This window comes from Patiria miniata, unplaced genomic scaffold (assembly GCF_015706575.1).
Source record: "Patiria miniata isolate m_02_andy unplaced genomic scaffold, ASM1570657v1 HiC_scaffold_6, whole genome shotgun sequence".
NCBI classification, from domain to species: domain Eukaryota; kingdom Metazoa; phylum Echinodermata; class Asteroidea; order Valvatida; family Asterinidae; genus Patiria; species Patiria miniata.
This window is the reverse complement of record NW_024037073.1, coordinates 12923947-12996035: the sequence shown is the minus strand read 5'-3', so window position 1 is coordinate 12996035 and position 72089 is coordinate 12923947. Positions and strand designations below refer to the sequence as shown.

At 42.4% G+C, this 72089-nt stretch overlaps 7 protein-coding genes across 7 annotated transcripts in view; 6 read left to right on the top strand and 1 right to left on the bottom strand.

Annotated features, from left to right (window-relative positions):
* LOC119743273 overlaps positions 1–1536 on the top strand; it is a 6109-nt gene extending 4573 nt beyond the window's left edge. The window contains exon 2 of the mRNA XM_038219676.1: positions 248–1536. Coding sequence (XP_038075604.1) covers positions 248–1536 — 1289 coding nt within the window. The remainder of the gene's footprint in view (positions 1–247) is intronic.
* A 22812-nt stretch (positions 1537–24348) lies between these two features.
* LOC119743272 lies at positions 24349–25593 on the top strand. The gene has a single exon (XM_038219675.1). The coding sequence runs from the start codon at positions 24349–24351 to the stop codon at positions 25591–25593; it is 1245 nt and encodes a 414-aa protein (XP_038075603.1).
* Positions 25594–28920: 3327 nt separating this feature from the next.
* LOC119743271 lies at positions 28921–30165 on the top strand. Its single transcript, XM_038219674.1, has one exon. It carries the CDS (start codon positions 28921–28923, stop codon positions 30163–30165), a length of 1245 nt encoding a protein of 414 aa, XP_038075602.1.
* A 6721-nt stretch (positions 30166–36886) lies between these two features.
* LOC119743270 lies at positions 36887–43327 on the top strand. The gene is made up of 2 exons (XM_038219673.1): positions 36887–36978; positions 42016–43327. The coding sequence occupies exons 1-2, from the start codon at positions 36887–36889 to the stop codon at positions 43325–43327; spliced, it is 1404 nt and encodes a 467-aa protein (XP_038075601.1).
* A 5-nt stretch (positions 43328–43332) lies between these two features.
* Positions 43333–51632, top strand: LOC119743269. The gene is made up of 2 exons (XM_038219672.1): positions 43333–43364; positions 50252–51632. The coding sequence occupies exons 1-2, from the start codon at positions 43333–43335 to the stop codon at positions 51630–51632; spliced, it is 1413 nt and encodes a 470-aa protein (XP_038075600.1).
* A 5777-nt stretch (positions 51633–57409) lies between these two features.
* LOC119743497 (PLAC8-like protein 1) lies at positions 57410–58977 on the bottom strand. The gene is made up of 3 exons (XM_038219915.1): positions 58907–58977; positions 58105–58244; positions 57410–57685 (listed from the first exon to the last, which is right to left on the bottom strand). Exons 1-3 carry the CDS (start codon positions 58965–58967, stop codon positions 57584–57586), a joined length of 303 nt encoding a protein of 100 aa, XP_038075843.1. The 5' UTR covers positions 58968–58977; the 3' UTR covers positions 57410–57583.
* A 3546-nt stretch (positions 58978–62523) lies between these two features.
* Positions 62524–63774, top strand: LOC119743268 (tetratricopeptide repeat protein 22-like). Its single transcript, XM_038219670.1, has one exon. The coding sequence runs from the start codon at positions 62524–62526 to the stop codon at positions 63772–63774; it is 1251 nt and encodes a 416-aa protein (XP_038075598.1).
* The last annotated feature ends 8315 nt before the right edge of the window (positions 63775–72089 follow it).

Genomic DNA, 72089 nt, shown 5'->3' with positions numbered 1-72089 from the left:
TACTTGAGTGTATTTAATTAAATACGAAATGAAGAATTAGAATTTCGCGCTTAACGTTTGAGTTGACTTTAGGTATAACTGGAAATGTCAGTTTCCTGCAGAATAGGCAGTATAAACCAGAATTCATCTATGACTTTTAAAACTTTTTTTCTTCTCAGGGCATCGCGGCGCACTTTGTCTACGCCTGCTGGACATTTCCATCTGTCTTTGCTTTGTAACCGAAGTCGACTCACTGATATTACCGCAGACTTCAAATGTGGTCATCTCTTGGCCTACTTGGAGGAGAAGAAGAATAAAGCGGAACGTCACGCCATTCGTAACCTTCTAGGTGTGCTCGCTTACAGGCAAGAAAACAACCGTCAGGGCGCCTTGGATTACTTCAATCACATCCTCTCTCCGGGAGAAGACCCAGACAACCTGAACGCCATGGCCAACCGTCATTTTGTGATGTCTATGTCTAGAGGTGGAATTCCCGCGGCTGCTTCTGAGCCTGATTTATCTACAGAAGAAGGGAAGAGGGCACAAGCCAGGAGATACGCTGAACAAGCCTTTGCCCTCATTGACGAAAAGAACAACGATGCTTTGGATTACGAGGTATCCAGCAGAGCGCTCGAGCTTTGCAATCAGGCGATGGAGCTGGCGGGTCACCTCGTCGATCTAGACGAGAGCAATGATTGGAAGTACCTGTCTGGAGAAGCCAGCTACGAGATGTTAAAGAAAACAATGAGAAAAATAGAGACACACGACGAGGCCTATCAAGCTTTGGAGAATGCAGTCTGGAGCTTTTGGACCATAGCCGAAAATCCATCTGCGGATGTCAACATGAAAAGTTCGGCCTGGGTTCGTATTGGTTTCATTTTCCGCAGGGCATCGGAATGGGATGTGCAGATAGGAGACGTACCAGAATCTTTGGCGGAATTTATCGATGACCCGGAACGTTGCGTGCGCAAGGCGAGGGACATAGCACCAGATTCTCCTCATGTTCTCAATTATCTTGCTCATTTTCGTGGCAAAGCTGGTGATGTGGAAGAAGCTCTTAGGCTATACGAGGAGTCCATCCGTCTGCCAAGAACCAAAGAGAAATTCTTCGCATACTCAAGCAGGGCCGAACTCTGCCTCGAGCGATACAAACGTTCCCCCAGTGCAAATGCTCCCGATCGGAGATACCTTGCTCAAGCCAAAGACGACTTGGAGTACATCCTTACAAAGCACGAATCGCCACGGGATTATGCGATGCTGGCTGATGTGTACCTACAAATGGCTAAGATCACCATCGACTCAGTAACAAGACAAGAGTACCTCACAAAGGCTCTGCACAACTGTTTCATTTCAGAGAACTGCCAGAGAGGCAACGAACTGTTCCAACTCCACAATGTCCGCGGACGATGTCACTGCTTACTCGGCCAGCATAGAAGAGCAAGGGAGTCATTCAGACTGGGAATGAGATGCGAAAAGAAATTGGGATACAAGTGGGGAGAATGCGGAAGCCTTCTAGCCGATTGCGAAGATCACCATCGTCTGGGAGACGACTTCTAGAGATGACCAGAGACCAGTGTCTTATCCAGGTACTGTAGGGGGATGTTTCACAGGAAACAATAATTATTCTGAAATCTTGAATCAAAAGTCCACGTACAGCAATATTATGATCAAGTTTTACTTCTGGACTGCAGTTGACGTCCCGTATAGTAAAAGGAAGATAGTTCTCCACGCTCCAGCTTGTACATTATTTTGTAGCTTTCAAGAAAAAAACACGGTATTCATGTATTTACAAATGTACATGTGCGTCTTCCCCTTTTTTTGTCCATGAGAATCCCACTTGAGTTGATGCCTTTGTTCGACAAAGTTTTGATTAAAATTGAAGCGCGCATTTTTCAGATAAAATAGCTGCATAGACATGGTAAACAAAGGATGTGATGATTGTATATAAATTCATATTTGCTGAGGCGAAGCCGAGAAAATACGATAACTGAGGGAGTTTAGTTAAAAAAAAAAATACACCACGAGTTAAGCAGTCAATATTGTATATTATCCCTCATCAGCATTGATGACTTTACATCATATTCCTGTTGTCTTTTTAAATTGGAAAGGGGTATTATACAAAACAAACGTCTTGACAGTTTCTGACCTCACTGTTTTGCTGCATCCGAAGCTTTGTTCTCAGCCAAAAGACTCCTCCTGGAACACATGCCACGACACAACGGTGTCACATGAAAATCCGACTCCTATGAAAATCGGACCCCTATTTACCTATTATTGGTTGATCCCTCGCACGTGACAGGTCACTCTCCCGAAACGATCCTAAAAATAGCATAGTATAGTACTCACGCGCGCTCAGTTAACCATAGCACGGCAGATTGTTGATCGGGAATGTTAAGTTGATGATAAAAGCATGGAATTTGGCATACAGTCGGAGCATGTCATGAGAAAGATATTTGGCTATAGGGTGATCGCTGGTTTGTCCTTAAAAACAAATAAAGGTAGGATAGCAAGCAATGGCAGCCATTTTGAACATTTTGAAAATTGCTTGTTATTCTATATGCTAATATATGCATGTATTTGTTCAAAGTATAAATCTGCGATGGCCCTTTAGCTAAAACGTTTCTCTATAGGGCATGTTACTGACACTTTTTCAAAGAGCAGAGAATAGTGAAATCGATGAGGGGAAGCCCCATACTCGAATGAGAAATGTTGTCTGGTTGCTAGACAACGGCAAACTAGCCCATGTCTGGTTTCCTTGTCATTATTTAGCTGTGGCAAAATGTGCTGTCAGTTGCTGCACATTGATTTGGCTTGGATGAGCTGGCTCGCAGTTGCATGAAAACAAAACCAAACATGTAAGTGTTTGAATGAGAAATCGTTTTAATTGGCAATAAAGTTCGTTCACAATTTGACGTTCAAGTTCGCAGTTGGATATTATTTTGGTGCAACAGTGAAACCGGGGGTTTTGAGTGTGTTTATTTTGGTGTGTTTACTCGTGATTCCATACATTTTTTCCCAAAAACATTAATTAATTTATGGAGTTTTGTGGGTGATGGGTATTATAGGAGCCTGTTAACTCCTTAGTTGTAGGTGTAAGGGTGCATTGGGAGATTTAGACACATTTTTAGACATCAATGTTTTGAAAGTTAAAAAGATTTTTAAAAATCTGTTTTAAATTTTAAAAAAATCTGATTTAATTCAAATAAATCCTATTTTTTTTCTATTTTAAAAAATTTAAAAAAATCACCAACCCTGCCTGATGTAGGCCTAGGCAGTATAAACCAGAATAATCTATGACTTTAAAACATTTTTCTTCTCAGGGCATCCCGGCGCATTTTGGCTACGCCTGCTGGACATTTCCATCTGTCTTTGCTTTGTAACCGAAGTCGACTCACTGATAATACCGCCGACTTCAAACGTGGTCATCTCTTGGCCTACTTGGAGGAGAAGAAGAATAAAGCGGAACGTCACGCCATTCGTAACCTTCTAGGTGTGCTCGCTTACAGGCAACAAAACGACCGTCAGGGCGCCTTGAATTACTTCAATCACATCCTCTCTCCGGGAGAAGACCCAGACAACCTGAACGCCATGGCCAACCGTCATTTTGTGATGTCTACGTCCAGAGGTGGAATTCCCGCGGCTGCTCCTGACGAGCCTGATTTATCTTCACAAGAAGGGAAGATCAAGAGGGCACAAGCCAGGAGATACGCCGAACAAGCCTTTGCCCTCATTGACGAAAAGAACAACGATTCTATGGATTACGAGCGATCCAGCAGAGCGCTCGAGCTTTGCAATCAGGCGATGGAGCTGGCGGGTCACCTCGTCGATCTAGACGAGAGCAATGATTGGAAGTATCTGGCTGGAGAAGCCAGCTACGAGATGTTACAGAAAACAATGAAGACAAGTGAGACACACGACGAGGCCTATCAAGCTTTGGAGAATGCAGTCTGGAGCTTTTGGATCATAGCGGAAAATCCATCTACGGATATCAACATGAAAAGCTCGGCCTGGGTTCGGATTGGTTTCATCTTTCGCTGGGCATCAAAATGGGATGTGCGGATAGGAGACGTACCAGAATCTTTGGCGGAATTTATCGACGACCCGGAAAGATGCGTACGCAAGGCGAGGGAAATAGCACCAGATTCCCCGCAGGTTCTCAATTATCTTGCTCGTTTTCGTGGCAAGGCCGGTGATGTGGAAGAAGCACTGAGGCTATACAAGAAGTCCATTCTTCTACCAAGCACCAAAGAGAATTTCTTCGCGTACTCAAGCAGGGCTGAACTCTGCCTCGAGCAACACAAACGTGCCGTCAGCGCAGATACTCCCGACCGGAGATACCTTGATCAAGCCAAAGACGACTTGGAGTACATCCTTACGAAGCACGAATCGCCATTGGATTATGCGATGCTGGCTGATGTGTACCTACAAATGGCTAAGATCACCATCGACTCAGTAACAAGACGGGAGTACCTCACAAAGGCTCTGCACATCTGCACCATGTCAGAGAACTGTAAGAGAGGCAACAAACTGGACCAACTCCACAATGTCCGCGGACGATGTCTGTGCTTACTCGGCGAGCATAAAGAAGCAAGGAAGTCATTCGAACTGGGAATTAGGTGTGAAAAGAAATCGGGTTTCATGCGGGGAGAATGCAGGAGCCTTCTAGCCGATTGCGAAGATCACCATCGTCTGGGAGACGATTAGTAGAGATGACCAGAGACCAGTGGCTTATCCAGGAACTGTAGGGGGATGTTTCACAGGAAACAATTATTATTCTGAAATCTTGAATCAACGTACAGCAATATTATGATACAGTTTAACTTTATACATGGGACTAAGTTCAGTGGAGTAAAATCCCTAGGGAGAAAGGAAGATAGTTCTCCACGCTCTAGCTTGTACATTATTTTGTAGCTTTCAAGAAAAGGGGAAAAACCACGGTATACATGCTTTTACAAATGTGCATCTTCGTTTTTCGTTTAAAATAAAATTCTTCATGAGACTGACTGGCACAAATTTGCAACCAAACGATGTATAATACAACATTTAGGTTACCTTATGCGCTATTTGTATAGTGATACTGTCTTCTGTTTGTAACTGAAAATGTTTAACCAAGAACTCATTAAATCATAATGTAACTTCTTTGGTTAAGTCGAAAGTATAGCTTTGTGAACTGTTAAGTTGAAGTTTTTCGTGGTAAGTCTTGAGATTTGTGGCGGTATTTACATTCTGGAAGTTCAAATATTTTTAAGTTTGAGACTGTTAATCGTGTGTATACTGCAACGTAGACTGTCATCAACCCTTCACTTTTCACAAAGAAAATGCGTAGGTTTAGCTCTTGGAGAGGTTTGTAATTTTTGAACCCTGGGCAGCTACATGTACATAATGTTATACATATTTGTTAAGTTGTCACCAATAATGAAGTGTATTTGTTTCCTCATCGTGTTCATGTTATTGCCGTTATATAATGTAGGGGACTGTAGCGTATAACTGAATTAGCAAGACTGTACTTGTCATAACATACACGAATATTACACACGGAAAGAAGACCGATTGGGAGGAGTTTCCTCGGGTACGGGTTGCGACAGAAATATCGTGAAATTGTTTTGAGAAGTGTTTTCCTTTGATTCCATGTATATAGCCCCAAAACACACATCGGTGCATACTGTAAATAATCGCGTGGAAAACACAAACTGTTTCGGCTGTTCTTGTATATAGATATACATTCTAGTGTTAGAAAAACAATACTCTAGCAATTCAAAGCAAACACTCTCAGCTGTATGCTCACCGTTTTCCCTCTTGCGACACCGTAATGTTTCGTTATCAACATATTAGTTTTAGAAATGAGATTTTAGGTGTGTTTTTTCATTCTTCGATGATGTGGTGTTCAGAATAATAATGTTTTAAATAACGTTATAACGTCGCTTTGTTCCTCAATATCTAAGAAATGATCACCATATATTGGATGATAATCGCGGAAACGACTAGGCAAACAGACAGTCTGTTTGGAACCATCAAAACATCAAACTGTGTATTTTGTTCTATTTTATACCCTAGAAACCGCAGATTTTCGTAGTATTGTGTGGACTAAGTAATAAATATTATGTTTCAAAGTTTACACATTTACTGAAAACCAGGTTGGATTTTAATTTAATAATGCACTTTTTGCGTGTTATGGATCAGAAAAATGGGTGATAGCGTGATGACGTAAAACTTTTGCAAATAATATCCAAGGGAATTTCCCGACTCGATTGTGCAACACGTACACGCATACGCTGTTTACTATTGATCTGATGCCTGAATGTTTGCATCCGAGAATAAACACTGCCCACACCTAGTCACTTGACATGTTATCTTCGGTTGCTTGGAACACATTAGCAAACATGCCATGCTTAGTATCTACACTTTAAATTAAAAGGAACCAATGGTGGTTGAATCTAACTACAGTACTGAAAGGTAGGGGCTGATACAAGGTGCCGAGCCCTGGCCTTCTGCCCCTTTTTCCATGCTCTTTCTCTCATAATAACTATAAGTCCAAAACATTGTTGGTGCAGCGCACCCCTTCCTCCCGAAGAAAATCGTCACTCTCCCAGTGCCCTCTCCACTGAAAATGTGTTGGTCCTATAAGTGATCATGGTTAACGGGTTTAGCGGAAATTACCCCCCCCCCCCCCACCACCATCACACATCCACCCCCCCCCCCCCCCCACCTCCTTCCCCATTCACCTCCCCCGGCAACACCGCTGTTTCCGGGCCGTGTGCGCCGGCACGACATGTGGGAAAGAAAGTTCATAGGTGCACAGAGGCGTAGCAAGGTTATTTCTATTGGGGGGGGGGGTAAAAAAAGTTCGTTAAGAGGCACTCACACATCTGTGCTGAAATGTACACGGGTTTTTTTTCTCCGGACACTTGGCCTCCGAACAATCAAATTGTGGGTGGGGTGGGGTGGGGGTAGGTACCATCTTCCAATGGGGGCGCTGTTCAAACCGGACAATCATGCACACTATTGGGCAATAGATGGCGATTTTCAAGGCGGCACAATTGCCGCGCGAAATTCTAAAAAAGGCACTCGTAAAAGGACGCTGGTAAAAACGGGCACTTTTTTGTTTTTTTAAAGGGCACTTGTTTAAAAAAATGAGCACTCATCCAAATTATTGGGGGTGGGGAATGCTGGTTAGGAAAGGCACTTGAATGGAAAAGGGCAGTCTCTATACAAAATATTGGGAGGGGGGGGGGGGGCAAATGGGTCCCTAGATCCAGAAATACAATCAATGAAGTGAAAGGGTGTAAATTTTACTTGGGCCACTCTCACTTGTGATGTGACAAACTCCAATGCCTATTAAATGCATATTCAAAGCATAACCCAGATTCAGCAGTAACCCAAGTAAAATTGACACCCTTCCATCCCACTGAATTGATTGTATTTATGGATCTAGGGACCCAAATGGAATGGTATAAAAAGGAGTGGATTGCGAAATAGTCAGGCTTTAATGTAATATATAATTTCATTGAAGAAAAAAAGTTGTTAGATGTGAGTTATGAATTCAAGTTTTCGATATGCAGTTGTTGGTCTTTGAAAGTGCTATCCGTTCTGTGATTTGAAGATAAATTGAGAGTTTCTTCTGATGGGTTGTCATGTCTTTTCGGAAATTTTAATTGGCAAAACATCATTTATGAAATGTGATATTTTGGGAAATTTCATAAGTTTTCATACTGAAGGTACAGAGCATTTTGTTGTTTCGGCGATGTTGACCACATTGTTAGCCAGTATTAGCCAAACTCCGAACAAACACTTTCAAAATCATTCATTTTTGGCGATGCATGACAACTGCGCATGCGTATTACCATGGTGCTATCCACAAAGCAATGCAAACTCTTTCTTTTAGCATTAGTGAGCACGGATCTCTATTATCCAGGCGCGGATCCAGGGGGTGGGGGGGGGGGGGGGGGGGGGGTTTACAAAAACAGCTCTGTCCAATTTTTTTTATAGAAATTCATAAAAAAATAATGCGACCCCCCCTTCCCCTCTGACCCCCCCCCCCCCCAAGATACCTGGTAATAATGTCCGACTGTGCACAAAATACGGACAGAGCCAGCTTGGTTGGGGGTATTTGTACACTATTCTGTAATAAAGTGTTAATAATCGTTGGGTTCGAACAGCGCCCGCATTGAAAGTATGGGGAAAAACCTGTCTACATTTCAGATTTTTTGCTGATGAAACCCCCCCCCCTGCAAAATTCCTGGATCCGCCCCTGATTACCGTAGTGAGCAGCTGAGCAAGCTGGCTACCAGGTGCTTTCTATATTGATAACACTTTGAAGTACTAGAGTTCTGACTCCTTCCGTTCATAAAAAAACCAACAGTTTCTGTGAGAATTTACATTTGATGTTGAAACATAGTGAAACATGTCAAAATAGTACTCGATCATCAAAGTAGTCGTACTCGAATAGTAGTAGTCGGTGGAAATAAATGGTATAGACTGACTTACCTCGGCCTTAATCTATTATCGATACTTTCAGTTGGAAATGGTTCATTGGCTTGCAGAGAAATCGAAGTTTCCTGATTTTTCTCTGTGTACGACTGGACAAACACACTTAACAGCTAGCCGTGAGTCGGTCCATATCGATCTGGCCTGCACCCGATTTCACGAAGCGCTGCGACGCGTCGCAACTCGAGTTAGGAACGTCGCAACTCGCGACGCGTCGTATAATCCATTTCCCGAAAGTTGCGATGTGTTGAACAGGTCGTAATTTCCTTGACAACGGCTTAAAACACGTTGCAAGCTACGACGTGTCTAGTGGTCGTCGCAAAATAAGAAGAGTCCGTTTTTAGCCAGTTTAGTTCCATAAACATTACATAAATGAGATTATAATACCGAGGCCATGTGTGTAAAGTTGTAAATAGAAAATGTATTGAATAATTATCAATAAGCTTTGAATATTGCAGTTGAAATTTCAAAGTAGCTACAAAGTCCACTGAGAGCTCGTTTTCCTTTAAAATTGCATCGCACGGCCGCCATTTTGTCCTATGTTTTAACAAATTTCGAGAGGAAACCCGACGACTCTTTGTTGAATACCAGACGACTGTTTACTGTACGCTGACTTAATACATAAAACAGTCACCGAGTTGTGCTATGAATACATACGACGCCTTGCACTTACGACGTGTTTTGTGAAATGGATCGCAGGACGCGTCGCAGCTGCGCCGCATCGTAGGGATACGATGCATCGTAAGTCACGTGAAATCGGGTGCAGCTGGGCAAATTGCGCACAATGAACCATTTGCCGTATGGCCGTATTTGAAATAGAAGTACTTGTACTCGGAATACAAGTACTCGTACTCGGAAGTAAAGGTACTCGAACACGGAGACATGTACTTGTACTCGGAAGTACAAGTACTTGTACTCGGTAACCTAAGTACTCGGCAGTACTCGGGTACTCGACTACAACACTGTACGGAACATTCGAGCAACGTGAATATAAATATTGACACATTTTCAACGAGCACAGAATGATGAAATGATGAGGGGAAGCCCCATACCCGAATGAGAAATGTCGTCTGGTTGCTAGACAATGGCAAACTAGCCCATGTATGTTTTCCTTGATGTCAATTATAAGCTGTGGCAGATGCAATGTGCTGTCAGTTGTTGCACATTGATTTGGCTTGGATGAGCTTTTACGCAGTTGCTTAAAAAACCCAAAGATGTAAGTGTATAGTATGCATGAGAAATCGTCTGACTATTGTCAAGTTCGTTCACAATTTGGTATTCAAGTTCGCAGTTAGATATTTGGTGTTACAATGAAACCGTGGTCTGTGAGCTTCACTTAACAATATGAATGTATTAACCCAATGGTCTATATATAGTCAGATTAAGTTACTTGAGTGTATTTAATTAAATACGAAATGAAGATTTAGAATTTCGCGAATAACGTTTGAGTTGACTTTAAGTATAACTGGAAATGTCAGTTTCCTGCAGAATAGGCAGTATAAACCAGAATTCATCTTTTACTTTTTAAAACCTTTTTCTTCTCAGGGCATCGCAGCGCATTTTGGGTACGCCTGCTGGACATTTCCATCTGTTTTTGCTTTGTAACCGAAGTCGACTCACTGATATTACCGCCGACTTCAAACGTGGTCATCTCTTGGCCTACTTGGAGGAGAAGAAGAATAAAGCGGAACGTCACGCTATTCGTAACCTTCTAGGCGTGCTCGCTTACAGGCAACAAAACGACCGTCAGGGCGCCTTGGATTACTTCAATCACATCCTCTCTCCGGGAGAAGACCCAGACAACCTGAACGCCATGGCCAACCGTCATTTTGTGATGTCTACGTCCAGAGGTGGAATTCCTGCGGCTGCTCCTGACGAGCCTGATTTATCTACAGAAGAAGGGAAGAGGGCACAAGCCAGGAGATACGCCGAACAAGCCTTTGCCCTCATTGACGAAAATTACAACGATGCTATCTATTATGAGCGATCCAGCAAAGCGCTCGAGCTTTGCAATCAGGCGATGGAGCTAGCGGGTCACCTCGTCGATCTAGACGAGAGCAATGATTGGAAGTACCTGGCTGGAGAAGCCAGCTACGAGATGTTACAGAAAACAATGAGAAAAATAGAGACACACGACGAGGCCAGTCAAGCCTTGGAGAATGCAGTCTGGAGCTTTTGGACCATAGCCGAAAATCCATCTGCGGATGTCAACATGAAAGGATCTGCCTGGGTTCGTATTGGTGTCATTTTCCACAGGGCATCGGAATGGGATGTGCAGATAGGAGACGTACCAGAATCTTTGGCGGAATTTATCGATGACCCGGAACGTTGCGTGCGCAAGGCGAGGGACATAGCACCAGATTCCCCTCATGTTCTCAATTATCTTGCCCGTTTTCGTGGCAAAGCTGGTGATATTGAAGAAGCTCTTAGGCTATACGAGGAGTCCATCCGTCTGCCAAGCACCAACGAGAATTTCTTCGCGTACTCAAGCAGGGCCGAACTCTGCCTCGAGCAACACAAACGTGCCGTCAGCGCAGATACTCCCGATCGGAGATACCTTGATCAAGCCAAAGACGACTTGGAGTACATCCTTACGAAGCACGAATCGCCATGGGTTTATGCGATGCTGGCTGATGTGTACCTACAAATGGCTAAGATCACCATCGACTCAGTAACAAGACAAGAGTACCTCACAAAGGCTCTGCACAAGTGTTTCGTTTCAGAGAACTGCCAGAGAGGCAACGAACGGGACCAACTTTACAATGTCCGCGGACGATGTCAGTGCTTACTCGGCCAGCATAGAAGAGCAAGGGAGTCATTCAAACTGGGAATGAGATGCGAAAAGAAATTGGGCTACAAGTGGGGAGAATGCGGAAGCCTTCTAGCCGATTGCGAAGATCACCATCGTCTGGGAGACGACTGCTGGAGATGACTAGAGACCAGTGGCTTATCCAGGGACTGTATAAATAGGGGGATGTTTCACAGGAAACAATAATTATTCTGAAATGTTGAATCAAAAGTCCACGTACAGCAATATTATGATCAAGTTTTACTTCTGGACTGCAGTTGACGTCCCGTATAGTAAAATCCCCAAGGAGAAAGGAAGATAGTTCTCCACGCTCCAGCTTGTATGTACATTATTTTGTAGCCTTCAAGAAAACAAAACACGGTATTCATGTATTTACAAATGTACATGTGCGTCTTCCCCTTTTATTGTCCTTGAGAATCCCACTTGAGTTGACGCCTTTGTTCGACTAAGTTTTGATTAAAATTGAAGCGCGCATTTTTCAGAGAAAAAAGCTGCATAGACATGGTAAACAAGGGATGTGATGATTGTATATAAATTCATATTTGCTGAGGCGAAGCCGAGGGAATACGATCACTGAGGGAGTTTAGTTGAAAAAAAAAATACACCACGAGTTAAGCAGTCAATATTGTATACTATCCCTCATCAGCATTGATGACTTTACATCATATTCCTGTTGTCTTTTTAAACTGGAAAGGGGTATTATACAAAACAAACGTCTTGACAGTTTCTGACCTCAATGTTTTGCTGCATCCGAAGCTTTGTTCTCAGCCAAAAGACCCTCCCGGAACACTGGCCACAACACAATTTAAAAATCACTTGCAGCCGATGGGTTGGCTGACAGTTCCAAAGTACGTTTCAGTGTGTAAAAAGTGCCCAATATACATATTATCCAGAAAAAAAAGAAATGTTAAAATTTAAATTTTTTCCAGTCTATTTTTTCTTCGTGCAAGTGTGGATACATATTATATCCAGTGGTGGCAGTGTTGTATATTATATACTGTGGGTGTATTGTGTACATACTGAGAGTAATTAACATACAATATGCTTTTATTGTGTCCCAGAATGTATACGTCCTTACCAATGTGTACTAACTACCAACTGTTTTATATTGAAATACAATAGTGTAAACAGCTGTTTGTATATATCGATTTCCCTTGATTTGCATCATAAAAAATGTGAGGTTTTTGCTGTACAAAATTTCACACAGTACATTTCCAGCGATCTTGTAATATATTGCTCACTGGACTATGTACATATAATTTGTGTTGGGAAATATGAACATACATGTAATATATAACACACTTTGATGGATAATCCCAACTTTCGAACAATTGTGCTTTATTGGAAATTCCGTTATTCACTAGCCTAAATAAGATGGTTCATATCTTAAAGGTATGAACCATCTAATTTAGGCTTTGTATTTGCATCGGTGAAAGTTGTCACCATTTTCAAATTAGCAGCCAATCATAATGCTCTCATTCACTTTAGATTGTAGGTGGACATTGTCATTTTCGTTTTTAATCCTCACACAAAAGAGCACCAACCCCCCACTTTCAGTGCTGATTTGATATTTGTCTATGTGCGGTATCATGGAGCCTTCCGGTTCTACATGACAGCATGTCAAGGACCTGTCTTGTCGATTTTGAAGTAAAAGAAATATATATCATCTTCAAATTAAATATGACCGACTGATTTGCTTTTATTTCTAGTGGTGTATACATTTTGTAATCTGAAATGATTTCATCCTGTTGTAAAACGGGGACGTCTCTATATAGTCCGAAGTCAAATTGGTCCAACTCCCATTGCTCTATACGTTCCATTGGTATAAACGTCCCATTGGTCCGACGTCCCCTTGGTCCGACGTCCCCTTGGTCCGACGCCCCATAGGGTTTAATAGGGTTAGGGTCACTCAACCTGAACAAGTGGAACTACACAGTATTATGTTTCGGACCAATGGGACTTCGGACCAATGGGACTTCGGACCAATGGGACTTCGGACCAATGGGACTTCGGACCAATGGGACTTCGGACCAATGGGACTTCGGACCAATGGGACTTCGGACCAATGGGACTTCGGACCAACTCGGACCAATGGTACTTCGGACAATCGAGACGTGTCCAATTTCTGCGTTGTCCAGCTCTCGGGCCATTTGGCACAGGGCAAATGGACAACAGCAGCTCAGTGTTAGGCAGTCATCCCTGGAGTGGATAGAAACAAAATATTGGCATTAACTGAGAAATTTCCTGGAACATTAACAGCCTTTAAACACCCTCACTTGATAGTCTTGATAATACACCAGTGCTCTACCAAAATGGGCTATCTAGCTTGTCCTATATCAGCAGTCTTCCTCGATGAATTGAGCGCCTGCCTTTAAAATAACTGGAAGTTCTGTTGATAAATTTCCAATATCTTGTTCCCGAGGTTCTAGGCTCAAGTCCCACTGGAGTCAATTTGTGTCTTTAACTAAGTTTCGATTGAAATTGAACCCTTAAAATGTGCGTTTTCCAGAGAAAAAAAGGTGTTTAGACATGCTAAACAAGGTACATTTATTATTATTATTAACAACAACAACGAAGGCTGGAACCATGGGTTCTAAGATTTAAGATTCTGTCTTGGAAAGACGTTTAGTAACCCGAGAAGAAAAAAACTAGTTTCTGTGAGGTTGTGCAGCAGAAGTTACACTTGATGTTGAAACATTGTGAAACATTGTGCCCCCAAAGAATTTGTTGTCAGTTTATTATTCTTTCTTTGAAGTGATTTCTGGGAGTTTGGCTCAAAGTCAGTGACTTGCCTAAGATCACACTGAACATCCGAGCAACGTGAATATTAAAATATAAATACTGACACATTTTCAACAAGCTGAGAATGATGAAATCCATACTAACACATTTTCAACGAGCAGAGTGTAAAATCGATGATGGGAAGCCCCATACCCAAATGAGAAATGTTTTCTGGTTGCTGTTCAATGGTAAACTATTCCTAGTGTATTAACCTTGATTGTTATTGAATAATTATAAGCTGTAGCAGATGCAATGTGCTGTCAGTTGTTGCACATTGATTTGGCTTGGATGAGCTTATAGGCAGTTGCATGAAAAAAACACCTGGTCTGTGAGATTCACTTAATGTGAATGTATTCATCCAATGGTCTAAAAAATTATAGTTAGATTTAGTTATTTGAGTGTATTTATTTAAATACGAAATGAAGATTTAGAATTTTGCGAATAACGTTCGAGTTGACTTTAGGTATAACTGGAAATGACTTTTTAAAACCTTTTTCTTCTCAGGGCATCGCGGCGCATTTTGGCTACGCCTGCTGGACATTTCCATCTGTCTTTGCTTTGTAACCGAAGTCGACTCACTGATATTACCGCCGACTTCAAACGTGGTCATCTCTTGGCCTACTTGGAGGAGAAGAGGATGAAAGCGGTACGTCACGCCATTCGTAACCTTCTAGGCGTGCTCGCTTACGGGCAAGAAAACGACCGTCAGGGCGCCTTGGATTACTTCAATCACATCCTTTCTCCGGGAGAAGACCCAGACAACCTGAACGCCATGGCCAACCGTCATTTTGTGATGTCTACGTCCAGAGGTGGAATTCCCGCGGCTGCTCCTGACGAGCCTGATTTATTTACAGAAGAAGGCAAGAGGGCACAAGCCAGGAGATACGCCGAACAAGCCTTTGCCCTCATTGACGAAAAGAACAACGATGCTATCTATTATGAGCGATCCAGCAGAGCGCTCGAGCTTTGCAATCAGGCGATGGAGATGGCGGGTCACCTCGTCGATCTAGACGAGAGCAATAATTGGAAGTACCTGACTGGAAAAGCCAGCGACGAGATTTTAAAGAAAACAATAAGCAAAATAGAGACACACGACGAGGCCTATCAAGCTTTGGAGAATGCAGTCTGGAGCTTTTGGATCATAGCCGAAAATCCATCTGCGGATATCTACATGAAAGGCTTTGCCTGGGTTCGGATCGGTGTCATCTTCTGCAGGGCATCGGAATGGGATGTGCAGATAGGAGACGTACCAGAATCTCTGGCGGAATTTATCGATGACCCGGAAAGATGCGTGCGCAAGGCGAGGGAAATAGCACCAGATTCTCCTCAGGTTCTCAATTATCTTGCCTTTTTTCGTGGCAAAGCTGGTGATGTGGAAGAAGCTCTTAGGCTATACGAGGAGTCCATCCTTCTACAAAGCACCAAAGAGAATTTCCTCGCGTACTCAAGCAGGGCCGAACTCTGCCTCGGGCAACACAAACGTGCCGTCAGCGCAAGTGCTCCCTATCGGAGATACCTTGATCAAGCCAAAGACGACTTGGAGTACGTCCTTACGAAGCACGAATCGCCGCGGGATTATGCGATGCTGGCTGATGTGTACCTTCAAATGGCTAAGATCACCATCGACTCAGCAACAAGACGGGAGTTCCTCATCAAGGCTCTGCACAACTGTTTCAAGTCAGAGAACTGCCAGAGAGGCAACGAACCGTTCCAACTTTACAATGTCCGCGGACGATGTCAGTGCTTACTCGGCCAGCATAGAAGAGCAAGGGTGTCATTCCGACTGGGAATGAGATGCGAAAAGAAATCGGGCTACAAGTGGGGAGAATGCGGAAGCCTTCTTGCCGATTGCGAAGATCAACATCGTTTGGGAGACAACTGCTAGAGATGACCAGAGACCATTGGTTTATCCAGGTATACTGTAGGGGGATGTTTCACAGACACAATAATTATTCTAAAATCTTAAATCAAAAGTCCACGTACAGCAATATTATGATAAGTTTTACTTATGGACTGCAGTTGACGTTCAGTGGAGTAAAATCCCTAGTACATCCTTACGAAGCACGAATCGCCATTGGATTATGCGTTGCTGGCTGATGTGGACCTACAAATGGCTAAGATCACCATCGACTCAGTAACAAGACGGGAGTTCCTCATCAAGGCTCTGCACAACTGCTTCGTGTCAGACAACTGTCAGAGAGGCAACGCAGGGGACAAACTCCACAAGGTCCGCGGGCGATGTCAGTGCTTACTCGGCCAACATACAAGAGCAAGGGAGTCATTCAAACTAGGAATGAGATGCGAAAAGAAATTGGGCTACAAGAGGGGAGAATGCGGAAGCCTTCTAACCGGTTGCAAATATCGCCATCGTCTGGGAGACAACTGCTAGAGATGACCAGATACCAGTGGCTTATCCAGGGACTGTATAAATAGGGGGATGTTTCACAGGAAACAATAATTATTCTGAAATCTTGAATCAAAAGTCAACGTACAGCAATATTATGATGTGTCTTCGCATGTTTTTCGTTCATGAGAATCCCACTGGAGTTGATGCCTTTGTTCGACTAAGTTTTGATTAAAATTGAAGTGCGCATTTTCCAGAGAAAATAGCTGCATAGACAAGGTAAACAAGGGATGTGATGATTGTATATAAATTCATATTTGCTGAGGCAAAGCCGAGGGAATACGATCACAGAGGGAGTTTAGTTTAAAAAAAAAAGGAAATATACCACGAGTTAAGCAGTCAATATTTTATACTATCCCTCATCAGCATTGATGACTTTACATCATATTCCTGTTGTCTTTTTAAATTGGAAAGGGGTATTATACAAAACAAACGTCTTGACAGTTTCTGACCTCAATGTTTTGCTGCATCCGAAGCTTTGTTCTCAGCCAAAAGACCCTCCCGGAACACTGGCCACAACACAATTTAAAAATCACTTGTAGCCGATGGGTTGGCTGACAGTTCCAAAGTACGTTTCAGTGTGTAAAAAGTGCCCAATATACATATTATCCAGAAAAAAAAGAAATGTTAAAATTTTAATTTTTTTCAAGTCTATTTTTTCTTCGTGCAAGTGTGGATACATATTATATCCAGTGGTGGCAGTGTTGTATATTATATACTGTGGGTGTATTGTGTACATACTGAGAGTAATTAACATACAATATGCTTTTATTGTGTCCCAGAATGTATACGTCCTTACCAATGTGTACTAACTACCAACTGTTTTATATTGAAATACAATAGTGTAAACAGCTGTTTGTATATATCGATTTCCCTTGATTTGCATCATAAAAAATGTGAGGTTTTTGCTGTACAAAATTTCACACAGTACATTTCCAGCGATCTTGTAATATATTGCTCACTGGACTATGTACATATAATTTGTGTTGGGAAATATGAACATACATGTAATATATAACACACTTTGATGGATATTCCCAACTTTCGAACAATTGTTCTTTATTGGAAATTCCGTTATTCACTAGCCTAAATAAGATGGTTCATATCTTAAAGGTATGAACCATCTAATTTAGGCTTTGTATTTGCATCGGTGAAAGTTGTCACCATTTTCAAATTAGCAGCCAATCATAATGCTCTCATTCACTTTAGATTGTAGGTGGACATTGTCATTTTCGTTTTTAATCCTCACACAAAAGAGCACCAACCCCCCACTTTCAGTGCTGATTTGATATTTGTCTATGTGCGGTATCATGGAGCCTTCCGGTTCTACATGACAGCATGTCAAGGACCTGTCTTGTCGATTTTGAAGTAAAAGAAATATATATCATCTTCAAATTAAATATGACCGACTGATTTGCTTTTATTTCTAGTGGTGTATACATTTTGTAATCTGAAATGATTTCATCCTGTTGTAAAACGGGGACGTCTCTATATAGTCCGAAGGCCCATTGGTCCAACGTTCCATTGCTCTATACGTTCCATTGGTATAAACGTCCCATTGGTCCGACGTCCCCTTGGTCCGACGTCCCCTTGGTCCGACGCCCCATAGGGTTTAATAGGGTTAGGGTCACTCAACCTGAACAAGTGGAACTACACAGTATTATGTTTCGGACCAATGGGACTTCGGACCAATGGGACTTCGGACCAATGGGACTTCGGACCAATGGGACTTCGGACCAATGGGACTTCGGACCAATGGGACTTCGGACCAATGGGACTTCGGACCAATGGGACTTCGGACCAATGGGACTTCGGACCAATGGGACTTCGGACCAATGGGACTTCGGACCAACTCGGACCAATGGTACTTCGGACAATCGAGACGTGTCCAATTTCTGCGTTGTCCAGCTCTCGGGCCATTTGGCACAGGGCAAATGGACAACAGCAGCTCAGTGTTAGGCAGTCATCGCAGATTGAACCCTGGAGTGGATAGAAACAAAATATTGGCATTAACTGAGAAATTTCCTGGAACATTAACAGCCTTTAAACACCCTCACTTGATAGTCTTGATAAAACACCAGTGCTCTACCAAAATGGGCTATCTAGCTTGTCCTATATCAGCAGTCTTCCTCGATGAATTGAGCGCCTGCCTTTAAAATAACTGGAAGTTCTGTTGATAAATTTCCAATATCTTGTTCCCGAGGTTCTAGGCTCAAGTCCCACTGGAGTCAATTTGTGTCTTTAACTAAGTTTCGATTGAAATTGAACCCTTAAAATGTGCGTTTTCCAGAGAAAAAAAGGTGTTTAGACATGCTAAACAAGGTACATTTATTATTATTATTAACAACAACAACGAAGGCTGGAACCATGGGTTCTAAGATTTAAGATTCTGTCTTGGAAAGACGTTTAGTAACCCGAGAAGAAAAAAACTAGTTTCTGTGAGGTTGTGCAGCAGAAGTTACACTTGATGTTGAAACATTGTGAAACATTGTGCCCCCAAAGAATTTGTTGTCAGTTTATTATTCTTTCTTTGAAGTGATTTCTGGGAGTTTGGCTCAAAGTCAGTGACTTGCCTAAGATCACACTGAACATCCGAGCAACGTGAATATTAAAATATAAATACTGACACATTTTCAACAAGCTGAGAATGATGAAATCCATACTAACACATTTTCAACGAGCAGAGTGTAAAATCGATGATGGGAAGCCCCATACCCAAATGAGAAATGTTTTCTGGTTGCTGTTCAATGGTAAACTATTCCTAGTGTATTAACCTTGATTGTTATTGAATAATTATAAGCTGTAGCAGATGCAATGTGCTGTCAGTTGTTGCACATTGATTTGGCTTGGATGAGCTTATAGGCAGTTGCATGAAAAAAACACCAAAGATGTAAGTGTATAATACGCATGAGAAATCGTTTGCAATTGGCAAGTTCGTTCATATATAATTCACAATTTGGTGTTCAAGTCGTCGTTGAATATTTGGTGTAACAATGAAACCGTGGTCTGTGAGATTCACTTAATGTGAATGTATTCATCCAATGGTCTAAAAAATTATAGTTAGATTTAGTTATTTGAGTGTATTTATTTAAATACGAAATGAAGATTTAGAATTTTGCGAATAACGTTCGAGTTGACTTTAGGTATAACTGGAAATGACTTTTTAAAACCTTTTTCTTCTCAGGGCATCGCGGCGCATTTTGGCTACGCCTGCTGGACATTTCCATCTGTCTTTGCTTTGTAACCGAAGTCGACTCACTGATATTACCGCCGACTTCAAACGTGGTCATCTCTTGGCCTACTTGGAGGAGAAGAGGATGAAAGCGGTACGTCACGCCATTCGTAACCTTCTAGGCGTGCTCGCTTACAGGCAAGAAAACGACCGTCAGGGCGCCTTGGATTACTTCAATCACATCCTTTCTCCGGGAGAAGACCCAGACAACCTGAACGCCATGGCCAACCGTCATTTTGTGATGTCTACGTCCAGAGGTGGAATTCCCGCGGCTGCTCCTGACGAGCCTGATTTATTTACAGAAGAAGGCAAGAGGGCACAAGCCAGGAGATACGCCGAACAAGCCTTTGCCCTCATTGACGAAAAGAACAACGATGCTATCTATTATGAGCGATCCAGCAGAGCGCTCGAGCTTTGCAATCAGGCGATGGAGATGGCGGGTCACCTCGTCGATCTAGACGAGAGCAATAATTGGAAGTACCTGGCTGGAAAAGCCAGCGACGAGATTTTAAAGAAAACAATAAGCAAAATAGAGACACACGACGAGGCCTATCAAGCTTTGGAGAATGCAGTCTGGAGCTTTTGGATCATAGCCGAAAATCCATCTGCGGATATCTACATGAAAGGCTTTGCCTGGGTTCGGATCGGTGTCATCTTCCGCAGGGCATCGGAATGGGATGTGCAGATAGGAGACGTACCAGAATCTCTGGCGGAATTTATCGATGACCCGGAAAGATGCGTGCGCAAGGCGAGGGAAATAGCACCAGATTCTCCTCAGGTTCTCAATTATCTTGCCTTTTTTCGTGGCAAAGCTGGTGATGTGGAAGAAGCTCTTAGGCTATACGAGGAGTCCATCCTTCTACAAAGCACCAAAGAGAATTTCCTCGCGTACTCAAGCAGGGCCGAACTCTGCCTCGGGCAACACAAACGTGCCGTCAGCGCAAGTGCTCCCTATCGGAGATACCTTGATCAAGCCAAAGACGACTTGGAGTACGTCCTTACGAAGCACGAATCGCCGCGGGATTATGCGATGCTGGCTGATGTGTACCTTCAAATGGCTAAGACCACCATCGACTCAGCAACAAGACGGGAGTTCCTCATCAAGGCTCTGCACAACTGTTTCAATTCAGAGAACTGCCAGAGAGGCAACGAACCGTTCCAACTTTACAATGTCCGCGGACGATGTCAGTGCTTACTCGGCCAGCATAGAAGAGCAAGGGTGTCATTCCGACTGGGAATGAGATGCGAAAAGAAATCGGGCTACAAGTGGGGAGAATGCGGAAGCCTTCTTGCCGATTGCGAAGATCAACATCGTTTGGGAGACAACTGCTAGAGATGACCAGAGACCAGTGGTTTATCCAGGTATACTGTAGGGGGATGTTTCACAGACACAATAATTATTCTAAAATCTTAAATCAAAAGTCCACGTACAGCAATATTATAATAAGTTTTACTTATGGACTGCAGTTGACGTTCAGTGGAGTAAAATCCCTAGTACATCCTTACGAAGCACGAATCGCCATTGGATTATGCGTTGCTGGCTGATGTGGACCTACAAATGGCTAAGATCACCATCGACTCAGTAACAAGACGGGAGTTCCTCATCAAGGCTCTGCACAACTGCTTCATGTCAGACAACTGTCAGAGAGGCAACGCAGGGGACAAACTCCACAAGGTCCGCGGGCGATGTCAGTGCTTACTCGGCCAACATACAAGAGCAAGGGAGTCATTCAAACTAGGAATGAGATGCGAAAAGAAATTGGGCTACAAGAGGGGAGAATGCAGGAGCCTTCTAGCTGATTGCAAAGATCACCATCGTTTGGGAGACGACTGCTAGAGATGACCAGAGACCACTGGCTTATCCAGGGACTGTATAAATAGGGGGATGTTTCACAGGAAACAATAATTATTCTGAAATCTTGAATCAAAAGTCAACGTACAGCAATATTATGATGTGTCTTCGCATGTTTTTCGTTCATGAGAATCCCACTGGAGTTGATGCCTTTGTTCGACTAAGTTTTGATTAAAATTGAAGTGCGCATTGTCCAGAGAAAATAGCTGCATAGACAAGGTAAACAAGGTATGTGATGATTGTATATAAATTCATATTTGCTGAGGCAAAGCCGAGGGAATACGATCACTGAGGGAGTTTAGTTTAAAAAAAAAAAGGAAATATACCACGAGTTAAGCAGTCAATATTTTTATACTATTCCTCATCAGCATTGATGACTTTACATCATATTCCTGTTGTCTTTTTAAATTGGAAAGGGGTATTATACAAAACAAACGTCTTGACAGTTTCTGACCTCACTTTTTTGCTGCATCCGAAGCTTTGTTCTCGGCCAAAAGACTCCTCCCGGAACACTGGCCACGACACAACGGTGTCACATGAAAATCCGACTCCTATGAAAATCGGACCCCTATTTACCTATTATTGGTTGATCCCTCGCACGTGACAGGTCACTCTCCCGAAACGATCCTAAAAATAGCATGGTATCGTACTCACGCGTGCACAGTACTACCAATGGGTCCACATTTCATGGAGTCGGATATTCACGCTACACCGGGACTCCCCCCCCCCCCCGTTCACGGGCCAGTGAACGGGCCAAACAGGGACTGCACAGCGCGCTCAGTAAACCATAGTACATGTACGGCAGATTGTTGATGGGAATGTTCAGTTGATGATAAAAGCATGGAATTTGGCACATAGTCGGAGCATGTCATGAGACAGATATTTGGCTATAGGGCGATCGCAGGTTTGTCCTTTAAACAAAAAAAGGTAGGATAGCAAGCAATGGCAGCCATTTTGAACATTTTGAAAATTGCTTGTTATTCTATATGCTAATATATGCATGTATTTGTTCAAAGTATAAATCTGCGATGGCCCTATTGCTAAACGTTTCTCTATAGGGCATGTTACTGACACTTTTTCAAAGAGCAGAGAATAGTGAAATCGATGAGGGGAAGCCCCATACTCGAATGAGAAATGTTGTCTGGTTGCTAGACAACGGCAAACTAGCCCACGTCTGGTTTCCTTGTCATTATTTAGCTGTGGCAAAATGTGCTGTCAGTTGCTGCACATTGATTTGGCTTGGATGAGCTGGCACGCAGTTGCATGAAAACAAAACCAAACATGTAAGTGTTTGAATGAGAAATCGTTTTAATTGGCAATAAAGTTCGTTCACAATTTGACGTTCAAGTTCGCAGTTGGATATCATTTTGGTGCAACAGTGAAACCGGGGGTTTTGAGTGTGTTTATTTTGGTGTGTTTAATTAAATACGAGCTGAAGAATGACAATTTTGCGAATAACGTGACTTCAGGTATAGCATGAAATCTGAGTTTCCTGACATCGGGGTTGGCTTATTTAAATCAAGTTGATTTAAATCACTGATTTAAATCCCGATTTAATAGAATGATTTTTAAAAATAAAAATCACTGATTTAAATCAATTTTTTGTAAAATCTGAATGTTGGCAAAATCAATTTATTGAGGGTTCCTTTTTATCAGTTAAATGAAGTGATTCCACCTAATTACAAAGTGTAAGATGTTGTTAACACATTCAAACACCCCTACGTACTTTATCAGCATCGACTCAACTTACCATGCTTATGTAGGTTTTGCATAATTCCGCAAAATCATTGTTTTGATTAATGCCAAGATCTGAGTTTAAAAGTTTTGTTCGAAGTTTGAGTTTTAAAAACAGCACACTCACTCTAAACTCTAAATCATTCCTTGATCTGTTGACAGCAATATAGTGAATCAACTGTGCTGGTGTAGGCGTACCTGAACCACATGTGAATACTACAGTCCCAATTGATTAATCTTGTTCCTAACGTTTCTCCATTAAAAATTTACATTGAGACTTATATAATATCTTTTAAAGATCTATGCAAGGCCTGATTTCTATTTTCGACCTTGTATGAAGGACCATCAATCAAACACTATAAGTTACACAAGGCACAGTGCTTCTGGTTTTGAAATTAGAAGCATGTTTTTGAAATATACATACCCATGGAGAACTGTACTTTGTGTTTGTATGTTGTACCATAAATCACGTTTTTCATTCATACCCACACACAATCGACATGTATCTCAGCTGTATGCTATACACCTAAAGTGTCTTCAGTAATAATGTACCATTGAACCAATCAGGTAGACTACATATAGATAAAATCATGTGATTTTTTTATCACTGACTCGTGATTCCATACATTTTTCCCAAAAACATTAATTAATTTATGGAGTTTTGTGGGTGATGGGTATTATAGGAGCCTGTTAACTCCTTAGTGGTGGGTGTAAGGGTGCATTGGGAGATTTAGACACATTTTTAGACATCAATATTTTGAAAGTTAAAAAGATTTTTAAAAATCTGATTTAAATTTTAAGAACATCTGATTTAATTCAAATAAATCCTATTTTTTTTCTTTTTTAAATAATTTAAAAAAAATCACCAACCCTGCCTGATATAGGTCTAGGCAGTATTAACCAGAATTCATCTATGACTTTAAAACCTTTTTCTTCTCAGGGCATCGCGGCGCATTTTGGCTACGCCTGCTGGACATTTCCATCTGTCTTTGCTTTGTAACCGAAGTCGACTCACTGATATTACCGCCGACTTCAAACGTGGTCATCTCTTGGCCTACTTGGAGGAGAAGAGGATGAAAGCGGAACGTCACGCCATTCGTAACCTTCTAGGCGTGCTCGCTTACAGGCAAGAAAACGACCGCCAGGGCGCCTTGGATTACTTCAATCACATCCTCTCTCCGGGAGAAGACCCAGACAACCTGAACGCCATGGCCAACCGTCATTTTGTGATGTCTACCTCCAAAGGTGGAATTCCCGCGGCTGCTCCTGAGCCTGATTTATCTACAGAAGAAGGGAAGAGGGCACAAGCCAGGAGATACGCCGAACAAGCCTTTGCCCTCATTGACGAAAAGAACAACGATGCTATCGATTACGAGTTATCCAGCAGAGCGCTCGAGCTTTGCAATCAGGCGATGGAGCTGGCGGGTCACCTCGTCGATCTAGACGAGAGCAATGATTGGAAGTACCTGGCTGGAGAAGCTAGCTACGAGATGTTACAGAAAACAATGAGAAAAATAGAGACACGCGACGAGGCCTATCAAGCTTTGGAGAATGCTGTCTGGAGCTTTTGGACCATAGCCGAAAATCCATCTGCAGATATCAACATGAAAAGCTCGGCCTGGGTTCGTATTGGTTTCATCTTTCGCTGGGCATCAAAATGGGATGTGCGGATAGGAGACGTACCAGAATCTTTGGCGGAATTTATCGATGACCCGGAACGGTGCGTGCGCAAGGCGAGGGACATAGCACCATATTCTCCTCATGTTCTCAATTATCTTGCTCGTTTTCGTGGCAAAGCTGGTGATGTGGAAGAAGCTCTGAGGCTATACGAGGAGTCCATCCCTCTACCAAGCACCAAAGAGAATTTCTTCGCGCACTCAAGCAGGGCCGAACTCTGCCTCGAGCAACACAAACGTGCCGTCAGCGCAGATACTCCCGATCGGAGATACCTTGATCAAGCCAAAGACGACTTGGAGTACATCCTTACGAAGCACGAATCGCCGCGGGATTATGCGATGCTGGCTGATGTGTACCTACAAATTGCTAAGATCACCATCGACTCAGTAACAAGACAAGAGTACCTTACAAAGGCTCTGCACAAGTGTTTCATTTCAGAGAACTGCCAGAGAGGCAACGAACTGTTCCAACTTTACAATGTCCGCGGACGATGCCAGTGCTTACTCGGCCAGCATAGAAGAGCAAGGGTGTCATTCCGACTGGGAATGAGATGCGAAAAGAAATCGGGCTACAAGTGGGGAGAATGCGGAAGCCTTCTTGCCGATTGCGAAGATCAACATCGTTTGGGAGACAACTGCTAGAGATGACCAGAGACCAGTGGTTTATCCAGGTATACTGTAGGGGGATGTTTCACAGACACAATAATTATTCTAAAATCTTAAATCAAAAGTCCACGTACAGCAATATTATGATAAGTTTTACTTATGGACTGCAGTTGACGTTCAGTGGAGTAAAATCCCTAGTACATCCTTACGAAGCACGAATCGCCATTGGATTATGCGTTGCTGGCTGATGTGGACCTACAAATGGCTAAGATCACCATCGACTCAGTAACAAGACGGGAGTTCCTCATCAAGGCTCTGCACAACTGCTTCATGTCAGACAACTGTCAGAGAGGCAACGCAGGGGACAAACTCCACAAGGTCCGCGGGCGATGTCAGTGCTTACTCGGCCAACATACAAGAGCAAGGGAGTCATTCAAACTAGGAATGAGATGCGAAAAGAAATTGGGCTACAAGAGGGGAGAATGCAGGAGCCTTCTAGCTGATTGCAAAGATCACCATCGTTTGGGAGACGACTGCTAGAGATGACCAGAGACCACTGGCTTATCCAGGGACTGTATAAATAGGGGGATGTTTCACAGGAAACAATAATTATTCTGAAATCTTGAATCAAAAGTCAACGTACAGCAATATTATGATGTGTCTTCGCATGTTTTTCGTTCATGAGAATCCCACTGGAGTTGATGCCTTTGTTCGACTAAGTTTTGATTAAAATTGAAGTGCGCATTGTCCAGAGAAAATAGCTGCATAGACAAGGTAAACAAGGTATGTGATGATTGTATATAAATTCATATTTGCTGAGGCAAAGCCGAGGGAATACGATCACTGAGGGAGTTTAGTTTAAAAAAAAAAAGGAAATATACCACGAGTTAAGCAGTCAATATTTTTATACTATTCCTCATCAGCATTGATGACTTTACATCATATTCCTGTTGTCTTTTTAAATTGGAAAGGGGTATTATACAAAACAAACGTCTTGACAGTTTCTGACCTCACTTTTTTGCTGCATCCGAAGCTTTGTTCTCGGCCAAAAGACTCCTCCCGGAACACTGGCCACGACACAACGGTGTCACATGAAAATCCGACTCCTATGAAAATCGGACCCCTATTTACCTATTATTGGTTGATCCCTCGCACGTGACAGGTCACTCTCCCGAAACGATCCTAAAAATAGCATGGTATCGTACTCACGCGTGCACAGTACTACCAATGGGTCCACATTTCATGGAGTCGGATATTCACGCTACACCGGGACTCCCCCCCCCCCCCCGTTCACGGGCCAGTGAACGGGCCAAACAGGGACTGCACAGCGCGCTCAGTAAACCATAGTACATGTACGGCAGATTGTTGATGGGAATGTTCAGTTGATGATAAAAGCATGGAATTTGGCACATAGTCGGAGCATGTCATGAGACAGATATTTGGCTATAGGGCGATCGCAGGTTTGTCCTTTAAACAAAAAAAGGTAGGATAGCAAGCAATGGCAGCCATTTTGAACATTTTGAAAATTGCTTGTTATTCTATATGCTAATATATGCATGTATTTGTTCAAAGTATAAATCTGCGATGGCCCTATTGCTAAACGTTTCTCTATAGGGCATGTTACTGACACTTTTTCAAAGAGCAGAGAATAGTGAAATCGATGAGGGGAAGCCCCATACTCGAATGAGAAATGTTGTCTGGTTGCTAGACAACGGCAAACTAGCCCACGTCTGGTTTCCTTGTCATTATTTAGCTGTGGCAAAATGTGCTGTCAGTTGCTGCACATTGATTTGGCTTGGATGAGCTGGCACGCAGTTGCATGAAAACAAAACCAAACATGTAAGTGTTTGAATGAGAAATCGTTTTAATTGGCAATAAAGTTCGTTCACAATTTGACGTTCAAGTTCGCAGTTGGATATCATTTTGGTGCAACAGTGAAACCGGGGGTTTTGAGTGTGTTTATTTTGGTGTGTTTAATTAAATACGAGCTGAAGAATGACAATTTTGCGAATAACGTGACTTCAGGTATAGCATGAAATCTGAGTTTCCTGACATCGGGGTTGGCTTATTTAAATCAAGTTGATTTAAATCACTGATTTAAATCCCGATTTAATAGAATGATTTTTAAAAATAAAAATCACTGATTTAAATCAATTTTTTGTAAAATCTGAATGTTGGCAAAATCAATTTATTGAGGGTTCCTTTTTATCAGTTAAATGAAGTGATTCCACCTAATTACAAAGTGTAAGATGTTGTTAACACATTCAAACACCCCTACGTACTTTATCAGCATCGACTCAACTTACCATGCTTATGTAGGTTTTGCATAATTCCGCAAAATCATTGTTTTGATTAATGCCAAGATCTGAGTTTAAAAGTTTTGTTCGAAGTTTGAGTTTTAAAAACAGCACACTCACTCTAAACTCTAAATCATTCCTTGATCTGTTGACAGCAATATAGTGAATCAACTGTGCTGGTGTAGGCGTACCTGAACCACATGTGAATACTACAGTCCCAATTGATTAATCTTGTTCCTAACGTTTCTCCATTAAAAATTTACATTGAGACTTATATAATATCTTTTAAAGATCTATGCAAGGCCTGATTTCTATTTTCGACCTTGTATGAAGGACCATCAATCAAACACTATAAGTTACACAAGGCACAGTGCTTCCGGTTTTGAAATTAGAAGCATGTTTTTGAAATATACATACCCATGGAGAACTGTACTTTGTGTTTGTATGTTGTACCATAAATCACGTTTTTCATTCATACCCACACACAATCGACATGTATCTCAGCTGTATGCTATACACCTAAAGTGTCTTCAGTAATAATGTACCATTGAACCAATCAGGTAGACTACATATAGATAAAATCATGTGATTTTTTTATCACTGACTCGTGATTCCATACATTTTTCCCAAAAACATTAATTAATTTATGGAGTTTTGTGGGTGATGGGTATTATAGGAGCCTGTTAACTCCTTAGTGGTGGGTGTAAGGGTGCATTGGGAGATTTAGACACATTTTTAGACATCAATATTTTGAAAGTTAAAAAGATTTTTAAAAATCTGATTTAAATTTTAAGAACATCTGATTTAATTCAAATAAATCCTATTTTTTTTCTTTTTTAAATAATTTAAAAAAAATCACCAACCCTGCCTGATATAGGTCTAGGCAGTATTAACCAGAATTCATCTATGACTTTAAAACCTTTTTCTTCTCAGGGCATCGCGGCGCATTTTGGCTACGCCTGCTGGACATTTCCATCTGTCTTTGCTTTGTAACCGAAGTCGACTCACTGATATTACCGCCGACTTCAAACGTGGTCATCTCTTGGCCTACTTGGAGGAGAAGAGGATGAAAGCGGAACGTCACGCCATTCGTAACCTTCTAGGCGTGCTCGCTTACAGGCAAGAAAACGACCGCCAGGGCGCCTTGGATTACTTCAATCACATCCTCTCTCCGGGAGAAGACCCAGACAACCTGAACGCCATGGCCAACCGTCATTTTGTGATGTCTACCTCCAAAGGTGGAATTCCCGCGGCTGCTCCTGAGCCTGATTTATCTACAGAAGAAGGGAAGAGGGCACAAGCCAGGAGATACGCCGAACAAGCCTTTGCCCTCATTGACGAAAAGAACAACGATGCTATCGATTACGAGTTATCCAGCAGAGCGCTCGAGCTTTGCAATCAGGCGATGGAGCTGGCGGGTCACCTCGTCGATCTAGACGAGAGCAATGATTGGAAGTACCTGGCTGGAGAAGCTAGCTACGAGATGTTACAGAAAACAATGAGAAAAATAGAGACACGCGACGAGGCCTATCAAGCTTTGGAGAATGCTGTCTGGAGCTTTTGGACCATAGCCGAAAATCCATCTGCAGATATCAACATGAAAAGCTCGGCCTGGGTTCGTATTGGTTTCATCTTTCGCTGGGCATCAAAATGGGATGTGCGGATAGGAGACGTACCAGAATCTTTGGCGGAATTTATCGATGACCCGGAACGGTGCGTGCGCAAGGCGAGGGACATAGCACCATATTCTCCTCATGTTCTCAATTATCTTGCTCGTTTTCGTGGCAAAGCTGGTGATGTGGAAGAAGCTCTGAGGCTATACGAGGAGTCCATCCCTCTACCAAGCACCAAAGAGAATTTCTTCGCGCACTCAAGCAGGGCCGAACTCTGCCTCGAGCAACACAAACGTGCCGTCAGCGCAGATACTCCCGATCGGAGATACCTTGATCAAGCCAAAGACGACTTGGAGTACATCCTTACGAAGCACGAATCGCCGCGGGATTATGCGATGCTGGCTGATGTGTACCTACAAATTGCTAAGATCACCATCGACTCAGTAACAAGACAAGAGTACCTTACAAAGGCTCTGCACAAGTGTTTCATTTCAGAGAACTGCCAGAGAGGCAACGAACTGTTCCAACTTTACAATGTCCGCGGACGATGCCAGTGCTTACTCGGTCAGCATAGGAGAGCAAGGGAGTCATTCAGACTGGGAATGAGATGCGAAAAGAAATTGGGCTACAAGTGGGGAGAATGCGGAAGCCTTCTAGCCGATTGCGAAGATCACCATCGTTTGGTAGACAACTGCTAGAGATGACCAGAGACCAGTGGTTTATCCAGGTATACTGTAGGGGGATGTTTCACAGGAAACAATAATTATTCTGAAATCTTGAATCAAAAGTCCACGTACAGCAATATTATGATAAGTTTTACTTATGGACTGCAGTTGACGTTCAGTGGAGTAAAATCCCTAGGGAGAAAGGAAGATAGTTCTCCGCGCTCCAGCTTGTACATTATTTTGTAGCTTTCAAGAAAAAAACACGGTATACATGTATTTACAAATGTACATATGCGTCTTCGCATGTTTTTCGTTCATGAGAATAAAATTCTTCATGAGACCGTCTGGCACAAATTTGCAACAAAAAGATGTATACTACAAAATGTAGGTTACCTTATGCGCTATTTGTATATTGGTGCTATCTTATGTGTTTAACTTTAAAAAAAAAAGTAATCAAAAACTCATTAATTAATAATGTACAATTGCACGGTTGTAACATGTACAACTTATAATTTTGAGAGTTACATGTACATGTTCTAATGTCAGTACCTTAATTAAAGCTTTAAACCCCCAGCAAACTGTCTTTTTGTATTAAACAAGATGCAAAAGTTAATGTGTGTATTTTTATCCAGTTGCAATTTAAAAATCAGAATGAAGAGTATTTTAATCAGATCATCTTATCTTAAATTTTATTGTCAACAAACATCTACATGTACACGTATACAAGACTCAGCATTTTGCAAAGTGTTAATTTACTTCTTATTTGTAATATTTTATAGGACAGGTGAATGGTTCTGATCACTTTTATTTAACGTGTGGACAAACAAAAAAGAGTTGTATTGTATTTCAACTTTTCCTCTGCAGTGAAGCTGTTTATTATATGATCAATTTCATGTGTTGTTTTGTCCTGAGACTAACTGTACGTATTAAATTAACTATTTTCACTGTCCTTGCATCCATTATTTTGTTGAGGTGTCATCTTTTATAAAAAAAAATTGTATTTGGTCAGCAACCACAAGATCCTTTTCGTAAGTCGTGGTATGGATGTTTACTAATGTTCTCTAATGTTTACAAATGTTTACTAATGAGCATGTCTATACTTGCGTTTATTATGGTGTATGTTTCTATAAGAAAAGTACATCTATTATAATATTTTATCATTTTTTATTAAAATCTTATAAGATTTAAAATCATTTATGAGATTCTTGTGAATCTAAGATTCTGTGATTATTCTGAAAAAGATTCTTATAAGATTTTGACAATATTCTTATAAGATTCTGACAAGATTCTTATAAGATTCTTATAAGAGTATTTCGTTGGCTGCGCCGCGAATCTTATAAGATTCTTGTAATATCTTACTATTTGCATATCACATACTTATATGAATCTTATAAGATTCTTATAAGAATGTTCTCATATTCTCATAAGATTCTTACAAGATTCTTATAAGATTCTTATAAGATTCTTACAAGATTCTTATACAAGATTCTTATAAGACTCCTATACAAATCTTGTAAGATTCTTATAAAAGTATTTCGTACGCGATGTTATCATGCCCGGCAGCCTAGAGGGGCAGCCGATCTTCTGCAGCAGTTTGAAGAGCCCACTTATGCTGACCACGTCGAAAACCTTTGCCAGGGCTATGAAGACAGAGTAGAGTGGCATTTGCTGCTCTTGACACTTCTCCTGCAGCTGGGGAAGTGAGAAGATCATATCCACAGTGGATCTGCCTGCTCTGAAGTTACATTGTGACTCGGTGTTGACATGTGCCGCGAAGCTCTGTAGACGGGTCAGGACAACGCGTGTGAAGACCTTACCGACAAAGCTGAGCAAGTGACGATGTTTGCATCACGCATGTCCTGTGGAACGTGGCCCTTTTCCCAGCAGAGGCAGAGGAGTTCATCAAGGCGTCGCAGAAGCGCTGGGTTCCAGCTCTTTGGATCTTCAGGTGGGATACCGTCAGTTCCAGAAGCCTTCCCACAGGCAAGGCGGTCTGTGGCTTTAAATTTCTGAGCTCTTCCAGTGAACTGTGATGGCAATGCGTCAACCTCCTCCATGACTGGCAGGTCTGGGATGGCTTCCAGGGCGGCATCTGTCACAACTTCCCGTGTGGCGTACAGCTCAAAGTAGTGTTCCATCCAACGTTTCAGCTGTTTCGCTTGATTGGTGATAACTTCTCTCGTCGTGGGCTTCAGGAGTGCAGTTTTCGAGATATTCAGTCCTATTAATTGCGTTCTTGATGCCCTCATACAGCCCTCTTGTATCACTGGTCTCTTGCGGGCTTGAGAGCATCTTGTGTGCCGGGACTGGGATCCTTCTTGTTGGTAAGGAGAGCTTTTCTCTTGGCTTTTGTCACTGGTTCTATTTCTTCCCAGTTGGGCACGTACCAGTCAGCGTTTCTACGTTCTATCTTCCCGTAGGCAGTAAGTGGCGAGGTTGTAGATGGCTTAACGCAGGTGGGACCACTTGCATTCCACAGTGTCATCACCGCCTGTGGGTTCTGACAGAGCCTCTCCAAAACTGTCAGCAAACTGCTGAGTCCTATCTCTGGGTTGTTGATCGATACAGCAAGTGGTGATTCGCGGTGACCCCTAGTCTTGGTGGTGGGGCTTTTGTGGTACGAGCTTCATTTTGCTGGCTACGAGGGAATGGTTTGTATCACCACCAACCGCCTTAATTTTAAGGGCTCTACTCCTGATTTTTCTGTAGGGGTTTACTCCCTTAGCTTTTACCATTCCTAGGGCTATCCGCAAGGCAGCGGCTGAAACTTGAGGTTGACTGTCAACCAAGACTAACGAGCTCGACCAACCTGGGTTTGTGATCAGAGTGTTTCTTCTCCTAGGAAGAATGCCTACCCAGGTCTACGAGTTCTACCTACTAGAGTTTGATCATAAACCCTAAAAAGTTAAAGGTAAAGGGGACGAACCTGTGTTCATGTGAACACAGGTTCGTCCCCTTTACCTTTAACTGGTAAGGGTTTGTGATTAGAGTTGCGTCTCCTAGGTGGACTGACAACCAATTCTAACGATCTCCACCTACCTGGCGCAACCCTTGTTATAGTACCAGGGACTCGCTGACACCCTCTGCCATTCAGCAAAAACAGGGTTGGCACGAGAAGCCAGACAGAAGGATTTGGGTAAGAGAGGCTAGAGACGCTGTGCTATACAATGGGAAACTTCAATGGGAATGAAATGGCTCTATTACGGAAGTGTATTTAGGACATGACCAAAAAAAAATTCAGGCCAACTATTTCGCCTGGGCGGATTACTATTTCGCCCGGGCGGATTACTGATTCGCCCGGGCGAATTATTATTTCGCCCGGGCGGATTAGTAGTCTGCCCGGCCGGGAGAATTAGTAATCTGCCCTGGCGAATTAGTAGTCTGCCCGAGCGAATTAGAAATCCGCCCGGGGGCGGAATAGTAATCCGCCTGGACGGAATGCTAATCTGCCCGGGCGAAATAGTTGGCGCCAGGGCGAAGTAGTGGGCCTAAAAAATATTTTTGGCCATGTCCTAAATACGCTTCCGTACTCTATTCTCCATTCCGCCCCAGCACATCCTAATCCCTTTAACCCCTGGAATATTAGAGATTGGAATCCATGTAGATTGGTGTTTTGCAAGATTCTGACGGTAAATTATAATTTGTTAGTTGTTTAACCTGTTTCAATCAATAAACAATTACATTCAATCGATTCCCCATGCCCAAATTACCCCGAAAAACGTGTTCAGTTGTCTTCATATCATGCCCATCAAAAGTCGGTATGTTAACTTAGTAACCGATTTTCGTCCAATCCAAGATGGCCTCCAAGATGGCCGCCAAGATGGCCGCCAAATGAACCTGATGGGACAATATTTGATGTTGGGAACATCACAATTCATTTACTAGACACCATAAGGAATTACAAAATATATCCAGGGGGTGCATGCATGGGAACCCTATCTTCCTACTAGACTAATTTGGTGCAGGGCAAATGCACAACAACAGCTCAGTGTCAGGGAGTCATCACAGATTGAACCCTGGAGTGGATAAAAAAAAAGAATATTTGGAATTGACTTAGAAATTAACAGGAACATCCCAAAACCTTCACCTGATCAGTGCTCAACCAAAATAATGTGCTATCTGGCATATCAGCAGTATTCCGGTATCCACGATGGATGAGCGCCTGCCTTCATTCTGAAATGTAGTTGGAAGTTCAGTTGGTGACGTTATCCCGAGGTTCCATAGGTTAAAATCCCACTGCAGTCAGTTTCTTTATTTGACAAAGTTTTGATCAAATTGAAATGTGCATTTTCCACAGAAAATAGCTGCATAGACATGACAAACAAGGAGTGTGACTGTATAAACATTCATATTTGAATGCTTCGAGAGGTGTGGTCAAACTAGCCAAGGACAAGCCGATGGAATATAGAATGTGCCATGGATCACGATCACCGAGGAGTCTAGTTATTATAAATATGTAAGTGCATATGTTACGTGTGCTCGTCCTCCATTCACCCGAAGAGGTAAGTGGGACACCCCCACCACCCACACCAGCCCCACCACCCCCACTACCCCACCACAATTTCTGGTAGCAGAAAAGCAGCAGTCCCTTTTTGAACCACCAATGAAGTGCAAATTGTAAAACCTGCTTTTCTGGTAGCAGAAAAGTAGAAAAATGCATTTTGGCAAAACGAATCTGCTTTTCTGCTACAAGAAAAGCAGAAAAGTAGAAAATGCATTTTAACAAAACGTACCATTAGCTTTTCTGCTATTCTGTTTGCAGAAAAGCAGATTTACACTTTTGAACCTCCATAGTGGTCTGTTCTTATGATCAGTGTTGTTTTCTCGAAGCCAACCTAATTGAAAGACTCACAGTCAGTGACTTGCCTTAGGTCACACGGAACATTCGAGCAACGTGAATATGAAAATGTAAATATTGACACTTTTTCAAAGAGCAGAGAATGATGAAATCGATGAGGGGAAGCCCCATACTCGAATGAGAAATGTCGTCTGGTTGCTGGGACAACGGCAAACTAGCCCATGTCTGTTTTCCTTGCTTGTTTATAAGCTCTGGCAGATACAGTGTGCTGTCAGTTGCTGCACATTGATTTGGCTTGGATGAGCTGGCACGCAGTTGCATGAAAACAAAACCAAACATGTAAGTATATGAATGAGAAATTGTTTTAACTGGTAATAAATTTCGTTCGCCGCATTGGCGTTCAAGTTCACTGTTGAATATTTGGTTTTACAATGAAACCGTACTTTGCGAGATTCACTTATCAATGTAAATATCGAGTCGGATTTAGTTATTTGGGTGTATTTAATTGAAATATGAAATGAAGAATTAGAATTTCGCAAATAACGTTTGCATAGAATCTATAAACCGAAATCTCAGTCTCCTGATATACATGTAGGAAGTATAAATCAGCATAAGTGTGACTTTTAAAAATATTTCTTTCTCAGGGCAACCCGGCGCACTTTGGCTACGCCTGCTGATGGACATTTCCATCTGTCTTTGCTTTGTAACCGAAGTCGACTCACTGATATTACCGCCGACTTCAAACGTGGTCATCTCTTGGCCTACTTGGAGGAGAAGAGGATGAAAGCGGAACGTCACGCCATTCGTAATCTTCTAGGCGTGCTCGCTTACAGGTAACAAGACGACCGTCAGGGCGCCTTGGATTACTTCAATCACATCCTCTCTCCGGGAGAAGACCCAGACAACCTGAACGCCATGGCCAACCGTCATTTTGTGATGTCAGCGTCCAAAGGTGGAATTCCCGCGGCTGCTCCTGACGAGCCTGATTTATCTACAGAAGAAGGGAAGAGGGCACAAGCCAGGAGATACGCCGAACAAGCCTTTGCCCTCATTGACGAAAAGAACAACGATGCTATCGATTATGAGCGATCCAGCAAAGCGCTCGAGCTTTGCAATCAGGCGATGGAGCTGGCGGGTCACCTCGTCGATCTAGACGAGAGCAATGATTGGAAGTACCTGGCTGGAGAAGCCAGCTACGAAATGTTACGGAAAACAATGACGACAAGTGAGACACACGACGAGGCCTGTCAAGCTTTGAATAGTGCTGTCTGGAGCTTTTGGACCATAGCGGAACACCCATCTGCGGATATCAACATGAAAAGCTCGGCCTGGGTTCGTATTGGTTTCATCTTCCGCTGGGCATCGAAATGGAATGTGCCGATAGGAGACGTACCAGAATCTCTGGCGGAATTTATCGACGACCCGGAAAGATGCGTACGCAAGGCAAGGGAAATAGCACCAGATTCCCCGCAGGTTCTCAATTATCTTGCTCGTTTTCGTGGCCAAGCCGGTGATGTGGAAGAAGCACTGAGGCTATACAAGAAGTCCATTCTTCTACCAAGCACCAAAGAGAATTTCTTCGCGTACTCAAGCAGGGCCGAACTCTGCCTCGAGCAACACAAACGTGCCGTCAGCACAGATGCTCCCGATCGGAGATACCTTGATCAAGCCAAAGACGACTTGGAGTACATCCTTACGAAGCACGAATCGCCGCGGGATTATGCGATGCTGGCTGATGTGTACCTACAAATGGCTAAGATCACTATCGACTCAGCAACAAGACGGGAGTACCTCACAAAGGCTCTGCACAACTGCACCATGTCAGAGAATTGTCAGAGAGGCAACAAACTGGACCAACTCCACAATGTCCGCGGACGATGTCTTGCTTACTCAGCCAGCATAGAGAAGCAAGGAAGTCATTAGGTGTGAAAAGAAATCGGGTTTCATGTGGGGAGAATGCAGGAGCCTTCTAGCCGATTGCGAAGATCACCATCGTCTGGGAGACGATTACTAGAGATGGCCAGAGACCAGTGGCTTATACAGGTACTGTGGGGGGATGTTTCACAGGAAACAATAATTATTCTGAAATCTTGAATCAAAATTATGATAAAGTTTACTTACATGGGACTGCAGTTGACGTTCAGTGGAGTAAAATCCCTAGGGAGAAAGGAAGATAGTTCTCCACGCTCCAGCTTGTACATTATTTTGTAGCTTTCAAGAAAATAAAACAAACCATGGTATACATGTATATACAAATGTGCATCTTAGCATGTTCTTCGTTTAAAATAAAATTCTTCATGAGACCGACTGGCACAAATTTGCAACCAAAAGATGTATAATACAACATTTAGGTTACTTTAGGCGCTATTTGTATAGTGATGCTGTCTACTGTTTGTAACTGAAAATGTTTAATCAAGCACTCATTAAATCATAATGTAACCTAATTGGTTAAGTCGAAAGTATAGCTTTGTGAACTGTTAAGTTGAAGTTTTTCGTGGTAAGTCTTGAGATTTGTAGCGGTATAAACATTCTGGAAGTTCAAATATTTTGAAGTTTGAGACTGTTAATCGTGTGTATACTGCCTATTATTATTTTTAACGTAGACTGTCATTAACCGTTCACTTTTCACAAAGAAAATGCGTAAGTTTAGCTCTTGAAGATGTGTGTAGTTTTGAACCCTGGGCAGCTTCATGTACATGAATGTAATACATATTTTTTAAGTTGTCACCAATAATGAAGTGTATTTGTTTCCTCATCGTGTTCATGTTATTACCGTTATATAATGTAGGGGACTGTAGCGTATAACTGAATTAGCAAGACTGTACTTGTCATATAACATACACGAATATTACACACGGAAAGAAGACCGATTGGGAGGAGTTTTCTCGGGTACGGGTTGCGACAGAAATATCGTGAAATTGTTTTGAGAAGTGTTCTCCTTTGATTCCATGTATATAGCCCCAAAACACTCATCGGTGCATACTGTAAATAATCGCGTGGAAAACACAAACTGTTTCCGCTGTTCTTACTGTATATAGATATACATTCTAGTGTTAGAAAAATAATACTCTGGCAATTCAAAGCAAACACTCTTAGCTGTATACTCACTGTTTTCCCCTTGCGACACCGTAATGTTTCGTTATCAACATATTAGTTTTAGAAATAAGATTTTAGGTGTGTTTTTGTTATTCTTCGATGATGTGGTCTTCAGAATAATAATGTTTTAAATAACGTTATAACGTCGCTTTGTTCCTCAATATCTAAGAAATGATCACCAAATATAGGATGATAATTGCGGACACGACTAGGCAAACAGACAATCAGTTTGGAACCATCAAAACATCAAACTGTGTATTTTGTTTTATTTTATACCCTAGAAACCGCAGATTTTCGTAGTATTGTGTGTACTAAGTAATAAATATTATGTTTCAAAGTTTACACATTTACTGAAAACCAGGTTGGATTTTAATTTAATATTGCACTTTTTGCGTGTTATGGATCAGAAAAATGGGTGATAGCGTGATGACGTAAAACTTTTGCAAATGATATCCAAGGGAATTTCCCGACTCGATTGTGCAACACGTACACGCATGCGCTGTTTACTATTGATCTGATGCCTGAATGTTTGCATCCGAGAATAAACACTGCCCACACCTAGTCACTTGGAACTAGTTGCTTGGAGCACATTAGCAAACATGCCATGCTTAGTATCTACACATTAAATTAAAAGGAACCAATGGTATTTGAATCTAACTACAGTACTGAAAGGTAGGGGCTGATACAAGGTGCCGAGCCCTGGCCTTCTGCCCCTTTTCCCATGCTCTTTCTCTCATAATAACTATAAGTCCAAAACATTGTTGGTGCAGCGCACCCCTTCCTCCCGAAGAAAAATCGTCACTCCCCCAGTGCCCTCCCCACTGAAAATGTGTTGGTCCTATAATTGATCATGGTTAACGGGTTTAGCGGAAATTACCCCCAACCCACCACCATCACACATCCAACCCCCCCCCCCTTTCCCCCACCCGCCTCCCCCGGCAACGCCGCTGTTTCCGGGCCGTGTGCGCCGGCACGACATTGGTAAAGAAAATTCGTAGGTGCACAGAGGCGTAGCAAGGTTATTTTTATTGGAGGGGGGGGGTCAAAAAAGTTCTTTAAGAGGCACTCACATACCGTGCTGAAATGTACACGGGTGTTTTTTTCTCCGGACACTTGGCCTCCGAACAATCATTTTGGGGGTGGGGTGGGGTGGGGGTAGGTACCATCTTCCAATGGGGGCGCTGTTCAAACCGGACAATCATGCACACTTTTGGGCAATAGATGGCGATTTTCAAGGCGGCACAATTGCCGCGCGAAATTCTAAAAAGGGCGCTCGTAAAAGGACGCTGGTAAAAACGGGATTTTTTTGGGTTTTTTCAAAGGGCACTTTTTTTAAAGGGCACTTGTTTACAAAAAAAATGAGCACTCATCCAAATTATTGGGGGTGGGGAATGCTGGTTAGTAAAGGGCACTTGAATGGAAAAGGGCAGTCTTTACAAAATATTGGGGGGGGGGGGCAAATGGGTCCCTAGATCCAGAAATACAATCAATGAAGTGAAAGGGTATAAATGTTACTTGGGCCACTCTCACTCGTGATGTGACAAACTTCAATGCCTATTAAATGCATATTCAAAGCATAACCCAGATTCTGCAGTAACCCAAGTAAAATTGACACCCTTCCATCCCACTGAATTGATTGTATTTCTGGATCTAGGGACCCAAATGGAATGGTATGAAAAGGAGTGGATTGCAAAATAGTCAGGCTTTAATGTAATATATAATTTCATTGAAGAAAAAAATTTGTTTGATGTGAGTTATGAGTTCAAGTTTTCGATGTGCAGTTGTTGGTCTTTGAAAGTGCTATCCGTTCTGTGATTTGAAGATAAATTGAGATTTTCTTCTGATAAGTTGTCATGTTTTTTTCGAAAATTTTAATTGGCAAAATATCATTTATGAAATGTGATATTTTGGGAAATTTCATAGGTTTTCATACTGAAGGTACAGAGCATTTTGTTGTTTCAGTGATGTTAACCACATTGTTGGCCAGTATTAGCCAAACTCCGAACAAACACTTTCAAAATCATTCATTTTTGGCGATGTATGACAACTGCGCATGCCTATTACCATGGTGCTATCCACAAAGCAATGAAAACTCTTTCTTCTAGCATTAGTGAGCACGGATCTTTATTATCCAGGCGCGGATCCAGGGTGTGTTGGGGGGGGGGGGGGTTACAAAAAACAGCTCTGTCCAAACATTCTTTCATAGAAATTAATTAAAAAATAATGCAACCCCCCCCCCTTCCCCTCTGACATCCCCCCCCCCCAAAAAAAAAAGATACCTGGTAATAATGTCCGACTGTGCACAAAATACGGACAGAGCCAGCTTGGTTGGGGGTATTTGTACACTATTCTGTAATATAGTGTTAATAATCGTCGGATTTGAACAGCGCCCCCATTGAAAGTATGGGGAAAAAACCTGTCTACATTTCAGATTTTTTAGCTGATGAACACCCCCCCCCCTACCTCTGCAAAAAATCCTGGATCCGCCCCTGATCACCGTAGTGAGCAGCTAAGCAAGCTGGCCGCCAGGTGCTTTCTATATTGATAACACTTTGAAGTACTAGAGTTCTGACTCCTTCCGTTCATAAAAAAACCAACAGTTTCTGTGAGAATTTACATTTGATGTTGAAACATAGTGAAACATTGTGCCCCCAAGAATTTGTTGTCAGTTTATTATACATGTACAAGGCTGGTTTGTTCTTTCTTTGAAGTTGATTTCTGGGAGCCCACCTAACTTAAAGGCACTGAAATTTGGCTCACAGTCAGTGCCTTGCCTCAAATCATACGGAACCAGTGTTGCAGTACTCGTACTCGGTACTCATACTCAAGTACTACTCGAGTACTTTTTTCCCGAGTACTCGTACTCGTACTCGAATGTCAAAGTACTGGTACTCCAAATGACGACACTCGTACTCGGGCAGCAAAGTGCTCGTACTCGACATGTCAAAATAGTACTCGAGCATCAAAGTAGTCGTACTCAAATAGAAGGTATAGACTGACTTACCGCGGCCTTATTTTATTATCGATACTTTCAGATGGAAATGGTTGATTGGCTTGCAAAGAAATCGAAGTTTCCTGATTTTTCTCTGTGTACGACTGGACAAACACACTTAACAGCTAGCCGTGAGTCGGTCCGTATCGATCTGACTGGGCCTGGGCAAATCACGCACAATGAACCATTTGCCGAATGGCCGTATTCGGAAATAGAAGTACTTGTACTCGGAATACAAGTACTCGTTTTCGGAAGTAAAGGTACTCGTACACGGAGACATGTACTTGTACTCGGTAACCTAAGTACTCGGCAGTACTCAGGTTCTCGAAAAAAAGTACTGACTACAACACTGTACGGAACATTCGAGCAACGTGAATATAAATATTGACACATTTTCAACGAGCACAGAATGATGAAATGATGAGGGGAAGCCCCATACCCGAATGAGAAATGTCGTCTGGTTGCTAGACAATGGCAAACTAGCCCATGTCTGTTTTCCTTGCTGTCAATTATAAGCTGTGGCAGATGCAATGTGCTGTCAGTTGTTGCACATTGATTTGGTTTGGATGAGCTTATAGGCAGTTGCTTAAAAAACCCCAAAGATGTAAGTGTATAGTATGCATGAGAAATCGTCTGAATATTGTCAAGTTCGTTCACAATTTGGTATTCAAGTTCGCAGTTGGATATTTGGTGTAACAATGAAACCGTGGTCTGTGAGATTCACTTAACAATATGAATGTATTCACCCAATGGTCTATATATAGTCAGATTTAGTTACTTGAGTGTATTTAATTAAATACGAAATGAAGATTTAGAATTTCGCGAATAACGTTTGAGTTGACTTTAGGTATAACTGGAAATGTCAGTTTCCTGCAAAATAGGCAGTATAAACCAGAATTCATCTATGACTTTAAAACCCTTTTCTTCTCAGGGCATCGCGGCGCACTTTGGCTACGCCTGTTGGACATTTCCATCTGTCATTGCTTTGTAACCGAAGTCGACTCACTGATATTACCGCCGACTTCAAACGTCGTCATCTCTTGGCCTACTTGGAGGAGAAGAAGAATAAAGCGGAACGTCACGCCATTCGTAACCTTCTAGGCGTGCTCGCTTACAGGCAACAAAACGACCGTCAGGGCGCCTTGGATTACTTCAATCACATCCTCTCTCCGGGAGAAGATCCAGACAACCTGAACGCCATGGCCAACCGTCATTTTGTGATGTCTACGTCCAGAGGTGGAATTCCCGCGGCTGCTCCTGACGAGCCTGATTTATCTACAGAAGAAGGGAAGAGGGCACAAGCCAGGAGATACGCCGAACAAGCCTTTGCCCTCATTGACGAAAAGAACGACGATGCTATCGATTACGAGGTATGCAGCAGAGCGCTCGAGCTTTGCAATCAGGCGATGGAGCTGGCGGGTCACCTCGTCGATCTAGACGAGAGCAATGATTGGAAGTACCTGGCTGGAGAAGCCAGCTACGAAATGTTACGAAAAACAATGACGACAAGTGAGACACACGACGAGGCCTATCAAGCTTTGGAGAATGCTGTCTGGAGCTTTTGGACCATAGCCGAAAATCCATCTACGGATGTCAACATGAAAAGCTCGGCCTGGGTTCATATTGGTTTCATCTTTCGCTGGGCATCAAAATGGGATGTGCGGATAGGAGACGTACCAGAATCTTTGGCGGAATTTATCGACGACCCGGAAAGATGCGTACGCAAGGCGAGGGAAATAGCACCAGATTCCCCGCAGGTTCTCAATTATCTTGCTCGTTTTCGTGGCCAAGCCGGTGATGTGGAAGAAGCACTGAGGCTATACAAGAAGTCCATTTTTCTACCAAGCACCAAAGAGAATGTCTTCGCGTACTCAAGCAGGGCCGAACTCTGCCTCGAGGAACACAAACGTGCCGTCAGCGCAGATGCTCCCGATCGGAGATACCTTGATCAAGCCAAAGACGACTTGGAGTACATCCTTACGAAGCACGAATCGCCATTGGATTATGCGATGCTGGCTGATGTGTACCTACAAATGGCTAAGATCACCATCGACTCAGCAACAAGACGGGAGTACCTCACAAAGGCTCTGCACAACTGCACCATGTCAGAGAACTGTCAGAGAGGCTACAAACTGGACCGACTCCACAATGTCCGCGGACGATGTCTGTGTTTATTCGGCGAGCACAAAGAAGCAAGGAAGTCATTCGGACGGGGAATTAGGTGCGAAAAGAAATCGGGTTTCATGTGGGGAGAATGCAGGAGCCTTCTCGCCGATTGCGAAGATCACCATCGTCTGGGAGACGATTAGTAGAGATGACCACAGACCAGTGGCTTATCCAGGAACTGTAGGGGGATGTTTCACAGGAAACAATTATTATTCTGAAATCTTGAATCAAAAGTCCACGTACAGCAATATTATGATAAAGTTTTACTTACACGGGACTGCAGTTGAAATTCAGTGGAGTAAAATCCCTAGCGAGAAAGGAAAATAGTTCTCCACGCTCCAGCTTGTACATTATTTTGTAGTTTTAAAGAAAAGAAAACAAACCATGGTAAACATGTATTTACATATTTGCATCTTAGCATGTTTTTCGTTTAAAATACAATTATGAGACCGACTGGCACAAATTTGCAACCAACAGATGTATAATACAACATTTAGGTTACTTTATGCGCTATTTGTATAGTGTTGCTGTCTTCTGTTTGTAACTGAATATGTTTAATCTAGAACTCATTAAATCATAATGTAACTTCATTGGTTAAGTCGAAAGTAGAGCTTTGTGAACTGTTAAGTTGAAGTTTTTCATGGTAAGTTTTGATATTTGTAGCGGTATATACATTCTGGAAGTTCAAATATTTTGAAGTTTGAGACTGTTAATCGTGTGTGCATACTGCCTATTATTATTTTTAACGTAGACTGTCATCAACCCTTCACTTTTCACAAAGAAAGTGCGTAGGTTTAGCTTTTGAAGAGGTGTGTGAACCCTGTGAAGCTACACGTACATAATGTAAGACATATTTGTAAAGTCATAACCAATAATGAAGTGTATTTGTTTCCTCAGTGTGTTCATGTTATTGCCGTTATATAATGTAGGGGACTGTAGCTTATAACTGAATTAGCAAGACTGTACTTGTCATAACATATACGAATATTACACACGGAAAGAAGACCGATTGGGAGGAGTTTCCTCGGGTACGGGTTGCGACAGAAATATCGTGAAATTGTTTTGAGAGGTGTTCTCCTTTGATTCCATGTAGAACCCCAAAACACATATCGGTGCATACTGTAAATAATCGTGTTGAAAACACAAACTGTTTCCGCTGTTCTTACTGTATATAGATATACATTCTAGTGTTAGAAAAATAATACTCTCGCAATTCAGAGCAAACACTCTTAGCTGTATGCTCACCGTTTTCCCTCTTGCGACACCGTAATGTTTCGTTATCAACATATTAGTTTTAGAAATAAGATTTTAGGTGTGTTTTTTTATTCTTCGATGATGTGGTGTTCAGAATAATAATGTTTTAAATAATGTTATAGCGTCGCTTTGTTCCTCAATATCTAAGAAATGATTACCAAATATAGGATGATAATTGCGGAAACGACTAGGCAAACAGACAGTCAGTTAGGAACCATTAAAACATCAAACTGTGTGTTTTGTTTAATGCTTTCCTTTAAAATGTACCTTTCTGTTCCATTTCACCTTATTTTCAATTTTCGTTTTGCCATTTTGAAGTGTATTTTGGTGCCTTTTGCTAGAATTAAGGATATTTTCTGTCGTCAATTTTCTTTTCCTTGGTGATTCGCTATTGTTAAAGTACATGACAGTAAGCCAATGAGCAACCCTTTCTCACATTATTTTTCAATGAGCAAAGTTTGGGTTCACAAGTTGAACAGAACACCCCTATATTGAACAGTGTCTTCCTCAAATGACATCACAGCAACAGCGTCCTCAGTAGTCCGGAAAAGCATGGGTAATTTTAAATGTTTAAAAAAATGCACTCTTCAATAAAAACAACAAAAAGGGATATCAAATAGTTTTAGTAGGAGTTGTACAAAAACAAAAACATTGTGTTTCTAAGAAAAATTCTTCTTTAAAAACTGTGTGTCATTAGCATGATCTATTATTGTAAAGGTGAATATATACTATTTTCGAGAGTGCCAAATTTAGTGTTTTTCATTGTTTACTTATTTTCAAAAGTCTTGGTCACAAGAAGCCAACATAATGTTGGACATTAAAGATGCGTTTCCTATGCTGTACATGTACTTGAATTTCACTTTTGAATGACACATCGAACCAAAATCCACCAAATTTAGTTGTTCAGTTTATTTTCTTAACAAAATTCGAATGATTGGAAGAAAATTCGACTCTCGTAGTGTTGGTTCATCTGTTCACTTTGTGCGCAAAGTGAACTACATTTAGAGGGTAGCAGACGCCCTTTATCGGAATGAAGTCCCTCCGTTACCAAAAAAATATACAAATTGAAAATTCGTCAGGAAAATAAATCCGAATTATTCACATCGGATGTGACTTGCAGCCATTGTTTACCTAGCCTTTAGTCAAGTCCCACGCGCCTATAGGACCATCCGGACACGTAACGCACCCTGGATGCTTGCCCGTAAAAAGACTAGCACGAGCGGTGAAGCCTCGCGGCTACGCCGCTCGCGTAATTTTTTTCCTAGGAGGGTTAGGGGCAAAGTCATGAATAATTCAGTTTTTTCCTTTGAATCATTGCAAGACTTAGGTTCTCGTTCTATTTTCCCCTTAATTTAAAATTATCTCAGTGATAAATTTGGAGAAGAAAAATAGCTGATGAAAATGAGCAGCGACGACGTGGATTCGAACCAAGGATCTTTGTATCCATAGCTCATTTCGCTATCCACTAGGCTAATGTGTGGTAGCTCGACGACAACCGTTCTTTAAAATGCTTTAATGTATTGTAACTAGTTGAGTAACTAACAACAATGCTGTTGATGTCATTGTCCGTTCTCATGGATAAACATGAATTATTCATGACATTGCCCCTAACCCTCCTAGGAATAAAAATTACGCACGCCGCGTGTCCTAGTCTTTTTACGTGTCAGCATCCGGGGTGCGTCACGTGTCCGGGTCAGCGCGTGGGACTTGACTAAAGGCTATTGTTTACCTCGCAGTACGCGTTTCCAGCAGTGAATAAAGCCATCCAGATATTATTTTTTTTTCGAAAGGAAACATAAGCGTGACTGGAATAAAGACTAGTACCAACATGTTGTGCCCTAAATTCCTTCACGTGATTATAACATAAAAACCGCAGATTTTTGTATAGTATTGTGTGAACTATTAAGATATTCTTAATTTAAAGGTTTAAACAAGTGCTGAAAACTACGTTGGATTTTAATATAATTAGGCCTATGTACTTTTTTGCGTGTTATGGAGCAGAAAAAAAATGGGCGATAGCGTTTTGTGGAGTAAAATTGTTGCAAAGGGAATTTCCCGACTCGATTGTGCAACACGTACACGATAAATCCAAAACATTGTGGGTGCAGGCGCACCCCCCCCCCCCCCAAGTCACTCTTCAATTGCCCTCCCCACTGAAAATGTGTCGGTCCTATAGTGATCCTGGTTAACGGGTTTAGCAGAAATTACCCCCAACCCACCACCATCACACACCCGACCCCCCCCCCCCTCTTCCCCCTCCCCCGCCTCCCCCGGCAACGTCACTGTTTCCGGGCCATGTGCGCCGGCACGACCCGTGCGAATATAAGTTCGTAGATCGCACAGGCGTAGCAAAGTCGTTAAAGGGCACTCGCACATCCGTGCTGAAATGTACGCAGGGTTTTTTCTCCGGACACTTTGCCTCCGGACACTTTGCCTCCGTACAATCAAATTGTGGGGTGAGGTGGGGGGGGGGGGGGGAAAGCAGGCATGTATCATCTTCCAATGGGGGCGCTGTTCAAACCGGACGATCATGAACACTATGGGACAATAGATGGCAATTTTCAAGGCGGCACAATTGCCAGTGGTCGCGCGAAATTCTAAAAAGGGCACTCGTAAAAGGACGCTGGTAAAAACGGGCACTTTTTGGCTTGTTTTTTTTTTTAAAGGCACTTTTTTTTTAAAGGGCTTATTATAAAGGGCACTTGTTTGAAAAAATGAGCACTCATAAAAATATTGGGGGTGGGAATTCTGGTTAGTAAAGGGCACTTGAATGGAAAAGGGCAGTCTTTACAAATTGGGGGGGGGGGGTAAATGGTTCCCTAGATCCAGAAATACAATCAATGAAGTGAAAGGGTGTAAATTTTACTTGGGCCACTCTCACTCGTAATGTGACAATCTTAAATGCATATTCAAAGCATAACCCAGATTCAGCAGTAACCCAAGTAAAATTGACACCCTTCCATCCCACTGAATTGATTGTATTTATGGATCTAGGGACCCAAATGGAATGGTATAAAAAGGAGTGGATTGCGAAATAGTCAGGCTTTAATGTAATATATAATTTCATTGAAGAAAAAAAATTGTTAGATATGAGTTATGAATTCAAGTTTTCGATGTGCACTTTGTTGGTCTTTGAAAGTGCTATCCGTTCTGTGATTTGAAGATAAATTGAGATTTTCTTTTGATAAGTTGTCATGTCTTTTCGGAAATTGTAATTGGCAAAACATCATTTATGAAATGTGACATTTTGGGGAATTTCATAAGGTTTCATACTGAAGGTACAGAGCATTTTATCGTTTCAGTGATGTTGACCACATTGTTAGCCAGTATAAGCCAACTCCGGAACAAACACTTTCAAAATCATTCATTTTTGGCGATGTATGACAACTGCGCATGCGTATTACCATGGTGCTATCCACAAAGCAATGCAAACTCTTTCTTCTAGCATTAGTGAGCACGGATCTTTATTACCCAGGCGCGGATCCAGGGGGTGGGGGGGGGGGGGTTACAAAAAACAGCTCTGTCCAATTTTTTTTCATAGAAATTCATGAAAAAAATATAATGCGATACCCCTCCCCCTTCCCCTCTGACACCCCCCACCCCCCAAAAAATTATACCTGGTAATAATGTCCGACTGTGCACAAGAACGGACAGAGCCAGCTTGGTTGGGGGTATTTGTACACTATTCTGTAATAATAGTGTTAATAATCGTCGGATTTGAACAGCGCCTTTATTGAAAGTATGGGGAAAAAACCTGTCTACATTTCAGATTTTTTCCCTTGATGAAACCCCCCTTGCAAAAATTCCTGTATCCGCCTCTGATTACCGTAGTGATCAGCTGAGCAAGCTGGCCGCCAGGTGATTTCTATATTGATAACACTTTGAAGTACTTGAGTTCTGACTCCTTCTGTTCATAGGAAAAAAAACTAGTTTCTGTGAGAATTTACATTTGATGTTGAAACATAGTGAAACATTGTGCCCCCCAAAATTTGTTGTCAGTTTATTATACATGTACAAGGCTGGTTTGTTCTTTCTTTGAAGTTGATTCCTGGGAGCCCACCTAACTTAAAGACACTGAAATTTGGCTCACAGTCAGTGCCTTGCCTCAAATCATACGGAACCAGTGTTGCAGTACTCGTACTCGGTACTCATACTCAAGTACTACTCGAGTACTTTTTTCCCGAGTACTCGTACTCGTACTCGAATGTCAAATTACTCGTACTCGAAATGACGGCACTCGTACTCGGGCAGCAAAGTGCTCGTACTCGACATGTCAAAATAGTACTCGATCATCAAAGTAGTCGAACTCGAATAGTAGGTATAGACTGACTTACCACGGCCTTATTTTATTATCGATACTTTCAGATGTAAATGGTTGATTGGCTTGCAGAGAAATCGAAGTTTCCTGATTTATCTCTGTGTACGACTGGACAAACACAATAACAGGTAGCCGTGAGTCGGTCCGTATCGATCTGGCCTGCTCCCGATTTCACGAAGCGCTGTGACGCGTCGCAACTCCAGTTACGACGTGTAACACGTCGCAACTCGCGACGCATCGTATAATCCATTTCACGAAAGTTGCGATGTGTTGAACGCTTCCTAAGTTCCTTGACAACGGCTTAAAACACGTCGCAAGCTACGACGTGTCTAGTGGTCGTCGCAAAACAAGAGTCCGTTTTGAGCCAGTTTAGTTCCATAAACATTACAAAAAATGAGATTATAATATCGAGGCCATGTGTGTAAAGTTGTAAATAGAAAATTCATTGAATAATTATGAATTAGCCTGGAATATTGCAGTTGAAATTTCAAAGTAGCTACACAGTCCACTGAGAGCTCGTTTTCCTTTAAAATTGGATCGCACGGCCGCCATTTTGTCCTACGTTTTAACAAATTTCGAGCGGAGACCCGACGACTCTTTGTTGAATACCAGACGACTATTTACTGTACGCCGGCTTAATACATAAAATAGTCACCGAGTTGTGCTATAAATACACATACGACGCCTCGCACTTACGACGTGTTTTGTGAAATGGATCGCAGGACGCGTCGCAGCTTCGGCGCATCGTAGGGATTCGATGCATCGTAAGTTACGATGAGTTTCGTGAAATCGGGTGCAGCTGGGCAAATTACGCACAATGAACCATTTGCCGAATGGCCGTATTCGGAAATAGAAGTACTTGTACTCGGAATACAAGTACTCGTACTCGGAAGTAAAGGTACTCGCACACGGAGACATGTACTTGTACTCGGAAGTACAAGTACTTGTACTCGGTGACCTAAGTACTCGGCAGTACTCGGGTACTCGACTACAACACTGTATGGAACATTCGAGCAACGTGAATATAAATATTGACACATTTTCAACGAGCACAGAATGATGAAATGATGAGGGGAAGCCCCATACCCGCATGAGAAATGTCGTCTGGTTGCTAGACAATGGCAAACTAGCCCATGTCTGTTTTCCTTTCTTGTCAAATATAAGCTGTGGCAGATGCAATGTGCTGTCAGTTGTTGCACATTGATTTGGCTTGGATGAGCTTTTACGCAGTTGCTTTAAAAAAAACCCAAAGATGTAAGTGTATAGTATGCATAAGAAATCGTCTGAATATTGTCAAGTTCGTTCACAATTTGGTATTCAAGTTCGCAGTTGGATATTTGGTGTTACAATCAAACCGTGGTCTGTGAGATTCACTTAACAATATGAATGTATTCACCAAATGGTCTATTATATAGTCAGAGTTAGTTACTTGAGTGCAAAATAGGCAGTATAAACCAGAATTCATCTATGACTTTTAAAACCTTTTTCTTCTCAGGGCATCGCGGCGCACTTTATCTACGCCTGCTGGACATTTCCAACCGTCTTTGCTTTGTAACCGAAGTCGACTCACTGATATTACCGCCGACTTCAAACGTGGTCATCTCTTGGCCTACTTGGAGGAGAAGAGGATCAAAGTGGAACGTCACGCCATTCGTAACCTTCTAGGTGTGCTCGCTTACAGGCAAGAAAACGACCGTCAGGGCGCCTTGGATTACTTCAATCACATCCTCTCTCCGGGAGAAGACCCAGACAACCTGAACGCCATGGCCAACCGTCATTTTGTGATGTCTGCGTCCACAGGTGGAATTCCCGCGGCTGCTTCTGAGCCTGATTTATCTACAGAAGAAGGGAAGTGTGCACAAGCCAGGAGATACGCCGAACAAGCCTTTGCCCTCATTGACGAAAAGAACAACGATGCTATCGATTACGAGTTATCCAGCAAAGCGCTCGAGCTTTGCAATCAGGCAATGGAGCTGGCGGGTCACCTCGTCGATCTAGACGAGAGCAATGATTGGAAGTACCTGGCTGGAGAAGCCAGCTACGAGATGTTACAGAAAACAATGAGAAAAATAGAGACACACGACGAGGCTTTTCAAGCTTTGGAGGATGCTGTCTGGAGCTTTTGGACCATAGCCGAAAATCCATCTGCGGATGTCAACATGAAAGGCTCTGCCTGGGTTCGGATTGGTTTCATTTTCCGCAGGGCATCGGAATGGGATGTGCAGATAGGAGACGTACCAGAATCTTTAGCGGAATTTATCGATGACCCGGAAAGATGCGTGCGCAAGGCGAGGGAAATAGCACCAGGTTCCCCTCATGTTCTCAATTATCTTGCCTTTTTTCGTGGCAAAGCTGGTGATGTGGAAGAAGCTCTGAGGCTTTACGAGGAGTCCATCCGTCTGCCAAGCACCAACGAGAATTTCTTCGCGTACTCAAGCAGGGCCGAACTCTGCCTCGAGGAACACAAACGTGCCGTCAGCGCAAATGCTCCCGATCGGAAATACCTTGATCAAGCCAAAGACGACTTGGAGTACATCCTTACGAAGCACGAAACGCCATGGGATTATGCGATGCTGGCTGATGTGTACCTACACATGGCTAAGATCACCATCGACTCAGTAACAAGACAAGAGTACCTCACAAAGGCTCTGCACAATTGTTTCAAGTCAGAGAACTGCCAGAGAGGCAACGAACGGCAGTTCCAACTTTACAAAATCCGCGGACGATGCCAGTGCTTACTCGGCCAGCATAGAAGAGCAAGGGAGTCGTTCAGACTGGGAATGAGATGCGAAAAGAAATTGGGCTACAAGTGGGGAGAATGCGGAAGCCTTCTAACCGGTTGCAAATATCGCCATCGTCTGGGAGACAATTGCTAGAGATGCCCAGAGACCAGTGGCTTATCCAGGTACTGTAGGGGGATGTTTCACAGGAAAATATAATTATTCTGAAATCTTGAATCAAAAGTCCACGTACAGCAATATTATGATAAAGTTTTACTTACATGGGACTGCAGTTGACGTTCAGTGGAGTAAAATCCCCAGGTAGAAAGGAAGATAGTTCTCCACGCTCCAGCTTGTACATTATTTTGTAGCTTTCAAGAAAAGGAAAAAAACCACGGTATACATGTATTTACAAATGTGCATCTTCGTTTTTCTTTTATAATAAAATTCTTCATGAGACCGACTGGCACAAATTTGCAACCAAAAGATGTATAATACAAAATTTAGGTTACTTTATGCGCTATTTGTATAGTGATACTGTCTTCTGTTTGTAACTGAAAATGTTTAATCAAGAAATCATTAAATCATAATGTAACTTCATTGGTTAAGTCGAAAGTATAGCTTTGTGAACTGTTATGTTGAAGTTTATTCATGGTAAGTCTTGATATTTGTAGCGGTATATACATTCTGGAAGTTCAAATATTTTGAAGTTTGAGACTGTTAATCGTGTGTATACTGCCTATTATTATTTGTGACGTAGACTGTCACCAACCCTTCACTTTTCACAAAGAAAATGCGTAGGTTTAGCTCTGGAAGAGGTTTGTAGTTTTTGAACCATGGGAAGCTACATGTACATAATGTAATACATATTTGTTAAATCATCACCAATAATGAAGTGTATTTGTTTCCTCATCTTGTTCATGTTATTGCCATTATAATAATATAAGGGACTGTAGCATATATTTCTGAATTATCAAGACTGTAGTTCTAATAACATACACGAATATTACACATTGGAAGAAGTGCGTTTTATCGGGTACCGGTTGCAACAGAAATATCGAGAAATTGTTTTGAGAAGTGTTATCCTTTGAACCCACGTAGCCCCAAAATACACATCGGTGCATGATGCATGTAAATAACCGCCTGGAAAACACAAACTGTTTCTGGACCCCTTTTAAATAACGTTGTAACGTCGCTTTGTTCCTCATTCTAGTGTCAGAAAAATAGTACTCTAGCAATTCAAAGCAAACACTCGTAGCTGTATGCTCACACCATTTTCCCCTCTTGCTACACCGTAATGTTTCGTTATCAACATGTTAATTTTAGAATTACGATTTGAGATGGGTTTTTTTGTTCTTCGATGATGTGGTGTTCAGAATAATGATGTTTTAAATGGGCCGTATCATAAGTCCGACGACTCATAGGTCCGACGCCTCATAAGTCCGAAATTTCGGATTCATGAGGCGTCGGACTTATGAGGCATAACATTCTATTATTCAGCCTCATAAGTCCGACGCCTCATAAGTCCGACGTCGGACCTATGAGACGTCGGACCTATGAGGCGTTGGACCTATAAAACGTCGGACTTATGAGGCGTCGAACCTATGAGGCGTCGATTATGGGCCATTATTTGGTTGGGGGATGCAATTTTGTCGGACTTATGAGGCGTCCGGGACCTATGAGGCGTCGGACTTATGAGCGGACCCCTTTTAAATAAGGTTGTAACGTCGCTTTGTTCCTCATTATCTAAGAAATGATCTCGATAAATTAAATGATAATTGTGGAAACGACTAGGCAAACAGACTGTCAGTTAGGACATTAAACTCTGTATTTAATGCTTTCCTTTCAAATGTACCTTTGAGTTCCATTTTACCTTATTTGAATTTTTTGTTTTGCCATTTTTAAGGGTTTTTTTAGTGCCGTTTGCTAGAAGTTTGGATATTTTACTGTCGTAAATTTTCTTTTCCTTGGTGATTCACTATTGTTGAAGTATATGTCAGTAAGCCAATGAGCAACCTTTTCACACAAATGTTTTCAATGAGCAAATCTTGGGTTCACAATTTGAACAGAAATCGCCAATTGTGTCTTCCTGAAATGACATCGCAGCAACAGCGTCCTTAGTTGTCCAGAAAAGCATGGTTGATTTTAAATGTTTAAAAAAGTGCACTTTTCAATAAAATTTACCAAAAAGGATGTCAAATATAGTTTTAAGAGGAGTTGCACAAAAACAAAAACATTGTGTTTCTAAGAAAAATGTATCGATGGCTTCTTTATAAACTGTGTGTCATTAGCATGATTGGGCCCAATTTCATGGCGTTGCCTAGTATACGATTTCCTATTATTATGTACATAATGACTGCTCATTATTTTTGAGAGTGCCAAATTTATAGTTTTTTTATTGTTTACTTATTTTCAAAGGTCTTGGTCACTAGAAACCAACATACTGTTTTACATTAAAGATGCGTTTCCTATGCTGTACATGTATTCGAATTTCACTTTCACGACACATCGAACCAAAATCCACCAACGTTAGTTGTTCAGTTTATTTCTAAACAAAATTCGAGCGATTGGCAGACAATTTGGCTCTCGTAGTGCGGGTTCGTTTGTTCATTTGTGCGCAAAATGAAAAACATTTAGAGGGTTGTAGACGCCCGATATCGGAATGATGTTCCGCCCCCCCCCCACATACAAATTGAAAATATGTCAGGAAAATAAATCTGTATTGTTAACATCGGATGTGACGTTTAATGCAGCCATTGTTTACGTCGCAGTACGCGTTTCCAGCAGTGAATAAAGCCATCCAGTTTTGAGATTCTGTCGAAAAGAAACATAACCGTGACTGGAATAAAGACTAGCACCAACATTTTGTACCCTAAATTCCGTCGCGTGATTATAACATAAAACCGCAGATTTTCGTAAAGTTGCGTGGCCTAATAAATATTCTATTTCAAGGTTTACACTACTGCTGAAAACCACGTTGGATTATTAATTTAATAATGCACTTTTTTCGTGTTATGGAGCAGAAAAATGGGTGATAGCATGTAATGTTGCAAAGGGCAAAAGACTCGATTGTGCAACACGCATGCGCTGTTTACTATTGATCTGATGCCTGAATGTTTGCATCCGAGAATAAACACTGCCCACACCTTGTCACTTGACACATATCTTCGGTTGCTTGGAACACATTAACAAACATTAATAACAAACATGCCATGCTTAGTGTTTGCACTTTAAAGGGAACCAATGGTGGTTGAATCTAACTACAGTACTTAAAGGTAGGGGCTGATACAATGTGCTTAGCCCACTCAGCATTACTTACTAAGACGCTTGGCCTTCTGCCCCTTTTTCCTCGCCCCTTTCTAATAATAAGTCCAAACCATTGTGGGTGCAGGCGCACCCTCCCACCCCCAAAAAAATCGTCACTCCTCCAGTGCCCTCCCCATTGAAAATGTGTTAGTCCTATAAGTGGTCATGGTTGACGGTTTTAGCAGAAATTACCCCCGGCAAGGCCCCAACCCATTACCATCACACATCCAACCCCCTCTCCCCTCCCCCTCCCCCGACAACGCCGCTGTTTCCGGGCCGTGTGCGCCGGCACGACCCGTGCGAAAGAAAGTTCGTAAATTGCAGAGGCGTAGCAAGGCAATTTTTATTGGGGGGGGGGGGTAAAAAGTTCGTTAAAGGGCACTCGCACATCCCTGCTGAAATGTCAACAGGGGTTTTTTTCTCCGAACACTTGGCTCCTGTACAATCAAATAGTTGGTGGGTGGGTGGGATCGGTTAGGACCGATAATGTAACAACAATTGACTGATATCGGTCAATTTTTGTTACATTATCGGTTAGCGATAAAATATCGGTTAATTTGCGTGACATTATCGGTTGGTGATACGTTATCTGTTGGTTACTACATTATCAGTTGTAACACAGGACTTACTTGTAAATATTTGCATATGAATGAGCCTTTTTTGGCCAAGTGGGTGTATTTTTGTTGCATTTTATTTTAGCTTGTCGGTTCAATAAACAACATTCAACAAACTGGGACTATCAAGTGTTTTTTTTTCAGCACAGGTTGTATTTTATTTACTTTATATTTAATACGTATGAATTTAGTAAAAATTTACAAATTAAGGCATTTTTTAAAAAATATAACATATGGAAATCGTTATTGCATGTGGAAAACTGGAAACTGTTGTTAAAAGTTTGCTTTGTATAAGTGAGATCAAATATTGTGTGTACAAACTATTTTACAATGGCCTCGTTCCACTTTGATAGACACTAGCCAGTGTTGACATTAATTGTGCGCTTCCAACAATCACAGCAGATACTATTGCAGCTAATACCCCCATTCCATGCCAGCTGATAGCCAATTTCTCTCCCTTCTCAGTGTGTAGACCAACCCTCAGTGTTTTAAAGTTTAAAGAAACTTCAAGTTTAGTACAGAAGAAACAAACGCTGGAGTTTGTGTCCTTCCTAATTTCAAATCACTTACATTCAGCTGATATGTGGGCTGACAGTGCCGAAGTATAAGCGTCTAATATATGTGCAAATACATATTATCCAGAAACAAAAAGAAAAGTTTTGTGTTCAAATGAAAATGTCAGACTCGATCTTTCCAGTCTATTTTCTTTGTTCTCAAGTGTGGATTCAGATTATCCAATAACTACAGTGGATTCGTATTATCATTACAATTTTTCTCAAATATATCATCGGAAAAGTGTTTCCAATAACATTTCAGAATGGGTGGCAATTTTTTTTAATCATAATCTTCAGGATTCTTACAGAACTGTTCATGTCAAAGTCTTCCAGACTATGTTCTCTACACTCTTAATTAACTGTGGATTCATATTTTCTAGTAATATTGTGTATATGCTTCACGAGCACAGGACCTCCACTCTTTGGGGTGACAGATCCTTTACTGCAGCATCAGCCCGAGTGTGGAGCCAACTACTTCTGGCTATCAAATCATCTCCATCCATCACAACATTTAAGACAAACATAAAATCTCACCTGTACAAACAAGCTTACTCTCACAACACAATCCTAACTGGACTTTCTCCTCAAGCGCCATGAGCGCCTCATTAGGCGGATACCGGCGCTTTACAAATGTTCTTTTATTATTATTATTTATTATTATTAGTATATTACTGAGAGTAATCTGTCATAGAATGTATACATTCTTGCAATATGTACAAACTACCAAACTGTATTATATTGAACTACAATAATATAAACTGCTCTTTGTATAATAGCTATTTGTTTTAATTTGCATCATAAAATGTGAGGTTTTTTTTTTACTTTTGCTGTACAAAATTTCACAGATTACTTTACAAAAAAATTATATATACGTTTAAAATGAAAACGTTTCTAGCAGTTTGTTATAAAAAATCTTGTAATAAAATTGCTCACTGGACTATGTACATAATTTGTGTCGGGAAATATGAACATATAAATAACACAGATTGCATCAATCCATTTGATGGAAACCTCCCGACTTTCAGAAAACACTGCTTTATTTGAAATTCCGTTATTCACTAAAGGTCTTCAGGGCTGAACAAACGAATTTAAGGTTTGTGTTTGCATCAGTGAAAGCTTAAAAAACATCTCACCGAGTGCTCTGTACGACAGACAAATTTCAAATTGGCAGCCAACCATGCAGAGGGTGCGTTGGTTGATATTTCTTCTTCTTCATGTCTTTGTTATCCTCAACACAAAATATCACAAACCCCTCATTTTCAAGGCTGATTAAATATTGTCTATAAAGGGCATAGTGTTTTTTTCCTGTTGCGCATTACGGCTTTTATCGATTTTGTTTTGTCGAATTTGAAATATAAATTTATCATTTCTAATAAAAATTTGACCTGACTGGAATGCTTTACAGTACACATGTAGTCTTTGCACAGTATTAGTTTGACATATCTGAAATTATATCATCTTCTTGTAAAACACTAGGCCTATCTGTTGAATGTATGATTTTGCTGTTGCGTGGTATTTTCAGAAATCATCTCAGAATATGGTGGAATTGTTTTGGGTTCAGTTTTGGCCCAAGTCATGCACATTGTGTTCAGCCTGTTGACCCTCGAGGTGGCCGTACTGGTTTCAGTTCATCCTATAATCGTCCAATTTCTGCGTTGTCCAGCTCTCGGGCCATTTGGCACAGGGCAAATGGACAACAGCAGCTCAGTGTTAGGCAGTCATCGCAGATTGAACCCTGGAGTGGATAGAAACAAAATGTTGGCATTAACTGAGAAATTACCAGGAACAGCTTTCTAAACCCAACACGGTACCTTCACCAGTGCTCAACCAAATGAGCTGTCTAGCTTGTCTTATATCAGCAGTCTTCCGTGATGTATTGAGCACCTGCGGCCTGCCTTCATTATAGTTGGAAGTTCTATTAGTATAAAGTTCCAAGATCTTGTTCCCGAGGTTCTACATTTCAATCTAGCCACGGCGAGCCGAGGGAAAATCGAAAATAGAATTCTCCGTGGATTACAAGGAAAGTCTACACTACACCACGAGTTAAGCAGTCAATATTTAAACTATCCCTCATCCGCAGTGATGGCTCTACATCATAATTCTTTTTTCTTTTTAGGGGAACTACACAAAATAAACTTCTTGACAGTTTCTGACCTCAATGTTTTGCTGCATCCGAAGCTTTGTTCTCAGCGCAAAGACTCCTCCCGGAACACAGGCCACGACACAACAGGACTCCCCGAGTTGACGGGCCAGTGAACAGGCCAAACACGGTGTGCACAGCGCGCCCAGTAAACCTAATCAAATATATCAGAAGATGGGTGCCGGGTACATTATGTGGAAATAATGTTGAAGATCTCAGCGTTAATTATGGCCAAACGTAACTTTGACTCGGCACTTCAACTATACACAAACGAACAGAACGCGACAATAATCTTTAGAAACACAACCATGCTCAAACAAACAGGCTTGTGCCATCCTTTTAAGATATCTACGTAGAAACCTACTCCAGCATCAATAGTTTCTAGAATTTAGTTTTTTTTCCCATGGTATTTATTTTTTTGGCCTTGGTGATACATTTTTGTATCAGTACATGAAAAGTCTAAGCACAAAAGTTATGCACAAATATGTTCCAGTTACCAAAAAAATCGGGTTCACATTTTAAACACCCCCCGCTTCGTAATCTGGAGAGTGTGTTCCTAACGTGGCATCACGGAAACAGCGCCCCCAGTTGTCAGAAAAAAAGCATGGGTGTTTTACATGTTATGAAAAGTGGACTTTACTAGATAATTAACCAAAAAGAGGATGTCTCATAATTTTCATACATTTCGGGGAAATGGATATATGCACAAAATAAGTTCCATCCTAAATTTTATGTCATGCATCTTTAGCAAGGAGCTCGATGTTTGGTTGGTTGTTTGACTATTTAAATATTATGTCAACGCAGCTGCTAGCTTACACGTGTGTTCGTCCTCCATACATCCAAAGAGTTTAGTGGACCAGTCCGAAGTCACCTGCATAACCCACCAAAAAGAAGAAAAAACAACGAATTCAAGTGCATCAAGTCATGAAGACTGGAAACAAAGGCGATCTAAGATTCTTTGAAAGACGTTTATGTATAGTACCCTGTAGATGAGAAGAAAATTAATTATTTTAATTTTCAAAACATGTACAAGTTTCAACAACAAACAAAGGAGGATGGCGGGAAAAAAAGAAGCGGGCAGGGATGAGAAACGTGTTTATTTTATTGTTTTACGTCCCCTTACATACGGGTAGGCCTAGTCTGTTCTTCTTTAAAGTTGATTTCTGAATTTCCAAATGAAAGACATTTAAATTTGGCCCACAGCCAGTGGCTTCCGTCAGATCATACGGAACATGCGAGCAATGTCAACACTAATGACGAAATCGAAGAGGGCGCCCCCGTAGAAAGATGGTGTCCAGCCCCTTCCCCTACTTTTCGATTTTACCGGTGTGAGGTGACCGGTAAAAAAAAAAAACCTGTCTATCTTTAGGCCCGATGCTACAGAAATTGCCCAGCCCTCACTTCTATGGTGAGAACGCTGGCTACACCGCGATTCTAAACTAAGGACACTGGATTACAGCCATCATGTGGCTTGCGTACAAGATCGTACGGAACATTCGAGCAACGTCAATATTAAAATACTGTAACGTAGAACGAACTGGGGTTCTCACACGCCAGACGAAGGAAACCACAGACACCATCCTTCAGGGCTTCGGGGCTCTCCGGCCATTTATTCTTTCCACTTTCTTTACACGAGGCTCTCTCTTTATACAACTCACAACAAAAAGGACGCTCTATCGAAGTCACACTACTGAGACGGCGCAGTCTGGCAACGGGTCTCCCTGGCCCAGCAGCAGGGGTCTCAACGCTACGGCGGCCCTCTGCCGGCGGCCCGGCACCGCCGTTACACAGCCCCCTCCGAGGACCCTTGTTCGTCCCCGAACAAGGCGGCGCCTCCGCTGGGGTATCCGCTTGGGTCTCCTGGTCTCCTCTGTGGTCTCCTCCGGGGTCACCTCTGGGGTCTCCTCTGGGTTTTCCTCTGGGTTCTCCGTTTGGATCACCTCTGGGATCACCTCTGGGTTCTCCTCTGGGCCCATTCCGGGGTCTCCTCTCCATTGACTCCTGTGCGGAGAAGCTCCATCGGCTCCGCTCCACTGAGTCCCGTGCGGAGCAACTGCGCCGGCTCCTCTCCATTGACTCCCGTGCGGAGCAACTCCACGGTTCCGCTCCATTAACTCCCGTGCGGAGCCACTCTGTCGGCTCCACTCCATTGACTCCCGTGCGGAGCAACTCCATCGGCTCCGCTCCATAGACTCCCGTACGTGCGGAGAAACCTCGCCGGCTCCGCTCCATTGACTCCCGTGCAGAGCAACTCCATCGGCTCCGCTCCATAGACTCCAGTACGTGCGGAGCAAACTCGCCGACTCCGCTCCATTGACTCCCGTGCGGAGCAACTTTACCGGCTCCGCTCCATTGATTCCCGTGCGGAGCAACTCTACCGGCTCCGCTCCATTGATTCCCGTGCGGAGCAACTCCGCCGGCTCCGCTCCATTGATTCCCGTGCGGAGCAACTTCGCTGGCTCCGCTCCTTTGAATCCCGTGCGGAGCAACTTTACCGGCTCCGCTCCATTGATTCCCGTGCGGAGCAACTCCGCCGGCTCCGCTCCATTGATTCCCGTGCGGAGCAACTTCGCTGGCTCCGCTCCTTTGAATCCCGTGCGGAGCAACTTTACCGGCTCCGCTCCATTGATTCCCGTGCGGAGCAACTCCGCCGGCTCCGCTCCATTGATTCCCGTGCGGAGCAACTCCACCGGCTCCGCTCCATTGATTCCCGTGCGGAGCAACTCCGCCGGCTCCGCTCCATTGATTCCCGTGCGGAGCAACTCTACCGGGGAACACTCATCCGGCGCTTGCACATGCTTGTATGAATGTGTGTGTTACGGGGCTGTTCCCATCGTGGGCCCTGGCACGTGTGTTGATGCGGGGTGTCTCTGGACGATCAAGCCCGGCCAGCCCTGCTTTATCAACAGGCGCAACTCGGCAGTGTTCCGAGTGGAACGAAACGTCTGTTGCGCCGTGGTGCACAGCGCGACGCGATTCCTCATGGGATTCGTCCGTTGTATGAATGTGTGTGTTACGGGGCAGTTCCAGGGGGGAACGTGCACCCGGTGAATTGGTGTTTGTGAAAAGGAGCTGTTCCGGAGGAAAACATGCGTCCGTTGTATGGTGTGTGTTACGGGGCTGTTCCCATCGTGGGCACTGGCACGTGTGTTGATTCGGGGTGTCTCCGGACGATCAAGCCCGGCCAGCCCTGCTTTATTATCAGGCACAACTCGGCAGTGTTCCGTGTGGAACAAAGCGTCTGTTGCGCCGTGGTGCACAGTGTGGCGCGATTCTCCATGGGATGTAGCATGTGGGCCTAGCTGGCTCCCCGAAACACTGAAAAAGTCCAACTCCGAGTCATCCAACGTGACGAACGCTTTGCTGGCCATCTCACCAGGTTGGTTTACGCTCTGCGAGGCCCCGATCCAGCGTGCGTACCCGCCGTTTGGCGAGTCGGACGCCAGACTAACTCGACCCGGTGTATTCATGGCGAAAAACACTCCAAATTCTACCTGTTTTTTCCTCCGCCAGACATGCCACGGCTGCCACCAATGTAACGTAGAACGAATCTGGGGTTCTCACACGCCAGACGAAGGAAACCACAGACACCATTCTTCAGGGCTTCGGGGCTCTCCGGCCATTTATTCTTTCCACTTTCTTTACACGAGGCTCTCTCTTTATACAACTCACAACAAAAAGGACGCTATATCAAAGTCACACTACTGAGTCGGCGCAGTCTGGCAACGGGTCTCCCTGGCCCAGCAGCAGGGGTCTCAACGCTACGGTTGCACCGTTGGTCCGTGCTGGCGCCCTCTGCCGGCGGCCCGGCACCGCCGTTACAATACTAACACATTTTTAACGTGCAGAGAATGATGAAATCAATGATGGAAAGCTATAGATATATAGCCCATGTTTTCTTGCTTGTCATTATAAGCTCTAACGGATGCAGTGTGTTGTCAGTTGCTCCACACTGTTGTGGCCTGGATGAGCGAATACATAATGACTTGAATAAAAGCAAACATGTAAGTGCGACAAATCGTTTTAACTGGCAATGAAGTTCGCAATTCGGAAATACATGTATTTGGTGTTTTAATGAAACATTGCTTTGTAAGTTTCATCGAGCAATATGAATATCAAACTACGTTCATCCAATGGCCTAGATAGTCAGATTGAGTCATTGGGTGTATTTAAATTCGAAAGGAAGTATTTCAATTTCGTTAATAACGTTCGTGTTGACGTTCGTGTTGACTTAGTCTCATACTTATATGATTATCTAAGGCAGAATTCAGCTATTGATTTTTAAAATCTATTTTCTCAGGGCATCCCGGCGCACTTTGGCTACGCCTGTTGGACATTTCCATCTGCCTTTGCTTTGTAACCGAAGTCGACTCACTGATACTACCGCCAACTTCAAACGTGGTCATCTCTTGGCCTACTTGGAGGAGAAGAGGATGAAAGCGGAACGTCACGCCATTCGTAACCTTCTAGGTGTGCTCGCTTACAGGCAAGAAAACGACCGTCAGGGCGCCTTGGATTACTTCAATCACATCCTCTCTCCGGGAGAAGACCCAGACAACCTGAACGCCATGGCCAACCGTCATTTTGTGATGTCTATGTCCAGAGGTGGAATTCCCGCGGCTGCTCCTGACGAGCCTGATTTATCTACAGAAGAAGGGAAGAGGGCACAAGCCAGGAGATACGCCGAACAAGCCTTTGCCCTCATTGACGAAAAGAACAACGATGCTATCTATTATGAGCGATCCAGCAAAGTGCTCGAGCTTTGCAATCAGGCGATGGAGATGGCGGATCACCTCGTCCATCTAGACGAGAGCAATGATTGGAAGTACCTGGCTGGAGAAGCCAGCTACGAGATGTTACAGAAAACAATGAAGACAAGTGAGACACACGACGAGGCCTTTCAAGCTTTGGATAATGCTTTCCGGAACTTTTGGACCATAGCGGAACATCCATCTGCGGATGTCAACATGAAAAGCTCGGCCTGGGTTCGGATTGGTGTAATCTTTCGCTTGGCATCGAAATGGAATGTGCAGATAGGAGACGTATCGGAATCTTTGGCGGAATGTATCGATGACCCGGAACGATGCGTACGCAAGGCGAGGGACATAGCACCAGATTCCCCTCATGTTCTCAATTGTCTTGCTCGTTTTCGTAGCCAAGCCGGTGATGTGGAAGAAGCTCTGATGCTATACGGGGAGTCCATCCTTCTACCAAGTACCAAAGAGAATTTCTTCGCGTACTCAAGCAGGGCCGAACTCTGCCTCGAGCGATACAAACGTGCCGTCAGCGCAGATGCTCCCGATCGGAGATACCTTGATCAAGCCAAAGACGACTTGGAGTACATCCTTCCGAAGCACGAATCGCAATTTGATTATGCGAGGCTCGCTGATGTGTACCTACAAATGGCTAAGATCACCGTCGACTCAGTAACAAGACGGGAGTTCTTCATCAAGGCTCTGCACAACTGCTTCATGTCAGAGAACTGTCAGAGAGGCAACGAACCGGACCAACTCCACAATGTCCGCGGGCGATGTCTGTGCTTACTCGGCCAGCATAGAAGAGCAAGGGAGTCATTCAGACGCGGTATTGAATGTGAAAGGAAGTCAGGCTGGTGGGGTGAGTGCAGGAAACTTCTAGCCGATTGCGAAGATCAGCATCGTCAGGAAGACGAAGAGGATGGCTGAGACGCACCAGGAGCTTATCCAGGTACTGAATGGGAGGGAAGTGGGTTTTCACTAGGAACAATATACTGAAATCTTGTATCAAAAGTCCATGTATATACAGTCAGCTGGCAACAGAAACACATTGGGATCAAAATTTATTTTACATCGGACTGCAGTTATAACGATCATCACCAAAATTCATGTTCGAAAAAAGAGCAAAATCTCACGGGAGAATGAAAGGGTTACTTCCCCACCCATCCTCAAGCATGCAGTGTGCGGTGTAGTTATTGATAACTGCATTTATTTATCTGATAACAATGCCTGGATCGAAGGGGTTTTTGGTGGGAGATAGGCGAAAAATGAACTTGTAAATGTTTTTTTTCTAGAAACAAGTAGCAAAGTTCCTCACCCTCAACTTGTATATTTGTAACATTTCAGAAAAGAAAACAATAGTTACAAAATGTTCGTCAAAGCTTTTTTGTTCGTCGATTCATTTTAAAACGATTTAAGCACATCCAAACGACATGCGATGGTTTAAAACTAAACGTCTTAATGGAACCGGCTGTCGGAAAAATTACAACAATACGATTTACAAATGTTATGTTTATAACAGGGGCGTCAATCGCTTCTCAAAAGTGGGGGGGGGGGACATACCTTGATCAGAAATAATGCAAGCGCGAAGTGCGAAGCCCTTACAACGTGGGGTTCGGGGCCCGCTTAAGGGCCCCGAAAAAAATCGGATTCTAGATGCTCATGTGGTGTGATCTGAGGTAATTGCTGACCACTTTAAGCAATATTTTCTGAGCAAAAGATAATGATTTAAACATCATTTTCGAGGTTGAAGTCATTGAATAAGCTATTATATTCTCAGCTAAAGGCGTGGGATTCGGAGCCCGCTTAATTAAGGGCCCCGAAAAAAATTGATTCTAGATGCTCTGTAGTGCGATCTGAGGCAATTTCTGACCACGTTAACCAATATTTTCTTAGCAAAAGATAAATTGTAGTACATAATAGGGCCCTGTAAATGAGGCACAAGTTCAAAAATCTGGGGGGACATTTGATATTGTGTCCCCCATCCTTTAAAAAGTGTGTGTGGGGGGGGGGACATGTCCCCCTGTCCCCCCCCCCCCCCAGGATTGACGCCCATGGTTTATAACCTGTGTGCTATTGCACGTGTTGTTGTTGGACGTGTTGTTGAAGTTAAATTGACAAAGTGTACTAGATTTAATTGAATATGTAGTTCAGTGAAACAGTTTATTGAAATTTTGTAATACGTGTATGGTAATTTATGATTGATGTAGTGGTTATAATCCTTTTGAAGAAATTTCAACAAAGTTAAATTTAGACAATGTTAATGGTTTATACCGTCTATTATTATTTGTAAGGTTGAACTTCATTAACCCTTTAATATTTACAAGAAAAACTGCATAGACTTAGTTAAAAGAGGTGTGTAGTTTGTGTTTTAAACCATAGGAATCTACGTTTTTGTCACGAATTTCCTTCGCGAAATAATAGGCCACATTTAACATAAAAACCTTTCATGTTTTAGTTATGTAGACTTTCACGGTAGGTGTTAATTTGAAACAGCAATTTTTTGGGGCGTGTTATGGGCCAGAAAACCAGGGGATAACGTGTTGTAAAATAAATATTGCAAAATACGAAAGGGAATTTCCGGCCCGATTGTGCAACACGCACACACTATTTACTACGAAGACCTAGAGGGAACATGACGATATTTTCTTACGTACGTACTAAAAGGGACACATGGATTTTCGGCCTATGTACGTATTAAAAATCTTCATGTCCCCTCTAGGTCTTCGTAGTGAACACTGTGTGCACGATCGGGCCGGGAAATTTCCTTTCGTGTTGTGCAATCTTTTTTTTTTTTTTTTTTTTTTTACATCAGACGATATCCCCTGATTTTCTGCCCCAGAACACGCAAACAAACTACATCGCTATATGAAATTAAACGAACGTAATAATAAACTATTACTATACACCTAAGCAATATTGTTGCGTATATGCATACATGTATATCCAATGATAATTATCGTCGTCTATCACAATCCACGTCCAGTGCTCGATACATCTCTACACACTCTAAAAACATAGTGTAATTTTTTGTTGAGTAAAGTTGTTGGGTAAAATAATTGAGTACATTTTTAAACAATAATTGATTTAAACCCCAAAACATTATTACGCATCACTTGTGTAATAACAAAATACGGGTTTTACCCTTCCACACGGTAAATTTTGCTCAATAATGCGTAGCCTGTGAATCTTACTCCGAAAAGTTGATTGTTTTATACTCCGAGTTGGGCAGAAGTTTACGACAATGTGTGAGGTAAACATGTATACATCGCATTGTAGACGCGCGCGGATTGTTCAAGATGGAGGACGTACGCGAAACAACGGTAATTTCTCAGTTAATGTCAATATTTTGTTTCTATCCACTCCAGGGTTCTATCTGCGATGACTGCCTAACACTGAGCTGCTGTTGCCCATTTGCCCTGTGCCAAATGGCCCGAGAGCTGGACAACGCAGAAATTGGATACTGTCCCTCATCAGCAGTGATGGCTCTACATCATAATTCTTTCTTTTTAGGGGAACTACACAAAATAAACTGCTTGACAGTTCCCGACTGACTGTGAATCGGGTTCACATTTTTAACACCCCCACCTCGTAATCTGGAAAGTGTGTTCCTAAAGTGGCATCACGGAAACATCGCCCCCAGTTGTCAGGAAAAAGCATGGGTGTTTTAAATGTTTTGAAAAGTGGACTTTACTAAATAATTAACCAAAAAGAGGATGTCTCATTATTTCATACATTTCGGGAAAATGGATATATGCACAAAATAAGTTCCATCCTAAACTTTATGTCATGCCCCTTTAGCAAGGAGCTCGATGTTTGGTTGGTTGTTTGACTATTTAAATATTATGTCAACGCAGCTGCTAGCTTACACGTGTGTTCGTCCTCCATACTATCTCGTGGACATGCTTAACTTTGTGCACGAGGGACTTGATAGATCTGGTCATTTTGCTAACCTTTGTGCCATAGATTTTACGAAGGCTTTTGATCGGGTGAACCATAATATTGTTATTCGAAAGCTCATTCAACTTGGAGTTAGACATTCTATTGTTCTCACTGTCTGCAGTTTTCTCACTGAGCGTACTCATAATACTAAGCTCTGCGGTCATTTGTCAAAGACTCATTATTATGAGTATTTCTTGTGGGGTTCCTCAGGCACCAAATTGAGTCCAATTCTGTTTCTGATTTTGGTTAATGATGCATCAGCTGAAAACTGCAGACATTGGAAATATGTTGATGATTTAACTATAGGTGAAGTAGTGAAGCATGGCCAACCATCTCACATGCAAAGCTATCTTGATGACTTGTCGAGTTGGTGTTATGACAACAGTGTACTTCGAAAGCCATCTAAATGTCAGACCATGACAGTAAGTTTTTTGAAGCGTGACACATCTAGGTCCTCATTTAAACTTGATAACATGGCATTGAATAATGTGAACTTGATGAAGTTACTCGGTGTTACTGTACAAAACAGGAGTCCATCCGTCTACCAAGCGCCAAAGAGAATTTCTTCGCGTACTCAAGCAGGGCCGAACTCTGCCTCAAGCAACACAAACGTGCCGTCAGCGCAAGTGATCCCGATCGGAGATACCTTGCTCAAGCCAAAGACGACTTGGAGTACATCCTTACGAAGCACGAATCTCCATGGGTTTATGCGATGCTGGCTGATGTGTACCTACAAATGGCTAAGATCACCATCGACTCAGTAACAAGACAAGAGTACCTCACAAAGGCTCTGCACAACTGTTTCATTTCAGAGAACTGCCAGAGAGGCAACGAACGGGACCAACTTTACAATGTCCGCGGACGATGTCAGTGCTTACTCGGCCAGCATAGAAGAGCAAGGGAGTCATTCAAACTGGGAATGAGATGCGAAAAGAAATTGGGCTACAAGTGGGGAGAATGCGGAAGCCTTCTAGCCGATTGCGAAGATCACCATCGTCTGGGAGACGACTGCTGGAGATGACTAGAGACCAGTGGCTTATCCAGGGACTGTATAAATAGGGGGATGTTTCACAGGAAACAATAATTATTGTGAAATGTTGAATCAAAAGTCCACGTACAGCAATATCATGATCAAGTTTTACTTCTGGACTGCAGTTGACGTCCCGTATAGTAAAATCCCCAAGGAGAAAGGAATATAGTTCTCCACGCTCCAGCTTGTATGTACATTATTTTGTAGCCTTCAAGAAAACAAAACACTGTATTCATGTATTTACAAATGTACATGTGCGTCTTCCCCTTTTATTGTCCATGAGAATCCCACTTGAGTTGATGCCTTTGTTCGACTAAGTTTTGATTAAAATTGAAGCGCGCATTTTTCAGAGAAAAAAGCTGCATAGACATGGTAAACAAGGGATGTGATGATTATATATAAATTCATATTTGCTGAGGCGAAGCCGAGGGAATACGATCACTGAGGGAGTTTAGTTGAAAAAAAAATACACCACGAGTTAAGCAGTCAATATTGTATACTATCCCTCATCAGCATTGATGACTTTACATCATATTCCTGTTGTCTTTTTAAATTGGAAAGGGGTATTATACAAAACAAACGTCTTGACAGTTTCTGACCTCAATGTTTTGCTGCATCCGAAGCTTTGTTCTCAGCCAAAAGACCCTCCCGGAACACTGGCCACAACACAATTTAAAAATCACTTGCAGCCGATGGGTTGGCTGACAGTTCCAAAGTACGTTTCAGTGTGTAAAAAGTGCCCAATATAGTATCCAGAAAAAAAAGAAATGTTAAATTTGGAATTGTGCAAGTGTAGATTCATATTATATCCAGTGGTGGCAGTGTTGCATATTATATACTGTGTGTGTATTGTGTACATACTGAGAGTAATTTACATACAATATGCTTTTATTGTGTCCCAGAATGTATACGTCCTTACCAATGTGTACTAACTACCAACTGTTTTATATTGAAATACAATAGTGTTAACAGCTGTTTGTATATATATATATATCGATTTCCCTTGATTTGCATCATAAAAATGTGAGGTTTTTGCTGTATAAAATTTCACACAGTACATTTCCTGCAATCTTGTAATATATTACTCACTGGACTATGTACATATAATTTGTGTTGGGAAATATGAACATACATGTACATGTACATGTAATATATAACACACATTACATTAATGCATTTGATGGATAATCCCAACTTTCGAACAATTATGCTTTATTGGAAATTCCGTCATTCACTTAAGGTATGAACCATCATATTTAGGGTTTGTATTTGCATTGGTGAAAGTTGTCACCATTTTCAAATAAGCCAATCATAATGCTCTCATTCACTTTATATTGTAGGTGGACATTGTCATTTTCGTTTTTAATCCTCACACAAAAGAGCACCAACCCCCCCACTTTCACTGCTGATTTGATATTTGTCTATGTGCGGTATATTGGAGACTTCCGGTTCTACATGACAGCATGTCAAGGACCTGTCTTGTCGAGTTTGAAGTAAAAGAAATATATATCATCTTCAAATTGAATATGACCGACTGAATTGCTTTTATTTCTAGCCCTTGCTGGAGCGCGCACCTTTAATGTTTACTATCCAATGACTGTATGGAATGTGGTTTCTACACAATGTAATTTGAGCCACCCGACCCTCACAACCAGCCCATTCACCCCTGATTAACCTCTGGCATGTCTGGAGTATCTCTCAGGCCCCAAACAGCCGTTAAAACCACAGACATAACCCCATTTGACATTCCATTTTGGTCACAGGGGTGATCGAATAATCCCAATGTATATAGTGCATTTGTACACAAGCCTATGTAAATGTGCACAAGCACACAGGGTTTTCCCGCCAATTTTAAACCCCTCCAGTAGGATCACAAGACTGACACCCCCTCTGAAGGAGGTACTATGGTCCATACTACGATCTGGTGAGAGATGGCCCCGGGTGTGTTTACCACGTGGCCAGGACAATATAAAACATAAAAATGTGAAGAAACGATTTTCCATTCTGAATCAGGGTAAGGCTAGTGGTGTATACATTTTGTAATCTGAAATTATTTCATCCTGTTGTAAAACGGGGACGTCTCTATAGTCCGACGGCCCATTGGTCCGACGTCCCATTGGTCCGACGCCCCATTGGTCCAAGGGCGGATCCAGGGGGGGGGGGGGGGGGGGCCAAGGGGGGCCATGCCCCCCCCCCCCAAAAAAAACCCGAAACCAATTTTTTGTTTATTTGACATCGCAATAAAGGCAGGTAATGAGTACACCACCATCTTTTCCTCAAAAAAACATTTGTTAAAGTGGTCAGAAATTGACTCAGATCGAACCACAGAGCATCTAGACCCACTTTTTGGGGGGACCAAAATTTTTTTTGGCCCCCCCCCAAAAAAAATTTGTTCTGGATCCACCCTTGCATTGGTCTGACGCCCCATTGGTCCGACGTCCCATAGGGTTAGGGTTAGGGTCACTCAACCTGAACAAGTGGAATACACAGTATTATGTTTCGGACCAATGGGACTTCGGACCAATGGGACTTCGGACCAACTCGGACCAATGGGACTTCGGACCAATGGGACTTTGGACCAACTCGGACCAATGGTACTATCGAGACGTGTCCAATCTCTGCGTTGTCCAGCTCTCGGACCATTTGGCACAGGGCAAATGGACAACAGCAGCTCAGTGTTAAGCAGTCATCGCAGATTGAACCCTGGAGTGGATAGAAACAAAATATTGGCATTAACTGAGAAATTTCCTGGAACATTAACAGCCTTTAAACACCCTCACTTGATAGTCTTGATAATACACCAGTGCTCTACCAAAATGGGCTACCTAGCTTGTCCTATATCAGCAGTCTTCCACGATGTATTGAGCGCTTGCCTTTATTATAGCTGGAAGTTCTGTTGGTAAATTTCCAATATCTTGTTCCCGAGGTTCTAGGCTCAAGTCCCACTGGAGTCAATTTGTGTCTTTAACTAAGTTTCGATTGAAATTGAGCTCTAAAAATGTGCGGTTTCCAGAGAAAATAGGTGTATAGGTGTACCTTGCTAAACAAGGTACATTTATTATTATTAACAACAACAACGAAGGCTGGAACCAAGGGTTCTAAGATTTAAGATTCTGTCTTGGAAAGACGTTTAGTAACCCAAGAAGAAAAAAACTAGTTTCTGTGAGGTTGTGCAGCAGAAGTTACTCTTGATGTTGAAACATTGTGAAACATTGTGCCCCCAAAGAATTTGTTGTCAGTTTATTATTCTTTCTTTGAAGTCAGTGACTTGCCTAAGATCACACTGAACATCCGAGCAACGTGAATATTAAAATATAAATACTGACACATTTTCAACAAGCTGAGAATGATGAAATCCATGCTGACACATTTTCAACGAGCAGAGTGAAAAATCGATGATGGGAAGCCCCATACCCAAATGAGAAATGTTTTCTGGTTGCTGTTCAATGGCAAACTATTCCTAGTGTATTAACCTTGCTTGTTATTGAATAATTATAAGCTGTGGCAGATGCAATGTGTTGTCAGTTGTTGCACATTGATTTGGATTGGATGATGTAAGTGTATTTATGATGCAAGTGTATTTATGCATGATAAATCGTTTACAATTGGCAAGTTCGTTTATATATAATTCACAATTTGGTGTTCAAATCGTCGTTGAATATTTGGTGTAACAATGAAACCGTGGTCTGTGAGATTCACTTAATGTGAATGTAATCATCCAATGGTCTAAAAAATTATAGTTAGATTTAGTTGTTTGAGTGTATTTATTTAAATACGAAATGAAGATTTAGAATTTCGCGAATAACGTTCGAGTTGACTTTAGGTATAACTGGAAATGACTTTTTAAAACCTTTTTCTTCTCAGGGCATCGCGGCGCATTTTGACTACGCCTGCTGGACATTTCCATCTGTCTTTGCTTTGTAACCAAAGTCGACTCACTGATATTACCGCCGACTTCAAACGTGGTCATCTCTTGGCCTACTTGGAGGAGAAGAGGATGAAAGCGGAACGTCACGCCATTCGTAACCTTCTAGGCGTGCTCGCTTACAGGCAACAAAACGACCGTCAGAGCGCCTTGAGTTACTTCAATCACATCCTCTCTCCGAGAGAAGACCCAGACAACCTGAACGCCATGGCCAACCGTCATTTTTTGATGTCTGCGTCCAGAGGTGGAATTCCCACGGCTGCTCCTGACGAGCTTGATTTATCTACAGAAGAAGGGAAGAGGGCACAAGCCAGGAGATACGCCGAACAAGCCTTTGCCTCATTGACG

Coding starts and splice junctions, on each gene's coding strand:
- LOC119743269 (XM_038219672.1), top strand. CDS start 43,333: ATGACCACAGACCAGTGGCTTATCCAGGAACT. Junction 43,365..50,251: donor CAGTGGCTTATCCAGGAACT/GTAGGGGGATGT, acceptor TTTTCTTCTCAG/GGCATCGCGGCGCACTTTAT.
- LOC119743270 (XM_038219673.1), top strand. CDS start 36,887: ATGCAGGAGCCTTCTAGCCGATTGCGAAGATCACCATCGTCTGGGAGA. Junction 36,979..42,015: donor CAGTGGCTTATACAGGTACT/GTGGGGGGATGT, acceptor TTGTAACCGAAG/TCGACTCACTGATATTACCG.
- LOC119743271 (XM_038219674.1), top strand. CDS start 28,921: ATGAAAGCGGAACGTCACGCCATTCGTAACCTTCTAGGCGTGCTCGCT.
- LOC119743497 (XM_038219915.1), bottom strand. CDS start 58,967: ATGCAGGTGACTTCGGACTGGTCCACTAAACTCTTTGGATGTATGGAG. Junction 58,245..58,906: donor TATGGAGGACGAACACACGT/GTAAGCTAGCAG, acceptor ATATTTGATTAG/GTTTACTGGGCGCGCTGTGC. Junction 57,686..58,104: donor GGATGCAGCAAAACATTGAG/GTCAGAAACTGT, acceptor TATCCACTCCAG/GGTTCAATCTGCGATGACTG.
- LOC119743272 (XM_038219675.1), top strand. CDS start 24,349: ATGAAAGCGGAACGTCACGCCATTCGTAACCTTCTAGGCGTGCTCGCT.
- LOC119743268 (XM_038219670.1), top strand. CDS start 62,524: ATGAAAGCGGAACGTCACGCCATTCGTAACCTTCTAGGTGTGCTCGCT.